The sequence below is a fragment of the Sarcophilus harrisii genome, chromosome 3 (genome assembly GCF_902635505.1).
Source record: "Sarcophilus harrisii chromosome 3, mSarHar1.11, whole genome shotgun sequence".
NCBI lineage: Eukaryota > Metazoa > Chordata > Mammalia > Dasyuromorphia > Dasyuridae > Sarcophilus > Sarcophilus harrisii.
The window spans coordinates 475699093-475771181 of record NC_045428.1 but is presented as its reverse complement, the minus strand read 5'-3'; the positions used below and the strand labels follow the sequence as shown (position 1 = coordinate 475771181).

Here is a 72089-nt window from a genome sequence, read left to right as displayed (position 1 = left end):
CCAATGGTTATTCCTTACTATGAATATTAAGCCTCTCACTAAAATCCTTTGCTATAGGCGCCTTTCTTTGCCTAGGAGTGTAATATACTTTTTCACCTGAACACGTCTCCTAATTCTGGAATGAAATTGCAAAGACTGACTCCAAATCCTCTAAATTACTTTAGGCTATCCAGGGATATGGGGGGAAGGACTTCAGCCAATATTATGCACACCATGGGGGCTCTCTGAATTCTTGGTGATTATGATCAACAGACAAGAATGTAAATCTCAACCCAGGAGACCATAAAAGTGGAAGATAATCTGGAAAAATGCCTATGACTTCAGGTTATGTAAACAAGAAAGATTTATTTAGAAAACAGCTTGGAAATGTTAGTGGTACTAAGAGATGGTATATGGATATAATCCAAGTTCCAACACTGCTGAATGAATTGGAACAGTGTATAACTCTCTAAGACACTATAAGTGTAGTGTTTGATGAGCCCCAGTTGAAGGTTGGAAAATGATAAATTGGAACAATTAATCTGATGCTACTCAGTCTTGATCTAGTGGGGTTGAAGAGGAAGCTGGAGACTCATTTGAAAGGCTTGTGTTTTGACAATGCCAGTCTGTATAAAACATGCAGGAGTTTAAAATGGCATTGATCCCAGCTTTCCACTCACTTGGCAGCATCAAGCAACTTTGGGAGTTTAGTTGTGGGCACTGTCTGTTTTGTACCAGAGTGGAAACAGAGCTTAGGAATGGCCTCTTACCATTCTTGTTATCCCCCAAACCTTGAATTTCCTGCTAGTGAACAACTGACCTATGAGGGTTTGGTAGTATCTGTGAAAAGTTCAGAGTGTCCTTGCCATTCTCAGCCAGAGGAGATTTAGTATCCATGCAGTAAAAAGCCAGAACTGAGAAGAAAAAAGAAGAACATACTTTTTGGCTATATGTATCAATTGACAATAGTACCAGAAAGGATCAGTTTGGTACTTGGAGTCATATTAACTATCAAATTGTACCAATGGTCTAAACAATCTGCTCACTGGGAAAGTAGTCATCGAGATGTGTGTGTGTGTGTGTGTGTGTGTGTGTGTGTGTGTGTGTGTATCTTGTGAAATTCCAGAGGCCATGTAGAACTATTCTCTACTTCCAATGGAAATGTAGCTATATTTTATGGTCAGTTAGTCAACATTTATTGAGTAGCATTGTCACACAAAACAATCAATGTTTGAAAAGAGATAAATACAAGAAAAATGTCCATTACTCTGTCAAATTTAATAAGCTTTTTGAAAATAGTATCAGTAAGGTCATTTAGCAGAAATCATTGGTAAATTCTACGGTTGTCTATGCTTTCAGTGTTCTCTGAATCATTTTACTTTTGTAAATAATTATTTCCTAAATTCAACAAAAATTTGACATGCACACATTCTATACATAGCTGAGGAGAAAATGGGCTCAAGTTTAGAGATGATGCATGGCAACAGGTTGTTAACTCACTCGTGGCTATTGGAAATCCTTTATTATTCTTCCTTGTATGTTCATGCAGTTACTTTTAGGCATGGTGCAACTTCCTTATGAAGTTCCTTGTAGCGTCAAGACGCTACCTTTCCTCAGTATTTCCAGTTTGTTCTTGTTCCTAAAACAGTCATTGTTTGCAGCTGCTACTACCACAGGCAAAATACTAGAACTAGGATGCCAATGGGAGACCCAAATCCTTGAATTTCATCCTTACACAAGATATGTCATCTCATTTAAACTATTAAAGGCTTATTATCCTCTAGTAGTAGTATTGTACCATTTTTTCCTGAGGCTCAAAAATTACACAGTAGTAACTTTTCATAAGTCCTGTCTATTGAGTAATAGAGTCAGGACTAAAGCCGGGGATTCTTACCTGAAATGTTAATACTCTTTCATTCTGCTGTTATGGTTCCATACCTTTCAACACTAATGGCAACTCAAAATTTTAAGGCACTTTAAGGCTTCAAAGTGCTTTCTTGAAAATGATCCTATAAGATAGTACAGTTATTATTATATCCATTTCACAGATGAAGAATATGAACCCCAGAGAAAGTAAATGAACTATTCAGCATCACACAAATTGTATCAGAACTGGAATTCAAAATGATATCTCTTCTGACTCCCAAGTCTTATGTTCTTTCTGTTATTTTAAGTTTCTTTCTTCAAATCATCCTCTAGTCTCTCCCTGAATACTTCCAATATTTATATTCATGTTGCAAATATGTCACTAGACATCACATATATCCTGTATCTAGGTCTCTTTCATCTCTCAAGTGGTTCTCTTCTTTAAAATAGCCTAAGAAAAGTTAAGTGTGGCCCAAACCAGATTACAATGTAGTTTCTAACTGATTTTATATGTTTATATATTGATAAAAAAGGAATATATAAACATATATAGGTTGTCTAAATTTGTGGCCCTCAGGTGTCCTATGTAACTTTGATACCACTATTTAGATGGTACTGTTTATAGCATGATAATCAAATTTTGAGATGCTCCAAAGCATAATAGAGGACCAGAATGTTGACCAGAATATACATAGACAATATAAATATGAGTTTGAAAAATGATATTAAAAAATCTTAAGAGGTGAGAGAGGAGCACAGTGTTTCAGAAGGAAGGAAGAGGTAAGGTAGAATGTGGTAAATTATTTCCCATGAAGAACTTCAAAAAGCTTATTACAATGGAGGGCAAGATGGAAGAGTGGACAATAGGAATCACTTGAAACTTATTAAGATTGGCTCAAAGAGGGAATAATATACATAATTAGTTTTATTATTATTATATTACCTGACATGGAGGGAGGAGGGAAGGAAATTAAGATGGGGAATAGGGGGATGAACTGACAGAAGGGAGAGCATATCAGAGGAGGTGATAGAACAAAACACTGTTGAGGAAGGAAAATGTGAAAAAGGAGAGAGGACAAACAGGAAGAAAAAAGGATGGAGGGAAATTCACAGTAATCATAGCTGGGAATGTGAATAGAATGAAGTCTCTCATAAAATGGAAATAGACATCAGAATGGATCCAAAACCAGAATCCTACAATAGATTGTTTACAAGAAACACTAGAAACAGAGAGAGACAAAGTAAGGGGCTGGAGTAGAATCTGTTATATACTTTAAGTAAAGTAAAAATAAGTAGGGAGAGAAATCCTTATCTCAGACAAAGCAAAAGCAGAAACAGATTTAATTAAAAGACATAAGGAAAGAAATGACATTTTGCTAAGATAATTGCAGCAATGAAGTAATATCAATACAAAACATACATACACCAAGTAGGTATAGCATCCAACTTCTTAAAGAAATGAGTTATAGATTCATGACCAAACAAGAGATAGAAAACATTATGAAATGTAAAATAATTTCGATTAAACTAAAAACTTTTGCACAAACAAAAACAATGCAACCAAGATTAGAAGGAAAGCAGAAAGCTGAGTAATATCTTTACAGCAAGTGTCTCTGATAAAGGCCTCATTTCTTAAAAATGTAAATATGTAATCAAAATTTTAAGAATACAAACCATTTCCCAATTGATTAATGGTCAAAGGATAGGAACAGGCAGGTCAAATGAAAAAATCAAAGCTATAAGCATATGAAGAAGTGCTCTAACATTTCATTAAAGAAATGCAAATGAAAACAACTCTGAGGTGCCACCTCACATCCAACAGATTGGCTAATATGACAGCAAAAGAAAATTATAAATAAAATTGGAGAGGATATGAAAAAATTGGGACACTAATGTACTATTGAGGACGTTGTAAACTGATTCAACAATTCTGAAGAGTACTTTGGAATTATTCCCAAAGGACAACCAAACTATGCTTACCCGCTTTTGTTCCAGCAATACCACTTCTAAGTGTGTATCCCAAAGAAATCATAAAGGAGAAAGGATCTACATGTATAAAAATATAGCAGTCCTCTTTGTCCTGGCAAACTATTAGAAATTGAAGGGATGCTCATCAATTGAGGAATGGCTGAATAAGCTGTGGTATATAATTATAATGGAATACTATTGTGCAATAAGAAATGATGAACAGGTATAATTTAGGAACATCTGGAAATATTTGTACAAATTAATGAACTGTGAATGCAGACCAAAGAATACCTTTTGCAAGTACTTTATTCTTTTTCATGCTTTTCCTCTCTTAATCTGTTACTAATATAGAAATATGTTTTACTTGATAACATATGTATAACCCATATCAAATTGCTTATCATTTTAGGAAGAGGGAAAGGGAGAAATAAAAATTTGGAACTCAAAATTTTGTAAAATATAATAAATGTAAAAGTTGTCACATGTTATTGTGAAAAAATACTATTAAAAACATAATTCAAATTGATATAGGACTTTTCCTCTCAAGAAATGAATTTCAAGGCTAAAAAATAATTTTACTTAGAAGGTTCCGTTGAGAATTTGTCAGTATTTTATTATTTTAAACAAATGAAAGCCATTATAGCTCACAATTTGCATCTCATTTAGAATGTTCTCTATATTTATGGTATTTTTATTGACCAAAACACACAAACTTATGTTTTCACTGAAAAAAAGTCTCAAAAATAAAGCACAATTTATAACTGCATAATAAGAAGAGCTACATAAAAAAGCATGACCTATGAATTTATAGCTAGGGATGATAGGATGAGTGTGTGGGTGTGGGTGTGGGTGTTTGTGTGGGACAAAGAGACAAGAGACAGAAAAGCAGAGAAACAGAAATGGAGAGAGACAAAGAGACAGAAAGACAAAACAAAGGTAGGCAGACAGACAAGGAGACATTTATCACATGCTTACTATGTTTAATATACTAGGCTAAGCAAACAAGTTATCACAAAATAATTCTAGTAGGTCTAATTATGTGGTTTCATGGACAATACTCACAAGGATCAGAGTTAAACAAATAGCAGCTTGGTGCCATTTAATGGATGAAGAAATAGATTATGAAAACAATGTATGATAATAGTCTACAATTAATGTTCATCATAGTATTGATGTTCATGACAATGGGATAAAGATCCTCACTTTTTATAAATGTATTTTCCATTTACTCTGTTTAAGAAGGTAAAGAAGCATATGATATATGTGTGTGTTAATAGAATAGGAATGGTTTTTATAAAGGTATGTAGGTAGTGATTGAAGTAAGCTTCAATTCTCTGGAAAATTCACTTATAAAACATTTGCTTCATGAATCATTCAGACTGAATAACGGATGTGCATACGGGCATATGCATATACAATTCTTATAGCCAGATTTAATATGACATCTAGGTTCTAAAACCAAAAAGAAAATGAAGATGATTTAAAATGGATATATTGATAAGAAGGAAGAGATAATTGGAGTGAGCAGGATATTGAGATCAGATGAGCATAAACAAAATTAACCAGAGGCAAAATATTGACTTAAACAAAGAATATATTTATGGTGTTTCCTTCTGTCTGTATGTATATATGTGTATATACCTATACATAGACTATATATGTGTGTAGGCACATAAGTCTTGGACTTATAAGTGAATTCTATCAAATAATAACTAAATATTGGATAGAATTCACTAACATATAATCACTTAAGGAATAAAAATTATTCTCAAAGATCAAGAAGGCATTATATGAATTGCATATGTAAAAATATTAAGAGAAGAAAAATACAAAATTAATATAGCTCTAATTAAGAATGGATAAAAATACCTCAATTAAAAGTTAGGATGTAGAGGAACAGATAAAAAAGGAAAATATAAAAAGTTATCACATATAAGAAACATTAAGATCTAAGACATAATTTATGATATTATGAGATGAGGACTTTCAGGCATGATGGCTTTCTAAACAAAGATTAACTGTGTGACTCTTAATATAACTATTCCTGCAAAGATCTGAAAATTACACCAGAAAAGCTATCCAGAAACACAGGGAATTAATTGAAAAAATAGCATTAGTAAAGTAGCAGGAAACAGAATAAATCCAAAATAGCCAACATTTCTTTTCTATGCTAAAAGAAATCAGGAAGAAAGAAACAGAAACATCACCCTCCCCCATAACCATATTATGTATTGTGCACTAATTATCTGAAAGTTACAAGACATAACTCAAGTTTTATATAAACATAATTACAAAGCAGTCTTTATCATAAAATTGGAGAATGATATGAAGGTGATCTAGAGTTTTTGAAGAGTATGCCAGCAGAACACAAGTTCTACCAAGCTATAGAAACATCTAGGGTAGACATGGTAATGGGCTAAGAGGTAGGTAGAAGAAATAGGCCCATCATTAAATGGTCCGCAAGGTGAGACTTTTTCCAAACCCAGAAACTTCTGTGAACAATATAATAAATTATATAAAATCTGTGATTTCTATTGGAGGGACAAGTTCTATTAATAAAATAACATTTTCTTGAAGTGTTAAATGTTCCTTTACTTCTTGATTTTTTAAATCCATATAATAGTTTCAAAGTGAAATTTTGTGCTATTTTTACCTTTGTGTGGCATTTTTGACAATCAATAGTGTAAGAAAAGCTTAAATAAAATGCTTTGAGCATGTGGGGACCTATGCCTTATTTGTGTCCAAATTACATTTTTTAATAGTTCTTATTTGCCAGCATTTATTCTGTCAGCTTGACATAAATAAAGTTCTTATGAAACTTTAATTTGCTCTATGTAAATGAAGTTTCATCAAATCTGAATTTACTGGAAATAGTCATGATCATGCTCCTAGCCTTTTGTTATTGCTGTTATTCCTTGTTTTAGCTGTATCCAACTCTTCATGGCTTCATTTAGGATTTTCTTACCAAAGATACCTGAATGGTTTGCCATTCTCTTGTCCAGTTCATTTTACAGAGGAGGAAATGAGGCAAACATATATTAAGTGTTTGAGGGCAGATTTAAACACATAAAAATGTTTTTACTAATTTTAGGCCCACTACTCTATCCACTATGCCACTGAACTGCCCACTTCCAGACTGAAATCTTCTAAAAGATAGATTTCCTTTAATGCTTGTCATATATGTTCTGCCAGAAATTTCAGTTTTGACCCAAATTAAAAATAACAGAATTAAATCTAATTCCTCAAATATTTAGGAGTTCATGGGAAAGGGCACAAAACAGAAAAAAAAAATAAAAACTTGTTTTCAAAATTCACCTCTTCCTCTTTTCTTCAGATCTTTGTACTAGTAGAAAGGAAAAGACCCTAACTACTCAGCTCAAATAGGCAGAATCTCAAATAATTTTTTATGTTAAACAGACAATTCTTCAATATTTCCACAACTATCATGCTGCACAAGAAAAATTGAATCAAAAAGGAAAAAAATGAGAAAGAAAAATACAAGCAAATAACAAAAAAAGTGAAAATACTATGTTGTGATCCACACTTGGTCCCTTCAGTCTACTCTCTAGGTGCAGATAGCTCTCTACATCACAAAACCATTGAAATTGCCCTAAATCATCTCATTGCTGAAAAGATCCAAGTCCATTATTGTCATCTCATTGCTGTGTACAATGTTCTTTTGGTTTTACTCACCTATAAGTTTGTATAAGTCTCTCCAGGGCTCTCTGAAATCTTCTTGCTGATTGTTTCTTATAGAACAATAATATTCCATTACATTCATATACCATAACTTATTGAACCATTTCCCAACTGAAAGCTGTTTCCAGTTCCTTCCCACTACAAACATTCTTGCACAAGTGGATCCTTTTCCCCTTTTTATGATCTCTTTGGGATATAAGCTCAGTAGAAATGCTGCTAGATCAAAGGGTATGCATAGTTTGACAATTCACAACTCCATCAATAATGTATTAGTGTACCAGTTTTCCCACATCCCCTCCAATATTTATCATTATCTTTTACTGTCCTCTTAGTCAATCTGACAGGTATATAGTAGTAATTGGGAGTTGTCTTAACTTGCATTTCCATGATCAATAATGATTTAGAGATTTTTCATATGACTGGAATAGGTTTTAATTTCTTCATTTGAAAATAGTTCATATCCTTTGACCATATATCAATTGGAGAATGTCTTGAATTCTTATAAATAAATAAATGTATCTAATCTCTATAATATTAGAAATGAGGTTTTATCATAACCCTTGAATGTAAATTTCCCCCCAGTTTATTGTTTGTCTTCTTATTTTGTCTGCATTGATTTTGTTTGTACAAAACTTTTCAACTTACTATAATCAAAATTACCCATTTTGCATTCCATAATGTATTCTAGTTCTTTGGCCACAAATTTCTTTCTTCTCCACCACTATGAGTGGTAAATTATCCTTTGTTCTTCTAATGTGTTTATAGAATCACTATGTTTAAATCATGAGCCCATTTTGACTTTATCTTGGTATAGAGTGTTAGGTGTGGGTCAATGCCTAGTTTCTGCCATACTAATTACCAATTTTCCCAGTAATTTTTGACAGATAGTGAGTTCTTATCCCAGAAGCTGGGGTTTTCAGGTTTATCAAACATTAGATTACTGTAGTCATTGACTATTGTGTCTTTTAAACCTAATCTCTTCCACTGATCAACTATATTTTATTTCTTAGCCATTATGAAATGGTTTTGATGACCATTGCTTTATAATATAGTATGGTACAGCTAGGCCACCTTCATTTGCATTTTGTTCATTAATTTCTTTGAAATTCTTGACCTTTTGTTCTTCCAGATGAACTTTGTTATTATTTTTTTCTATCTCTGTAAAATAATTTCTTGGCAGTTTGATTGGCATAGTACTGAATAAGTAGATTAATTTGTGTAGAATTGTCATTTTTATTATATTAGCTCAGTCTACTCACAAGCATTTGATATTTTCCCAAGCGATTAAATCTGACTTTATTTGGGTAGAAAGTGTTTTGTAGTTGTGTTGATGTAGTTCCTGACTTTGTCCAGAAGTTAGACTCCCAAATATTTTATATTATCTACAGTTATTTTAACTGGAATTTCTCTTTGAATCTTTTGCTGCTGGACTTTGTTGGTAACATACTGCTGATAACTTCTGTGGATTCATTTTGTATCCTGCAACTTTGCTAAACTTGTGAATTGTTTCTAGTAGTTTTTCAGTTGATTATCATCTGCAAAGAGTGATAGTTTGGTTTCCTCACTATCTACTATTCCTTTGATCTCTTTTTCTTTTGCCAAATCTAACATTTCTGATCCAATACTGAATAGTAATGGTGACGGTGGGCAGTCTTGTTTCACTCCTGACCTTACTGGGAATAATTCTAGTTTATACCCATGACCTATGATGCTTGTTAATGGTTTTGAATAGATGCTGTTGATCATTTTGAGGATAACTATTTATTGCTATACTCTCTAGTGTTTTTAATAGGAATGGGTGTTGGATTTCGTCAAATGCTTTTTTCAGATTAATTGAAATTATCATATGATTTTTATTAGTTTGGTTATTAATATAGTCAATTATGCTAATAGTTTTCTTAATATTGAACCAGCCCTGCATTCCTAGTATAAATCCTACTTGGTCATGGTGTGTTATCCTGGGGATGACTGTCTATAATCTCTTTGTAATTATTTTATTTAAGATTTTTAAATAAGATTTAAGATACAATTATTTTATTTAAGATTAATAAGATTAATTAGTAAATTAATATTCATTAGGAAAATTGATTTATAATTTTCTTTCTCTTGTTTTGACCCTATATTATTTAGGTATCAACACCATATCTGTCATAAAAGGAATTTGGTAGGACTCCTTTCCATATTTCTGCAAATAGTTTGCATAGTACTGCAATTAATTTCTCTTTAAATGTTTGGTAGAATTCACTTGTAAATCCATCTGCCATGGAAGTTTTTTTCTTATACAGTTCATTAATAGTTTGTTCAATTTTTTTTTTAAAATGGGACTATTTAAATTTTTCCTCTTCTGTCAACCTGGGAAATCTATATTTTAGTAAGTATTCATACATTTCATTTAGATTATCAGATTTATTTGCATACAGTTAGGCAAAATAATTTCTAATTATTGCTCTAAGTTTCTCTTCATTGGTGGAACATTTGCCATTTTAATTTTTGATACTAGAAATATGATTTTCTTCTTTCCTTTTTCTAATCAAATTAACTAAAGTTTTTATCTATTTTGTTGTTTTTTTCATAAACCAATTCTTAGTTTTGTTTATTAGTTTATTAGTTACTTTCAAATTTATTAATATTTTATATTCAGAATTTCAAATTTTGTATTTAATTGAATTTTAAAAAAATTATTCTTTTTCTAGGTTTTAAAGTTGCATGCCCAATTCATTGATCTTCTCTTTCTCTACATTATGTAAACAAGTATCTAGAGATATAAAATTTCCCCTAAGAACAGTTTGTTTGCATCCTATATATTTTGGTATGTTGTCTCATTATTGTCATTCTATCTAGATGAAAGTATAAATTGTGTCTATGATTTGTTGTTTTACCCACTCATTCTTTACGATTAGATCATTTAGTTTCCAATTAATTTTGGGGATATTTTCTCCTTGCCCTTTATTACTTGTAATTTTTATTGCATCATGATATGAAAAAGATGTATTTACTATTTGTGTCTTTCTGCATTTGATTTTGAAATTTTTATACCCTAATATATGGTCACTTTTTGTATAGGTTACATGTACCCCAGGAAAAAATATTCCTTTCTGTGCCCATTTAATTTTCTTCAGAGGTTTGTCATACCTAACTTTTAAAAAATTCTATTTACTTCCTTAATTCCTTTCTTATTTATTTTGTGGTTTGATTTATCTACTTCTGATAGAGAGATGTTGAGATCCTTACTAGTATAGTTTTACTTTCTATTTCTTCTTGCAGCTTTCTTAACTTCTCCTATAGGAATATGGATGTTATACCATTTGGTACATATATGTTTAGTATTGATATTACTTCATTATCTGTGGTATCCTTTAGCAAGATGTACTTTCCTTCCTTGTGTCTTTTAATTAAATTTGTTTTTTTCATCTGAGATCAGAATCATTACTCCTGTTTTTCTGTTTTACTTCAGCTGAAGCATAATAGATTCTGTTACAGCCTTTTAGCTTTACTTTGTATATGTATATGCTTCAAAAGTGTTTCTTGTCATATTGTAGTGTAAAGGGTTGAAACTCGAGTTAATGCACTGAGGTTGGACAACCAAGCACTTAAGGCTAACTACTGATTGGACAATACTCTATTAGCATATGCTTGGAAAATGGCCCTTCCCATTATTCTGTGCTGGCTCGATAATTGGTGTATACAGAAAATTGTAGGAGGAACTAGGGGGGGATTAAGACTAGCCAGAGTCACTTCTGGGTGGGACATGAAGAAGGAAGGTTGTGGAGATTCTGCATCCATCCAATTCACTCCTACCTCTAAAGACCAAGAATAAAGACCAGGGATTTTTGCTTATCCTGACTCCGTCTGATTCTAAGGTATCTAAAGTACAAGGTATCACATTGTAGGACTCTGGCTTTTAATCCACTTTGCTATTTGCTTCCATTTTATGGGAGAGTTCATTCCATTCACATTCAATTAAAATTACTAATTCTGTGTTTCCCACCATCTTATTTTCTCAAAGTTATATATTTTTTTGTTTCCTTCCCCCCCCCTTTATTCCTTCCCCAGTCTTTTGCTTCTAAGCACCACCTCTCACAAATATCCCTCCTCTTTTAACTCCTTCCCTCTTTCTTGTCCCCTTTCCCTTCTACTTCTGCTCTCCCTTCTATTAGCCTTCCCTTTTTCTTTCTCCTTTCCATTCCTACTCCCTATGGGTTGAGGCAAGTTTCTCTATCAAATTAAATATGTCTGATATTCTCTCTTTGAGCCAAATTCAATGAGATCAAGATTCACACAATGCTCATCCTCTTCCCTTCTTTCCCTCCATTATAATAGGTCTTTTTTGCCTCTTTATGAGATGTAATTCATTTCATTTTATCCCCCTTTTCCTCTTCTTCCATCAAAATCCCCTCTTTTCTACCCCAGTTTCTTTTTTATTTCATCACACTAAGGCAAAATTTTACCTGCATCCTCCAAGTATACCCCAACAAAGATAAAATTCTTAAGAGTTAAACATAAAATCTTCCCTCATAAAGATGTAAACTTTTTAACCTTTAAAAATAGTCATTTTTTATTTCTCTTTTACCTTTTTATGCTTCTCTTGAGTTCTGTATCTGAAGATCATATTTTCTGTTCAGCTCTGGTCTTTTCATCAAAAATAAATGAAATTCATCTATTTCATTGATTGTCTATATTTTCCCCTCAATTAATGCTTAATTTTGCTGGATAGTTGATTCTTGGCTGCAGCCCAAGCTACTTTGCCTTTAGGGATATCATATTCCAGGTCCTTCAATCCTTTAAAATGGAAGCTTCTATGTCCTAGGTAATACTGATTGTGGCTCCTTGATATTTGAATTTCTTCTTTCTGGCTTCTTGCAATATTTTCTCTTTGATCTGATAATTCTGATATTTAACTATGCTATTCCTTGGAGCTTTCATTTTGGGGTTTCTTCTAGGAGGTGACTGATGAATTCTTTCAATGGCTATTTTACCCTCTGGTTCTAGTACATCAGAGTGGTTTTCCTGGATAATTTCTTGAAAGACATTGTCTAGGTACTTTTTTTTTTTGCCATGGTTTCAGATAGCTCAATAATTCTTAGATTGTCTCTCCTGGATCTATTTTCCAGGTCAGTTGTTTTTCTGATCAGGTATTTTACTTTTTCTTCTATTGTTTTTCATTTTTCTATTTGTGTTTACCTGATTCATTCTCATTCACTTACATTTGTCTCATTTAGTCATTCACTTACATTTGTTCAATTCTAACTTTTAATGAATTATTTTCTTTAGTTAGCTTTTTTTAATCTCCTTTTACATTTGGCCAATTGAACTAATGATTTTTTTTTTGTTCATTGGATTTTTTTTCCATTTCACAAATTCTGTTTTTCAGAGATTTTCAGAGATCTTTTTTCATTTCACAAAATCTGTTTTTAAGGAGTTTCTTCAGACAATTTCTGTGTTTACTTTTCCAAACTCTTGTACAAAATTTTCATTTCTTCCCCTTATTTTTCCTCCAACTCTTTTTTAAGAGCCTTTCTGAATTCTTTCAAGCGAGCCTTGTGAAATGTAGAGCAACTCATATAATCCTTTGGGGCTTCATCTGGAGAAGTTTTGCCTTTAGTCTCCTCAGGGTTTGAGGTCTGTTCTTCCCTGTATCCATCATAGCTATCTGTGATCAGAGTTCTTTTTGCTTTTTTGCTCATTTTTAAAGATTGAGGTCTGCTCTTAGGGCAAAGGGAAGATTGTCTCAAAATTCCTTTATAGGCAACAGTGGCTTCACCCTGTCCTGGAGCTGGTGGTGCTGGCTTTCTTCTTGTACTGGGTGGGTGTGGCAAAGTCCCATGTTATTTTGAGTTTTTTTGTTTGTTTCACTATGATTAAACTTTAAAGAGATTTATGCATTTGAGTTCACAATTGGCCTTTTATAATTGTGTTGGGTGTCTCATTGATAGAATGCTAATCCACTCCAAAACCTATTTAGAAGCTTCATCTGCCGCAGATCTGAGGCAAGCCAGGAAGAACTCAAAGACCTATCTGCTTTCTAACATTTTGGCTCCACCCCTCAAATAATTTTCAAAACCAAAAACAACAGAATGTTTTAGTAATCTGAGATCCTGACAGCAACTTTCCAAAATAATAACATCCATCTGGAAGAGGAGATTTGACTTAATTCACTCATCCTTGTACTGGAGGCCTGCTAGAAACCTCTGAAATAATGACCTCTGTGGTTTTTTGCTCTTGATTTTTGTGCAGATAGGTATATGTGTTTTTATAGCTATATGCATTTTATAAATGAAGAGAAAAAATTATCTCCTCTGATTATTTATAAGTATCATAAATGTCAGTCTCCTATATCACTATAACTTATACATTCAGAATTTGGTAAATTTCCAATAAGAAATGCTCCTTGACTTCCCATCACAAAACTCTCTCTTATGGTATGGCGGAAAAACATATTCCTTATCAGGAAAGGAGAAGTTTATGAACTTTTACTTTTTTGTTAATAATGCAAATCGTTTCTATATTTTTCCAAATAGAATTTTAATGCAGAGAGAGGCTCATGCACAATAGTATTTCAAAAATTAAAAAAAAAAAGACTTTGGATAATGAAATCTGCTCCTATAGATCTTGTCTCTCTATTAAGAACGCATGTGATTCCATGGAAGAAGAAGAGTATATTCTTTCTAAGTTACTCTCATTATTTTGAAAAAATATTCCTTTTCCATAATCACATACAAATGTGTTGAGATGAGAAAATATTGTGCAGTAAACCTTAAATAAATGAGGCTTTTTTTCACTATGATTAAACTTTATAGCGATTAATGCATTTGAGCAATAAGAATGTCACCTACCTGTGGTGTTTTTTTTCTAGAAGCTAGATTAAGATTACATATTATTTATGACTGTTTCTGGAATTGAAGAAGAACACCTTGACATTGATTTTAATGTTTTGCCCTCTAAAGATCACAATGATAAAATGGTACATAAATTCTAGTAGGCCTGGGACAGTACAACATCTGCCTGATTTATCTTGGATGAAAAAACAAATCTGAAGCTTTATTTAAGGTCCGCTTTTACAGGTATAAATAGGAGCACTATAGTGCTGACCATTATACCTGTAATACCTAGATGTGGGTTTATATAATCTTCAGTAAATTACAAAAAAATCAATGCCAAATCCTGTAAGATTCTTCCTTGAAGTGAATATGTGGAAAAATAAGAAGATGAAGAAGGGAAGGAAGGAGGAAAGAGCAACCTCAGAATTGATTTTGTACCAAACAAATTTATGTAGTATGATTTTATGGGGCACACGAAATTCCCACCCCAACCCAGATGATTAATACTTAAAATTCTGTCATTAGAAATTAAATACCTTGTGTTCAGAATTAGCCTTTTCCTGTGGTTTACTATTAAAATGTATTAAAATGGAGGACGGAATTAAACATTCACATAATCATAGTTGTAGATCTGAAAGAGATCATAGAAATCAAAAGCCCTCATTTACAGATGAGGAAACTGAATCTTAAAAAGTGATATTACTTGCCCAGTATCAAATAATTAGGACTTGAAAGGCCTAGGGATCACATAAGATCCTCTACTCTAAAGGAAACGGCTTTTCCATTGCACTTTCCTTTGGTTCTATAAAATCCTGTGCTAGACCCAGGGAGAGATTCAAAGTTCGTAAGAAACAATAATTTTTACTTGTGGTCCAGTGTAGCTAAATGAATAAATGTTTGGAGAAGAACTGTATGAAAACTAAAAAGTAGTTTGGCACCAAATCATGGAAGTCCTTAACAGGAGTTTTCATTTTATTCCATAGGTGAGGCATCAGCAAAACAATTTTGTATTGCCCATGAGCTAAAAATGTTTTTTAACATTTTGACCATGTTAAATCAGACAGCAGCATTTGGCTCTCCTTTTGTAGTTTGCCAACCACTATGCAAAGGGAATTGGGATCTAGAAAGGGTTTTTGAAGATTGTTTCCCTTCTCACTTTTAAGGCAAACAATACTGTGCATTAGGAATTTTATAGGAATTCCTGGCTATACTTGCCGGTTATATATGACCAAAGGAAGATTCTTGTCTTCAGTATTTTGGGTCATGTTAGCTGAAAGAGAATGTATATAATTCTGTTCAACTCAACAAAGGTTTTTTGAGCTTCCAATTTGTGCAAGAGATTGGAAAACCTGGATTCAGGTCCCATATTTGATGCAGATGGGCTATGTGACATAGGATGAGTCACTACTCCTTTCAGTGTCCCAGACAACTTTCTAAGAGAATGTGCTGCAGAGCAGGTGTCTGCTGATCTGCATTGCCAGCTGAAGCTTTCTGTACTAAAGAACTAATCACAAATCTGGTAAATCCAAATCAACAAACTACAAAACAAAATAAAACAGCTACAAAAATTACCAAAAAAAAAGGCATTCTGGGAGGTAGAAGGGTAGATATGATTTTATTTATTTTTTAGACCTACATTTTTACTTTCAGGGCCTGTGATTTATATTAACATTAAAAAGGTACCACGTTAAATTGGTAGGTCTATAATTTACTCTATTCTCTTTTTTTTCCTCTATGAATGTAACCTTAGGCTTCTTTTGGGCATGCACAGCTCCAACACAGTGTCTACCTTTTGAGCATGATTTTGTTTATCTAACATGGAGCTCAATGCATCCCCCACTATGTGTTTGGGAATAGTTTACTTTGATGAACTGCCTACATCTTTGAAAATGATGGGATTGAACCATTTGTTCCTTTTTTCTTCCATTTTTTTGGCTTTCCTCTTTGGGGGGTAGGATTCCTGCTGTGCTCAGCCTGGATGCCAGGAACTGCTGAGAGAAGAATTGAACTTCTCCTGCTTTCCTTTTTTTATTCTGACATCAAGAAATGGACCTGGGGATATTTGTTTCTGTTCTGTGTTGTTTACCCTTGGTTTTAGGTGCAAGGAGCAATACCCATGCACCAGAAAGTTTGAGCCATGATGACATTAAAGCCAGGATTGAGTGCAGCCAGCCCAGCGTGGGTGCTCAAGCCCAATGGAGTTTTTATTCTTGGAATTGGGACTTTTCTGATCTAAGCTATGAATACAATTCCATTCCTCTCTCCATGAACTGTGGTATAAGAAAGTAGGAGATATGTAGGTCTTTTACATATTGAAATGAGACATATGTCTGAGAGTGTACTTTCTGAAGTAACTCTTTCTGTGTAATAGCTACTCTGTCAGCAGCTAAATAGGACTAGAGTTCAGGGAATAACTCCCTACAATTAAGGGAACACAATCAGTGGGGATTGGAGTCATTAACAGAGAGCCTAATCCCCCTTAAGGTTCTGGAGAATCCTGTGGGAAGAATAAAAATATCATGTTCATGGTTTTTAGACATGGTATTTTCCCTCTTGTTATCTTGTGGTATCCCACTGGTTCTTCTTTAGGAGCAGAAGATTAGAGCAAACAGCTTTCTGATAACTGTGATCAAATCATATTCATCAGAGAACTCCTCCCACCTGCAGGCTGGTATGGAAGCTGAGTCTAGTCAAGAGCAGCCCTGACCACTTCAGCCTTGTACTGCCTGATTCATCTTTAAAGAGGCTAGCAGCATGCTGTCTTTCAGGACATTTAAAATTAACCCTCTCTCATTCCCCATACTATTAAACTGATCAAAACTCTGATTATTTCAGGCAGACAAGTAGACACAGATGAGAAATTTTCCAGATGTACTTTTCTTACACCCTCATGTTATCCTACAAAGATGGCTATTAATAAAACTTGACCTGTGTACACCTGATGAAATTAAGAGTACTAAAATAATTTTCATCAAATCCTTCTTTATCATGTATTTATTTCCTATCCATCTTATTATACTGCCTTGATTTTAGATAATTTTTCCTTTTGGATAAAATGGTAGTGAATAAACCTGAAAAGTTAACTTCAAAGGCAGTAATTATAGATTTCAGTTTGAAAAATTAAAATTGTGCATCGTAAGATCTCTTTGTTATTTTAAATCTTGACCATTGTTCTATAAAATATATGGATGAAAAAATAAGATCACTAATTTACAGACATAGTGGGAACAAGTTATTCCCCCTCTTTAGAGCTTAAAGTCATATGGTGAATCTGAATAATTTATTTTTCCTAGGCTTAGATGATTGAGTCATCATATATCTAGACTTCAACAATTAACAAATCTATAATGCACAATTATAATTATTAAGACCTCTCTAAACTTCATGGAGACCGGCCATATAGTATGTCAATGAAAAGATGGCTTTGCAGTCAGAGAGACTTGGATTAAATCTTAACCTCTGACAAATACTATCTATATGACTATGAGCAAGGCAAGTAATATGTCACAGCTGTTAGGAACCTTCCTAAGACTATAAATCATAGAATGGTTGCTCATTTGCATTAGTGGAGGATGTTCCCCTATGCTGATGATACATTTCCGGTTCTTCTACCCCGTACCCAATATTTCATAGTAAAAAGGCATAACATTTCTTTTTAATGAAATTTAACAGAAACCTCTGCCAAAGTTCTTATCCAATCCTGAGTCATGGGAAGAAAGCCACTCTGGATTCTGCATGTCAGTGTTACACAATCTCTAGAAGTTCCTGCAAGGTTTTGACAACAGACCTAGTGGTAGACTTCATGTCTGAGAGCCAACCTGGCTAAGTTCACAAGGCTCTTGACCAGTTTAACCACAGGCGTTTCCCCAAGTCTGGAGCGAATTCTCTCACTCTCACTCCACTTCATATTTTAAGATCTGGTATTACCTCCTCAATGAAACCTTTCCTGAAGCCATGGTTTTCTCAATTGAGACAAACACTGGAACTGAAATGGAATTGTCTAACTATAGCAAGTGACTGTTGACTTTGGTAACATTTTTTTTCTTTGTTGTATCATAATTCATTCTTAGAAATATAGAAATTTTCCACTCTATGAATGAGTACCTAATTATACAAATGGTTAAGGCTCACTTAATAACTTTAGGGGGAAAAATCTATTTAATACCACTTAACTTCCTCTGATTATTTTAGCTCTAGTTTCAAAATGTTTCCTTTCCAGCAATCTCCTTTACCCTAAAGTTAAGGAAGTGACTTCTATTTTACACTCCATCTTAAGATGGTCTAATGATTTCTTTCCTTGGTTACTCAAGCTTTTCTAGGAGAATTTTCAGTAACTATTTCCAATAATATTAAATAATAATTAGGTAGTTAGATGGTAGAGTGGATAGAACCAGAAACATCTGAGTTAAAATCATCTTCAGATACTGATCCAGTGATGCTGAATAAGTCATTTAACCTTGCCATGGTTCAGTATCCTCATCTGCAAAATAAGGATAACAATAGCACATATTTCCTAGGACTGATGTTGAAATCAAATGTAATAGTATTTGTATATTGTGAAATTATTAAAGCACTATAAAAATGTTAGCTACTATCAGGAACAAGAATATCAATAAAAGAATAATGATAACTGAAATTGATGTAACTTTAAAAGTTTACTCCATATCTAAGAAAATTAAGCAGGAAATCAATTTGGCAAATGTGTATCATTTCCTGGGTATTGAGAGTCCAACTTCTGTTTAAATTTAAAAAATCTGATAGAGGATTTGCATTGAACTAGCATAGGAAGAAAGAAGCCTCTTACACTCTAACTAGAAAAAATACATTTTTAACAAGTAAAAAAATCTGATTTTTAAATGACAAGCTATAGAAGATTGCCACAGATTCATTTAAGTACTAATGGTCGAGAGGGAACTGAACAGATTTTTCACACCTTTCCAGCTTAGCAGGGACTGAGAGTTTCTAAAAGATTAAGCAAAAAAAAAACAAAAACAAAAACAACAACAAAAAAAAAACAGTATAAATGGCCCAAAGTGATATGCTTGGAAAAGAACTATGCAACCATATTTCCAACATTCTCCCAGACAGTTCCACCTGGATTATCTATACCTTAAAGCCAACACATTATCAAACAGCTTGTTTTCCACAAAAATTGCCTTTTCTGATTTATCTATTTCTTTCAATAGCACCCTTATTGTCCTTCTCACTCAAGTTGAAAATGTAAATCTACTTGGATTCCTGTTGCTTGTCCTTGTCTTCATTACTGATGCCAACACACAATTAGGAGAACTAAATGAGAACTGAGATCTTATTTTATGTTACTTATGTGATTTTGTCAAGTCATTTACAGGTGAACTTCATTGACATAGAACTTTACTCACAACAGGCTGTAGTGTATCATTACCCCCATCCTACAGATGAGGACACAACATCATCTATTTCTTCATTTATGAGATGAGTCATTTGGATGATGTTAGAGATTCCTTCCAGTTCTAATTTCCTATTAGATAAATTTATATAGTTAAATAGACTTCAAAAACATTTTTTTCAAGTCCAATTCAACTCAATTCAATTCAAATATGTTCAGCAAAGATTTGAGTTGGAGCAGGTAAATGGCTCCATTGACAAAGCACTGGCCCTGCAGTTCATACTCAGCCTCAGATACTTTTTAGTACTTACCAGTTACATGACTCTGGGCAATTGCCTCGCCAGAAAAAAAAAAATTCTATTTCTGAAGAGTCTTCAATTTCAGAATAAAAATTTTAAACAATTCAGTAAATAAGCAACTGAAGCAACATGGAAGACACTGAAGGTTTTTTGAAGAGTAACATGATTCATAGTAATGTATTAGGAATACTGCTGGGCTAGTAGTTTAAAGAACGGACTTGATGGTAATGGTAATTGGGGCAGGGGAAGAAACAAATTTGGAGAGAAAGTTAGAATGTCCTTTAAGATATTAAGCAGAGTGAGAAGGGATGAGGAGCTGAATTAGTGCTATTATGATGGGACTAGAAGGGAAAAAAAGGACATTTGAGAAATAAATAATTGCCAAGTGTTCTAGGCCAGTCAAGTTCAGGATGGAGATTGAATACAATGAAATACTTGCAGAAACAACACTGAGTCAGAAAGATGTCCACTGATACAGTGGGAATTCTGTTAAGTTTCAGTAATACCAAGTTCCCACTGGCCAGGATCGTCAGAAAAAGAAAACATACAAATGGGTCAAACCATAATTTTCTGAACCAGTCAAATAGTAAAGATGGCCCTCTTAAAGAAAATCCGTGTGGGGCAGTGAGATGGTGCAGTGAATAGAGCACCAGCCCTGAAATCAGAAGAAACTGAATTCAAATCTGTTCTCAGATACTTAACACTTTCCTGGCTGGGTGACCCTGAGGATTTACCTCAGCAAAAAAAAAAAATAAATAAAATAAAAATCCATGTGATATTAATGAATCTTGTTCCATGATCCTAAATATATCTTTTAAAAAAATAACTTGTATTTAAAAATATTAAAAAAATAACTTTTATTGAAGTTTTCTATTTCTCACACCACCATAGCATATCTTCTTCTTCCTCACAAGGAGCCATCCCATATAACAAAACATATTATTCAGAGCAGAAAAAAATTCAACACAACTTATTTATATATTGAGATGATCTGAAAACAAGTTTAATATTTAAAGCACCCATTTATACAAAAATTTGAGGTATCTACTCATATTGTTTCATTTGAATCCCACTTAATCTTTATACACTTGTTACATTTACTTTTCATTTTTTGATGTTTGGGTGTTCTTTTCATTTACATTGTTATAGCTACCATGCATGTTGTTTTCTTTGCTTACTTCACTTTGCATCAGTTCATGTTGACCTTTCCAAGCATCTCTGTATTCATCCCATATTAACTATATTTTACATCACAATAACATTCTCTTATATTCATATATCACAATTTTTTTAGCCATTTCTCAATCAATGGGCATTTACTTTATTTCTGATTCTTTGCTATCACAAAATTTGAAGTGTAAGATATTGCTGAAGTTAAAAAATCTGATACCTAAAAGAAAGTGAAAAAAACCTTTGCTTTGATAAAAATCACCAATATATGTATAGTAGGAAACACGGCCTTAAAATGGAATTCAAGCATTTTGGGACAGAAAATTACCTGTGGTTTTAATAATCTTGAAAGTATTATAGGTGGAAATATTCTTGAGTATAATAGAGAATAATGTCTAATTTGTAGGGAAATGACTTTTTGTTATTAAAAGTGGAGAAGGATATTTTATTTATTGAAAACTGGAGAAATATGAATGTAAAGAAGTTTCCAGGACACCAAAGCAACTGGTAGATTAATATCTTACAACTTCAAGGTGTTATGGTAGCTTAGCTCATTTGAATATTAATATTTTATGACTAACAAGAGTATTTTTTTAATTAGAAAATTTTTTAAACATGTGGAGATTCCTATAAAATTTTATAAGAACAATCAGTTTCATAGAGGAAGTTTGGAAAGTCGTGACTATTTTATTAGAAAGAGGTGTCACTGAGATTCAGGAGACTCATTTAAATAATTGAAGTACAGAAAAATTAAGGAAGATCCAATGAAAGAGTGAAAGAAGGGAGGGAAATTTATAACAATTAACAGCAGTCAGTTGACTTTAAGTTATTTGTGTGATTTCTATGTGTGTGTGTGTGTGTGTGTGTGTGTGTGTGTATGTATGTGTGTGTGTGTGTGTGTGTGAGAGAGAGAGAGAGAGAGAGAGAGAGAATGAGAATTAATTTCATCAAGAATTTCAATCACAAGTTACCCATCAGCTTCAACTAATCTCCTGGTAATGTCCTGTTGCTCTTTGCTTCTACCTTTGGCTTAAGAAGGAAAAGACAGAGTGTTTTTTGTAACCTAGTGAACTTGATTAGGCTTAAAGATTTAAATATGAGGTCCACTCAGAAGGATACCGAACCTAAGTGAGTAAATAAACTGGTTGAACTTGTTTAGATATAGGTTTGATGAGCAGAGTTCTTTGGCTTAAAGAAAGAAATAAGATTCCAAATTGAAATTATATATATCAAGCAATCAAGCAATGTTTGATTACAGGAAATTTGCCCAGCTAAGTAGAGAGGACAAAAAGTCAAGTAATGAACAAAGAAGCAGTTTAATTTGGTACAATGTTCCTGAATAGACTAATAGTATCAAAGTCTACAGTCTTGAGTTGTGAGTTATCCTAAAAACATTGATTTTTCATACTTATATATGTTTTCCTGGCAGATCTATGCCTTCACTGAAGGCATCTGTGGGAAGAAAGTGGTCCAGGACCATAAATGATGTATTTATTGTTATCACTTAACTTTAATATGAGTTTATATGCTATTTCTTATGCCTTTTGTTAAGTAAATGGCTCTTTAATATTTTAAAATGTCATTATTGTGAGTAGGTGTTTGAATAAATATCATATAATATATGGGTACATTACTTTGGGAGTACCTGGTTATATAGATAGAAAAATGCATCAGATTGAAATGTGGAGAGAATTCAAGGACTGGAGTAATGAGTGGGAGAAGTATCTTTCCCCTCAATATATTTACTCCTAGGACCCGGAGAGAGTTTGAGTGGAACCATGCACTAGTATCTATCATAGGGAATCAATCCCTTCTAGTTAAAGGTGGGTAAGAGAGCAGGATCCAATTCAGAAAATGAGAGAAGAGAATGAGAGAACCATGGGAGAGATGATGCATATGGTATGACACTGTGGTTGTAATCACATCAAGGTGGTTACCCACTAATGATTCTATTCCATTACATTTGCACACAGTAATTGTTTGCTAAATGAATTCTTTCTTTTATGCACCTGCCATTTCCTAGTTTCAATTAATCATAAGAACATGATTCAGAGTTCAGGGTTAATCTGGTCAAACTCCTCATTTTGCAAATAAGGAAATGAAGACCAAAGAAGATTAATTGACTTGTCCAAATTCACTTAGTAAACAGCACTGCCAGATTGTTGGTGGAATTGTGAACTGATCCAACCATTCTGGAGAGGAATTTGGAAGTATGCCCAAAGAGGTACAAAACTGTGCATACTCTTTCATGCAACAGTACCATAACTAAATTTGTAGACCAAAGAGATCACAAAAAAGGGAAAAGGACCCACAGGTACAAAAATATTTATAGCAACTCTTTTGTGGTGGCAAAGATTTGGAAACTGAAAGGATACTTATCAATTGATCAATGACTGAACAAGTTGTGGTATATGAATGTAATGGAATACTATTTTTCCATACAAATGATGAGCAAGTAGATTTCAGGAAAATCTAAGACAAGTTAAATAAACTGATGTTGAGTGAAGTGAGCAGAACATCATACACAGTAACAGCAAAATTGTATGATGATCAACTATGATAAACTGAACTCTACTCAGCAATATGGTGATCCAAGACAATTTCAAAAGATTTGTGATAGAAAATGCCATCCATATCCAGAGAAAGAGCTATGGAATCTGAATGCAGATCAAACCATACTATTTTCACTTTTTAAATTTATTTTTCATTTTTGTTTGTTTCAGTGATTGTTCTCTTTTGTTCTGATCCTTCTTTCACAACATGACGTATATGGAAATATGTTTAACATGTTTAGTCTGTTATGGATTGCTTGCTATCTTGAGCAGGTAGAGGATAGGAAGGGAGAGAGAAAAATTTGTAATTCAACATCTTACATAAATGTATGCTAAAGATGGGGAAAGGTTGTAATTGGGGAAATAAAATACTATTAAGTAAAAAAATGTAAACTTCCTAAAGAATTTTAAAAAATAGCAAAATTTGAATTCAGTATTTGAACTCAGGTCTGTTCATTCTAAGTTAAGCTCTTGAAATTCTATATTCTGCACTGCTGAGTGCTGCCTTCAAATCCATGATTACTAGATAGATACCGAATAGAGTATGCGGTGCTACCATATTCCTCATCTTTTCTAATTCTCACCATCTAAATCCTCTTGCCATCTAATTCTTGCACATCCAATTCTGGGTGCTCCTTCTTCTAATCATTCATAGCTCCAGAGGTCCTTTCCACAGCACTTTCACACTTTAGATTTGGCAATCAATGACCTCTTTTTTCTTTAAAGTTAACATCATCTAATTATATCTCCTTTTCTAGATACTTATTATTGTCTTAATGAATAACTTAATTGTAACTTGTCCATTCCAAACTTTTCCATAATCCTTTTTTTAGTATTGATGACCTTGCAAAAATGATGGTCTCCCAGTTTTTCTATCTCAAATCCTAAGATTTTCAGCTCTATTCTTTCTTCAGCACCTTAATCCTCATTAAAAACTTGTCTGTCTCTCTGTATTTTTCTGTTTTTTTTTCTATGTGTCTGTCTCTGTCATTGTCTTTATCTCTCTATATCTCTGTGTCTCTGTCTCTGTCTTTCCCTCTCATCTTCTCAGTTCATAAATATTATTCTGGCTTCATTTTTTCCTATCAGGGGCTTGACAAACCAGAGTTAATCATTTTAAGTAGTCATTGAACTTTATTCTTAAATACTTTGATATTCATTTATTTATCCTTCCATTATTCCTGACCTGCCAATCCTAAACTGTAGGTAATCCCTGCCATCTCCCTTCTTTGCTCTTCTTTCTACGTTATGGAATACTGTTGGAAGAAAACAACAACAACAACAAATAGAATATGGCAGATTCTAATGTGATTTTCAAACAAAGACAGTAAGATCCCTAGAGAATGTTCCTTACCTAAGCAATTCAGTATCTGGTTCATAGAAATCTGTCAATTTCTGTTCATATATTTGGGAACTTCAATTTACATTTCAATTTCTAATTTTACAACTCTTATAATCTTCTCTTCAATCTGTCACATATAGTGATTGACCATATCTTTGTTCTACCACTGCAATTCATAATTCAGAAATTCCTCTGACCATCTCTTCCTGTGCCTTTATAGACTTATTCTCTATCTCCATTGTAACCTTTAGTTACTTTAGCTGTTGCCTTTTCCAGCCATCATTCTTTTCATAGTTTCACTTTCTTCCCTTTGAAATTTCAACAGTTATTTTTTCCCCCAAAACTTCTGGATCATTCTTATCATTCACATTCTCCACTCATACTTATGTTGCTGAATCACCATGGAGAAAGCTAAACAACTGTTCTGACTGTATTCCCTCTAAATTTATGTAATGTAATATCCATGCCAATACTACTGCATCCTGCTCTTTCCAGACTGACTCTCTGTCCTACTCCCTATTGCTTGTACTCAGAGCTTTCTCTTTTATACTATCCTTGAGTCTGACTCCTCTGAGGATCTCAAAATACACTTTACTGAGAAAAATCAAGGTTATTTGTCCCAAGATCTTTCTTCCCCAAAATTCTGTACTTCAACTAATCTTGATATCGCTGCCTCCACTCTCTTCATTCTCTTCACTCTCAGAGGGAGAAGTGACCTTGCTTTCCTGTCAAGGTCAACCTCTCAACCTTTTTATCTCATTCACTCCCATACCGTCTGGAAGATGCTCCTACAATAATCCCTTCCCTCCACTCCTTTTGGACCTTGCCTCTTCAATCAGTATCCATATTCACCAGAATCCTTCCTATTATGGATATGCCTAGATATTTCTGTCCTTCAAAAAATACTTCACTAGATCATATCATTTTCTTAAGCTATTGTCCCATATCTCTCTTCCTTTTACAGGATTACCACAAAAAGGAAATTATACTCAATTGCCTCTACTTCTTCATCTCATTCTCTTTTCAATTCCTTAAAATCTGTCTTCATCCTTTCCAACTTCTCTTGACATCGTTGACCTTATCCTCCTCTGGACACTTATATCTTCCTGGTTCTTCTTTACTATTCACTCTTGGTTCTTCTGATCACTTCTTTTTAGATTCCTGGATTTAGAAGGCTACCTCATTATTCATGTCCCAGCTCCTGTGAATAAATACTTGACCCTCTTCTTATTTATCTCTATATTTTCACTCTTAGTGACCTCATCAGCTTCCATTATTCATTATTCACTCATTAAAGCCTTTATTAAGCCTCTAATATGTGTCAGGCAGTCTGCTAGGTATAAGGATGCAAATATAAAAATGAAATAATCTACCAGTAAGGCATATATATTCCAAGAGGGCAAATGAGTCATAGCACGACATATACAGAAAAATAAGCACAAAATGTAAGATAGATTCAGAAAGAAAAAGTAAGGTGGAGCTATCTTACTTCCACATATAAACTTTTGAGTGTGGATTCAAAAGCCCTTTTTTTGTTTCAAGTTTACCTTTCAAGCCTATCATGTATTATTCTCTTTCACATCCTCTATATCTGAACCAAACTAACTTAAATACTATTCCCTATGCATGTCATTCCATCTGACTTCTTTGAGATTTTAAAACTGACCATTTCCCCATCCTAGAGTTTGCCTTAACTGCTCTTAGAATCCCTCTCTGGCTTCCTTAGGGGCTCGCCTTCAACAGGGAGTCAGTTCTGATGCTCCTTCAGTGTTATGGCTCTCCCTTTGAAATTGCTTTGTTTTGTATTTACTTTTCAAAGTACATGCTATTTTTTTCCAAGAAAATGAAGATCTTTCAAAACAAAAACTGTTTTCTTTTAATCTTTGAACCTGATCATGGAAGCCACTTAATAAAATATATTGGTTTCCTATTAAAAACTCCATAATCAAATATAAAATCTTTTGGTTGGTTTTTAAAGGCCTTCATAATGTAGGCCCTTCCTCACATTCCAATTTGTTACACTTTAATTCCCTCAACATACTCCATGATTTAGTGACTCTGGCCCCCTTGCTGTTCCAGGAGTTTTGAATTTTTGTCATCATTGTCTACGCCTGAAATTCTTTCTCTCTTTGTCTGTTCCTCTAAGCTTCCACAGATTCTTTCAAGTCTTAACTAAAATTTCACCTTTTTAAGAAACTGAGTTTTTTTTTGTTGTTGTTTTTATTTGTTTGCTTGTTATGCTGAGACAATTGGGGTTAAGTGATTTGCTCAGGATCACACGTCTAGGAAGTATTAAGTATCTGAGACTAGATGTGAATTCAGGTCCTTCTGATTTCAGGACTGGTGCTCTATCCACTGCACCACCAACCTGCCCCTAAGAAACTGTTTTTGATCCACTTATTTGCAAGTGTATTCTATCTGAGATTAGTTCCACTTATGCTAGATATATTGTGTTTGTATATAATTGTCTGCATGTTAAATGTTGGGATTCAAAATACCTCCAACCTTCCTTTTTATGAAAGTGTTACACAATTACATGCTTTCATACTTTTCAATTTAGCGATTAGTAGCTCTTTTTCTCTTTAAAAATATCTATTTGTCATATGAGATGGCTCTCTATTAGGAGGAAAGGAGGAATAAATGGGATTCTATGGTAATGTAAAAAGAAGAAAATAAAAACATTTTAAAAAATTTTTGGAAAAAAAAAACCTTTTCACTGAATGGGCCAGGGAAGACTTTATTGAAGAATGACACCTGAGTTTAAAGAAAGGAAAAGATTTCAAGGTTATTGTAAGGAAAACATTCTGGAAACCATACTCTACATATAAGAGCTATAATTATTTGGAGACTGAACTTGACATTGAGATCTTGAAGGGACTTTAAGAATCATCTTTTCCAAACCTTTCATTTTATATATAGGAAAACAGGCCTGGAGAGATTAGTCAACTAGCATTAACATCATAAAATTGGTCATTCAATGACCTAGGATTTAAACCCAGAAAATCCAATCTAGTACTTTTTTTTTCTTTAAATTACAAAATGAAATTCCTGGATAATATATAAAACAATATGGCACTTTTTCAGGGGAAGATCGTTTTGCTCATTGTAAACATTTGCAAGGGTTCTCCATAGTGGGTATTATTAAACCAGGGATTGTTTAAATAAGGAAACAAAGAAAAAGACTCAAAATCTCATCCTTTTTGAGGGACTGGTTCCTTTATAATTAGCACTTACAACTAAATCAATCCATTGAAAGGAATTATGGGTTTGAAATCTGTCCTGGCTGTTTTATGATAGAGAACATGAAAAAGATAAGAAATGATGAATTTCCTTCACAACAATGGGGACCTTTCACATTTTGAAACCATTTACACCTCCCTAGTATTTCTGCCTCACACATTTTTTCGGGCTTCTAGTCTGTCAGTTTCTAGATGGCAAAATACAGGAACAGAACAGAATGTGACTTCAGCAACCAATAACATTTGTTACTAATTTGAACCATTCTAGCATCCCTAAACCTCCAAATACTGTTTACAAGAAACTGAAGAAAACAATTTGCCAATAAACGAAACAGATGTGGCATATTGCTAGCAATATGCCAGTAGATTTTCCCAGCAATCTAGTAAGTCACAAAGTGATTATAGGTGTGCACAGTGAGTCAACAATATTAGCAAAGCCCTGTGGAGTTGATGCTATTAAAACTGAATCAGAGTGTGGGCTTGGTTTGGATGTCAAGAGCTTTGCTCTGCATAGAATGACAATTCATGTCCTACCATCCAGTGAATAGAGAATTACTTCATAGTAGATTACTTTTTTCCTTACTGGTCCCCTTCCCAATCCCACCCATTCACCCAGCAAAAGTACAACTTACATGCTTCAAAATGACTTATAGCATTATGGATAATGAAAGACCCATGCCTAAGGAATCAGAGAACCTGTATTCAAATCTTGCCTCTAACACTAATACCAGCTCAGTTTTGTCTTTTATAAAAGGGGGGAGGGGAAAGATAACTAGATGATGCAGTGGACATCAGGAGGACCTCAGACACTTAATACTTCCTAGCTGTGTGACCCTGGGCAAATCATTTAACCCCAATTTGCTCAGCAAAAAGTAAAATTAAATGGGGGATTGGGCAGGAGTCCAATCCTTATGGTCTCTGAGGCTGCTTCCAGCTATGAATGTCTTTTAACTTCTTTATTCACAGCCAAATAAATATGACTGTTATCCAGGGATTAAAACTATTTGTTTGTCTGGGATCATGGTGACAAGAGCTCTGGATTTGGAATTAGTAGTTCTGACTATAAATCTATTTATTACCTATGAGACCTTGTCAATTAACATCTTGGGGACCCCAACTTCTTCATGTGGAAAATGAGAAACTTGGTTTAACCAATCTCTAAGGTCCCTCTTGGTTCTAAATCTATAATCTTATGATGCAATGGCCACATTTGGCTTCTAGCTAGAGGCTTATCTGAAGCAAATCATTCTCCCTGGATGGAAAATTACCTTTTATAGCCCTTGAGACTACAGAGGCAGGAGTGTAGAAATCAAAGGAGAAGCTCCATTTTTCATTCCCCATCTGCTGAGGAGCCTAAAACTACTTACTCCAGGAATTGGGGGAGGAACTGATTACTGACGGCCTCTTGGGATGAGCCTAGAAGAGTGGTATGAACTTCCTACAAATTCAAAAATCAGAATTAAGAGAAAAATTATAAAGAATAAAATCAAATTTTGTTTTATTCAGAATAGAAAAACAAAGGGAGAAAATAATAGAGTCAGATTGGTTTCTTGAAATGGGTTTATAAAAATGTATCTCAGAATTTTGGTACTTCCTATCTAATAGTCAATTTCAATTTGATAGTTTAATCTCAAAATCAGTGAACTGCTTAATTGTGGAATGTTTTCATTTCACTTAATGATTATCAATTTTCCAAATATTTTATTATAATTCTATAGCTTTGTTTGATTTCTAACATAAAATTTTTAAAAATAACTTCAGAACCCCATCTTTTTTCTTCCACATAAATCCCTTTTCTGTTCTAAAAACAACACAGCAGCATTAGTGGCTTATTTTGAAGTATATTTTGGACTATATTGGATAATGTATATTTATTACATTTTTAAAGAACAATAATTTTTATCCATCCAATATACATTTTAAAGCGCTTACTATGTGTGAAGCACTGTGCTAGGCCTTGGAACAAAGACAAAAAGGAAAGAACCCCTGTCCTCAACAAGATATTAAAGTTACATATCCAGTAAGCATCAGAGGCAGAATCTGAAGGCAGGTCTCCAATCCAAATCAACGAAATGAAAACTTGGAAATGGCATGGAAATCTAAACCTTGGCAAGATGAAATGAATTATTATCTATGAGAGTTGAAGGAAATAGGAATGAAGTCCAAGTTTCAGGTGGAAGGGAAATGGGAATAATGGCCTGAGAAAAGACAAAAAAATAGAGATCTTTCATGTTGAAATGGTGATGAGTTACCTAGTGATGTTCTACTTAAATTCGGATTGCGCATCATAACATCTTGTATATAGTAGTTAGTGCTGTGAAGTTTAACATGGTCACTGGTTATCAATACAGTGCTTGCTCTGGAATTTCAACATCACTTATCTAAGAAGGTAGAATAGTTAGTACAAAAGGAAATTATTTACAATGACTGGTACAATACTATATTTTAAGATATTTGAATGCAATTAATATTCTCATCATTATAGGACCATCTCCAATGCCTCTTCCTTTTCCTCTGTGACACTTTCTTTGAATTTCCATATTGGAAGTTATGTCTTCCTCATAGTATATTATATTTATGTTATATTACTTATATTCAAATTTTTAGTATATTTTTGTTTGTGCATGTCATAGGATTATAGGATCCTAGATCCAAAGCTGTAAGGAATCTCACAGGCTATTTAGTCCAACCATCTTCATTTTATAATTGGTGAAACATTTGCCTATTCTATAGTGTGTTTCTTAAGGGAAAGAAACATGTTTTATTTATTATTATAGCTTACCCATTACCTAATAGTGCATTTTTATGCAACAAAATTTTCTTGAATGAATTAATACTGATAATATATAAGCATTTAGCAACCTGGCCCATAATAGATGCTTAATAAATATTTGGAGATTGATTGGTTACCATTATAAAGTCTATGATTGGATCAGTTCATTAAGGATAAATCAAGCAACATTGATCTATTTTTTCACAGTTTATCAACTAGATAGCTCAGGCGTGTGATATAAACATATGTGTGATGTATATTTAGATTGCTACAAAGTATTTAGCAGAACTGAGAATGTTATAATTGTGCACAAAATAGAAAATTTGGGCAGCATGGTTGAAACAATAAAGTGAATTTAGACCTGATAATGTTAAGATTCTTACAAGGTACTAAGTCAGTGGAATTGATAGAGAAAATAATTATCTAATTTAGCATGGTTCAGTATGATTGATCTGATCCTACAAGGAGATGTTATGGACCAGAAATTGAAACAAGGTACTAAGTGGAATTGAGGAGACAATGTTTAAATCTAGTTTAGAATTCATTTAATCCTACAACAAATAATGGTTTCCCAGGGATATAACGATTGGTGTGTACTCAGTGTACAGCATATAAGCAAGAAGCTCTCAGGGCCAGACACACAAGCCCATACTGGGAGGCAGAAACGGCAGATTCATTCCATCTCCTATCTTTGTGCTAGATGGAGGCTGAAGCTGGCAGTGGCAAAGGATTAGTGGCAGGAGACAAAACTTAAAAGGAAACAATAAAGGATTTGGACTTTAACTCCTGGCTGCATTTAAGGTGATTATTACACTCGACTGAAACTAAGGCTGCTTCCAGAAGCCCCCCAGGAAACCTGCTCCCAGAGAACAATATATTTTAGAGAAGAACAGTACCTTATTTATTATCCAGGAGATATAAATATAATATCTGATTCAGCCTATTCAGTAGGTGTGGTACAAAGAATTTCCACAGCCTAAATAAAATTTGCAGCTTCTAATATTTATCAGCACTTTAAGGAACTTCAAGAGCAAGTGAGAAAGCATTCAGGTAAGATTTATATCTTGCATGTCCACTCTCATAGTGGACTTCCAGATCATATTTTTGATGGAAATTCAAAGGCAGATAGCCTTCTAACTATGTTGGCCAATACTCCTTTATTTCAAGAAGCCCAAGAATCTCATTTTAAATATCATCAGGCTGCTTGAGCTTTACGTTTACAATTTGGAATAACAAGAGAGGAAGCTAGGAGCATAGTAAGAAGTTGTACAACTTGCCTTCCTTTCTATGCTCCTATGTTCCCTCCAGGAAAGAATCCTTGTGGTTTGAGGCTCAATGAAATCTGGCAAATGGATGTGACCCATCATAAATCTTTTGGTTGTCTGTCTTTGTGGTAGACACCTTTTCAGGATTCACTTTTGCAATACCAACAGCAAAAGAGACAGCCCGAGTGGTCACTGAATTCCTTATCCAAGCATTTGCAATTATAGGTGTGCCACAAGCAATAAAAATAGATAATGGACCTGCATATACTTCTAAACATTTTGCACACTTTTGTGCACAGTATAATATTTTACACACCACTGACATACCTTTTTTTTTAACTTTATTATTTTTTTAAATAGCTTTTTATTTACAAGTTATATGCATGGGTAATTTTATAGCACTGACAATTGCCAAACCTTTTGTTCCAATTTCCCCCCACCCCCTCCCCTAGATGGCAGAATGACAAATACATGTTAAATATGTTAAAGTATAAACTAAATACAAAATAAGTATACCTTATTGTGTATCTAATTTATATTTTAATATATTTAACATCTACTGGTCATCCTGCCATCTAGGGGAGGGGGTGGGGGGGTAAGAGGTGAAAAATTGGAACAAGACGTTTGGCAATTGTTAATGCTGTAAAGTTACCCATGCATATATCCTGTAAATAAAAAGCTATTAAATAAAAAAAAAGTATACATGTCCAAACTGTTATTTTGCTGTACAAAAAGAATCGGGCTCAGAAATAGTGTGCAATTAGCCTGTGAAGGAAGTCAAAAATGCAGGCAGAAAAAAATATAAGGATTGGGAATTCTATGTAATGGCTCTTAGTCATCTCCCAGAGTTCTTTCACTGGGTGTAGCTGGTTCAGTTCATTACTGCTCCCTTGGAACTGATTTGGTTCATCTCATTGCTGAGGATGGCCAGGTCCATCAGAATTGATTATCATATAGTACTGTTGTTGAAGTATATAATGATCTCCTAGTCCTGCTCATTTCACTCAGTATCAGTTCATGTAAGTCTCTACAGGCCTTTCTGAAATCATCCTTTTGGTAATTTCTTACTGAACAATAATATTCCATAATATTCATATACCACAATTTATGCAGCCATTCTCCAACTGATGGGCATCCACTCAGTTTCCAGTTTCTGGCCACTAACAAAGAGGGCTGCCACAAACATTTTGGCACATACAGGTCCCTCTCCCTTCTTTAGTATCTCTTTGGGATATAAGCCCAGTAGTAACACTGCTGGATCAAAGGGTATGCACAGTTTGATAACTTTTTGAGCATAGTTCCAAATTGTTCTCCAGAATGACTGGATGTATTCACAATTCCACCAACAATGTATTAGTGTCCCTGTTTTCCCACATCCCCTCCAACATTCCGCATTATCTTTCCCTGTCATTCTAGCCAATCTGACAGGTGTGTAGTGGTATCTCAGAGTTGTTTTAATTTGCATTTCTCTGATTAATAATGACTTGGACACTGGCATACCTTTTAATCCTCAAGGACAGGCAAAGTAGAGAGCAGAAACAGAGATATTAAGACGCTCCTCCAAAAACAAAAGAAAGAGGGAGGCATGGGTAATCCTAGAGAACTTCTAAATTTAGCTTTCTATACCATTAATTTTTTAATTTTTGATAAAGATGCATTGGTTCAAGCAGACAGGTTTTATAACCCCCTGGAAGGGCAGTGTCCAGTGCGAGCAGCTCCTCTATCTTTAGATAATCGCCAGGTGATGTGGAGAGATCCAGAAAGTAGTGAATGGAAGGGACCAGATAGATTAACTGCTTGGGGGAGTTTGCTTGTATTTCTACAGATGGAGAAGGAATCAGATGGGTGCCAACTAGCTGTATTTGCCTTGTCCATCAGAGAGAGACAGAAAAAGAGAAAAATCTGGAAACAAAGAAGAAGACCTAAGAACAAAATTTGCAGGAATCATTGGATTCCCTAACACAAGATAAGACTGTTGCAGTATTTGAAACCCAGCAGGAATCATTGGATTCCTTGAGATGAAAAATTTGTTGATGAGACTATTGCAAGGCTTCAAAACTTGCAGGAATTATTGGATTCCTGGCACATGAACTAATAGACAATAGATTCCTTATGGACTATTTCTAGGACTTGTGGACATGTATATTTCCTCATGTTGATTCATGTTATTTGTTACATCACTTACTAGCCTGTGTTGTGTTACTATGTGTTTATGTAATTTATGTAATTATGTGTAATGCCTCCCATATTGATGGATTTATGTATACCTGTTTCGAGTAAGTCCCTTCAGAAAACTGCTAATCTGATTTGATTTCCCATTTCCTTTGGTGTTTTCATCTCCCTTCCTGAGATGTCAGGAAGGGCATGATCACCTCCTTTTTATGGTGTTTTCACTCCTTTTTTGAGCAGTCAGGGAAAGCGTGATCACCTTCTTTTTGGGGTTCTCACCTCTTTGAGAAGTCATGGAGGTAATGACCACCTATGTTCAAAAATCAAAAAGAAAGTGGGAGATTTTAAGATTATTATAAGGTACTAAGACAGTGGAATTGATAGAGACAATAATTATCTAATTTAGCATGGTTCAGTATGATTGATCTGATCCTACAAGAAGATATTATGGGCCAGAACTTGAAACAAAGTACCAAGTGGAATTGAAGAGACAATGTTTAAATCTAGTTTAGAATTGATTTAATCCTACAACAAATAATGGTTTCCCAGTGATATAGTGATTGGTGTATACTCAGTGTACAGCATATAAGCAAGAAGCTCTCAGGGCCAGACACACAAGCCCATACTCGGAGGCAGAGACAGATTCATTCCATCTTCCACCTTTATGCTGGCTGGAGGCTGAAGTTGGCAGAAGCAAAGGACTAGCGACAGGAGCTCTTGGAACAAAGGAGAGAGATAGATCTCTAAGAAAGCTAACTGGGCTCCAGGAAGGAGACAAAACTTTAAAGGAAACAATAAAGGATTTGGACTTTAACTCCTGGCTGCATTTGAGGTGATTATTACACTGGACTGAAACTAAGGCTGCTTCCAGAAGCCCCACAGGAAATGTTCTCCCAGAGAACAATATATTTTAGAGAACAGTACATGATAAGTAATAATTCATGGATCAATGTCAGCCTAAATGTAAGACCCTAACTGAATGTTGTAGAGTCCACAACTACTCTGAAGGACTTATGATAAAAAAATGCTCTCTGTATCCAGAGAAAGAATTAATTGTGGTTGAATATAGATTGAAGCATACTCTATTATAAAAATTTTTTTTCTTGAAGATTTTTCTTGGGGGGGGGGCAAAAGAGGAGAAATATGTTTTCTTTCACAATATGAATTACGAAAATGTTTTGCATAACTTCACACATGTGTTCTAAAACAAGGCTGGGCGTGGGGAGGAAGGGAGAGAATTTGAAACTCAAAGCTTTAAAAACAAATGTAAAGAAACTGTTTAATTGGGAAAAATAAAAAGATTAAATATAAAGAATAAAGATATATGAAAATTGACTCGATTTTTCATTGTGATATAGAGATGACTTTGACTACTCAAAGATTATGTCATTGGAATATACAAGTGATACAAAGTTACAAGAGCTTTGACTAATAAACTCAGTGATGAACTCCATATGTGAATGTAGATAGAGAGATATAGATATATCTTAACATATTCAAAATTGATAGTCATTTGGGATAATTTCAATTACAAAGTTTTTCTTCAGATCATCATTTACTCCAGCTTATTACTTGAAACAGTCCTGACAAGTGGTCCTCAACATTCCAGAGACAGATGATGCTTTTTAAAAATACATTTTATTTGTTTTTTTTTTTAATAAGTCACTTCCCTCCCCATCTATTAAGAACCCTCCATTGTGACAAAAACTTGATAGAGTGACTACATAGGATCTTATAAAGATATACACACACATATAAATATAAAATTAGTCTAATTAGTTCCTTATCTCTACCAAGATGATGAAATATATTTCTTTATCATAGCTCTACTTATAAGATTTGGCCTTTGTTTTGATGATCTTGTCACTTGTTCTATTGCAGTCATTTTGTATATTATTTCCTTCATTATTCTTATTTTATGTTATGTTAGTTCATGCAAATCTCATATTTCTCTAAATTCCTTATATCCTTACTACTCCATTACAGTCATATGATATGATAATGGATTTTTTTCAAGACAGAGAAGTATTTATTTATAAGGAAGTCATTTCATTTTTATACAAGGTGACTTAAAAGGGCTAAGTATTGAAACAAAATTTGAAGTTTAAGTTTTTGTTTAATTGAATTGAATAATAGCTTCTGTCTACTTATCTTGTCTTTTTCTGACTGTGGCTCCATTATATTTGAATTGTTTCTCTCTAGATGCTTGCAATATTTTCTCTTTGCTCTGGGAGTGCTAGAATTTGGCAGTAAAATTCCTGGAAGTTTTCAGCTTGAAAATTCATTCAGAATTGGGAATTGATTAGGGGATTCTTTCAAATTCTATTTTACCCTCTACTTCTAAATTATCAGGACAGTTTTCCGTGATAATGTCTTGAAAGATGATATTTTGGCTCTGTTTTTAATCACTGCTTTCAAGTAGACCAATAATTTTGAAAATATTTCTACTGGATCTTTTTTCTAAGTGAGTTGTTTTTTCAAAAAGATAATTCACATTCTTTTCTATTTTTTTCATCCTTTCAGTTTTGTTTTACTGTATCTTGATTTCTCACAAAGTCATTAGCTTCCATTTGTTCAATTCTATTTTTATTTTATTTTATTATTTTTTTTAGGAATTATTCACCTTGGTGAGCTTTTTTATCCCCTTTCCCATTTAGTTACTTGTGCTTTTTAAAGCATTATTCTCTTCATTAGCTTTTTCTATTTCCTTTTGTACCACTCTCAATTCTCTTCCCAATTTTTTCTCTATCTTTCTTACTTGATTTTCAAAATCTGTTTTGAGCTCTTCCATGGCCAGAGACCAATTGCTTTGACTTTGTTATCTGAGTGTGTGGTTTGATCTTCCATAGTAACTTTCTATGGTGAGAATTTTTTTCTGCTGTTTGCCCATTTTCCCAGCCTATTACTTCACTTTTAACTCTGTTGAAGTAAGACTCAGTTTCCAGGATGGAAGATGCACTGACCCAAGCTGTTTTCAGAAATCCTTCTAGAGACCTCACCACAAATTGTGAAGAGTATCCCTGACCCACTGTGGCTGTAAGTTCTAATGCGCTAATGATACAGAGCTCTTCCTCATTGCTAGTAAAGAGAACTCCTGGGAGCTGAAGTCTCTGGAATATGTAGTCACTGCCACCACTGCCACCCATGCCCATTCTTGGCTTGCTGGTCTTCTAAGGTCAACTGATAGGCCTTTCCTGTTCATCTTCCAAGTTGTATTTGGAGTCTCTGGGCTGAGAGATTAAGAAACTGCCAGTACTGCTTCTGACTCAGAGGCCTCAAAACCTGTTCCTGCTGTGCTAACACTGGGACTGGTGCAGGGGCTACACTGGCTTGGTCTTCTCAAGGTAGGAACTGCACACTGGATTCCCATCTTGGTGCCACAGACCTTTCCTGCTGACCTTCTAAGTTGTCGTTGGTGGGGAAATTGTTCCACTCCTTCTTTTTGTGTTCTTATGCTCTAAAATTTGTTTAGAGTTATTATTTAAAGGAATTTGGAGTGGTTTGGGGAGCAAGCTTGGCGAGTCTCTGCTTTTACTCTGCCATCTTGGCTTTGCCTCCCTATCTTTATTCTTTCAATATCTCTAGACATATATATATATATATATATATATATATATATATATATATATATATAATCATATAAATATATGTTTTATAGAAATATATTTATATAATTATGTTTTATATACTGACTCTAAGATTCTATTAGTTTAAGAATTTTCATTAGAGAGCAATCAGGAAAACTTAGAGAAACCCATTTAATATTTAAGGAATTAAATTTAAACTTACCCTCTAAAATAATTAATATACAAACCTCACTGTTCCCCTGATTCCTCTCTAATGAAAATATGTGGTCCTGTTACTTCTCCTCATATATAATACTTCATCTTTTACTTTTTTTACTTTTCCTAGGCTTGTGCTTACTTCCTTCTTCATTTCCACCCCTTATAATCCTTAGTTTCCTTGAAAGAATCAAGTCAAACTCCAGCTTCTACTTTGTCTTTCCTAAGATTACAGGCAACTAGTGCCACTTAGAAAATAATTTCTTTGTAGTTATTTTGCCTACATTTTATATATACCCATGTAAGTATATGTTATCTTCCCCTGACAGAATGGAGCTTTTTGAAGGCCAGCCAATGCTTCATTTTTGTCTTTGTCCCAGAATCCTACATAATACTTGGCATTCAATTGGCCCTTAATAATTGTTAGTTGATTAAATCATGCATATTGGATTTTTTTTTAAGTTAATGCTTTATCTGCCCTTTTAACTATCATTTGACATCCTTAATTGCTCTCAGGCAATAATTATAAACACCAGAATAATGCATGCTGTAGCAGAAAAAACACAGATTCTGAAGTAAAGTTATTTCATTTTGAATCTTGGATCTGGCTGCCTGCTTCAAACCCACCAGATCATGTACAACCACAATTCTAATCAGCCACAAGAGAATTTCATTTGCTGAGAATCTCTACTTGGCAGCTAAGATACAAAACCTGATAGTATAGGGTGTTACCCAGAATAGAAGAGGAGATAAGACCTGTTAGGAACAGTCTTCCAAGCAGCAAGAATGTTTTCTTTTTCTTTTATTTTTTTAATGGTATTTCATTTTTCCAAATACACATAAAGATATTTTTCAACATTCATTTTTGTAAAATTTTGAGTTCCAAATTTGTCTCCCTTTCTTCCCCCCTCTCCACAACAGCTCTGAGATAGGTTAAACATGTACAATCTATTTAAACATATTTCCATGAACATATTTCTATAAACATATTCCATGTTGTTCAAGAAAAATCAGATCAAAAGGGAAAAACCATAAAAAAAAAACAAACAAAAATAACAACAAAAAGATCTTCAGTCTTCATTTATTCTTCATTGTTTTCTCTTTGAAAGTGAATGGCATTTTCCACCCTAAACCTGTGGGAAATGACTCGAGTCATCACATTGCTAAGAAAAGTCAAGTCCATCATACTCAATCATCATATAATTGACAAAAAAGGTTTTCAACAAGGCCTAAAAGGTAATAACCCTTTTCTGCTCCATAGGGCAGTGAACTCCATTGATCCCAACATGGAGCAGAGACTCAACTAGCTAGACTTATAATAGGATTCATAGAAGCTCTTTATTCTATTGCATGTTTGCTTCCTTAAAAAGGAATAAATAATCAGTTTACTTTATTACTGCTTATATATGGAGCACTTAAAAAAAACCCACTTTTCTTGAGATGCTAGTTTAAACATTATGAGCTAACGAATATGAAAATGAAAACCCTACCTTTTTAGAGTTTAGGCTTCCCCAAAGTTGAATTGGGAAGGCCTAAATGGATATATAAAAGTCAAAGACTGGTATAGATTGCCATCCCTGAGATTTCATCCAGGTGATGCCTCTAGCTACTATGCTAGACAAACAACAACAAATTTAGGAATTTTATACAAAAAGCAGCTCTTGGATTCCAAAGTAAAGATAAAAAGTTCTGTGCTTGCATTTATCATTTCTGCTTTTAGCTATTTGAAAGTAAATGAAATATATTTAATAAAATGTGACACTTTTAAAAATGTGCCAGTAATTTAGAATATAACTTGTCATCTTTTTCAGACAGAAAAATTGGAAGTTCTGAGCATTACTACTACTCTAAATTTGTTATTTGTCATTTTTAAAAATCACTCTCAGTCAATGATAAAGTGATGCTGATGGCCTCATTAGCAATACTGGTAGCAGTCACTGCTTTCCTATTAACTAACCAACCAACAACCATGTATATTAAGTCCATACTGTTATTGGATAGGTATACCTCAAGTAACAACCTTAACAACCAATAGCCCTGCCTTTTTAACTCAGGTAATAGCAAACAAAATAGACATTTTCCAAGTTCAAGATGATTCTTATTAAACACATTTCCTAATCCTTTATGAAAGGGCCAACCAGGGACAAGATGTTGTCTTTAAACTGAGAAAAGTTGCTTAATTTATTTTTTTCCAAATATTGTTTTCTGTATCAAAGTTCAAGTTGTTTTGTGTATTAATCCAGTATTCTTTTTTATTGTTATTATTGTTTTTGCTGAACAAAACACATGCATGAGTAATTTTTCAACATTGACTCTTACAAAAACTTCTGTTCCAACTTTTCCTCTCCTTCCCTCCACTCCCTCTCCTAAATGGCAGGTAGACCAATACCTGTTAAACATGTTAAAGTATATGTTAAATATAATATATGTATACATGTTTATACAGTTATCTTATTGCACAATAAACATCGGATTTAGAAAGAAGGTAAAAATAACTTGGGAAGAAAAAAAATGCAAGCAAACAACAAAAGAAAGAGAGTAAATGTTATGCTGTGGTCCACACTCATTTCCCAGTGTTATTTCTCTGGGTGTAGCTGATTCTGTTAATCACTGATCAGTTGGAACTGATTAGGATCCTCTCATTGCCAAAGTGAGCCACTTCCATCAGAATAGATCCTCATATAGTATTGTTGAAGTGTATAATGATCTACTGGTTCTGCTCATTTCACTCAGCATCAGTTCATGTAAGTCTTTCCAAGTCTCTCTGTATTCATCCTTCTAATCATTTCTTACAGAACATTAATATTCCATAACATTCATTATACCACAATTTATCCAACCATTCTCCAATTGATGGGCATCCATTCAATTTCTAGTTTCTAGCCACTACGAAAAGAGCTGCCACAAAGATTTTTGCACATGTGGGTCCCTTTCCCTTCTTTAATATCTCTTTGGGATATAAGCCCAGTAATAACACGATTAGGTCAAAGGGTTTGCACAGTTTGATAACTTTTTGAGTATAGTTCCAAATTGCTCTCCAGAATGGCTGGCTCTGTTCACAACTCCACCAATAATGTATCAGTGTCCCTGTTTTCCCACATCTCCTCTAAGATACGTCATTATCTTTTCCTGTCATTTTAGCCAATCTGACAGGTGTGTATCTCAGAGTTGTCTTAATTTGCATTTCTCTGATCAATAATGATTTGGAAAACCTTTTCACATAGTAGAAATAGTTTCAATTTCATCATCCATATCTTGGACCATTTATCAATTGGAGAACTCTAATTTCTTAGAAATTAGAGTTAATTTGCTATATATTGTGAAAATGAGGCCTTTATCAGAACCTTTGACTATAAAAATGTTTTCCCAGTTTATTGCTTCCCCTCTAATCTTGTCTGTATTAGTTTTGTTTGTACAAAACTTTTTTAATTTGATATAACCAAATTTTTTTATTTTGTGATCAATAATGATCTCTATTTCTTCTTTAGTCACAAATTCCTTCCTCCTCCACAAGTCTGAGACATAAACTATCCTATGTTCCTCTAATTTATTTATAATCTTGTTCTTTATACCTAAATCATGGACCCATTTTGATCTTATCTTGGTGTACGGTGTTAAGTGTGGGTCAATGCCTATTTTCTGCCATACTAATTTCCAGTTTTCCCAGCTGTTTTTGTCAAATAATGAATTCTTATCCCAAAAGTTGGGATCTTTGGGTTTGACAAACACTAGATTGCTACAGTTATTGTCTGTTTTGTCTTGTAAACCTACCCTATTCCATTGATCAACTAATCTATTTTTTAGCCAATACCAAATGGTTTTGTTGACTGATGCTTTATAATATAGTTTTAGATCAGGTACAGCTAGGCCACCTTTATTTGATTTTTTTTTCATTAATTCCCTTGAGATTCTCAACCTTTTGTTCTTCCATATGAATTTTGTTATTATTTTTTCTAGATCATTAAAATAGTTTCTTGGGAGTCTAATTGGTATAGCACTAAATAAATAGATTAGTTTAGGGAATATTGTCATATTTGTTATATTTGCTTGTCCTATCCAAGAGCACTTAATATTTTTCCAATTATTTAAATCTGACTTTATTTATGTGGAAACTGTTTTGTAATTTTGCTCATATAATTCCTGACTTTCCTTTGGTAGATAGATTCCTTTGGGATGATTTTCTGTAATCTTTTTAATCTTTTTGCTAATATTTTATTTAAGATTCCTGCATCAATATTCATTAGGGAGATTGGTCTATAATTTTCTTTCTCTGTTTTCATCCTACCTGGTTTAGGTATCAGTACTATGTCTGTGTCATAAAAGGAATTTGGTAGGACTTCTTCAATCTCTGTTTTTTCAAATAGTTTATGTAGTATTGGAGTTAATTGTTCTTTAACTGTTTGGTAGAATTCACATATAAATCCATCTGTTCCTGGGGATTTTTTCTTGAGGAGTTGATTAATAGCTTGTTCTATTTCTTTTTCTAAAATAAAACTATTTAGCCAATTTACTTCTTCTGCTGTTAATCTGGGCAATCTATATTTTTGAAGGTATTTATCCATTTCATTTATGTTATGAAATTTATTGGCATAAAGTTGGGCAAAGTAACTCCTAATTATTGCTCTAATTTCCTCTTCAGTAGTGTCAAATTCTCCCTTTTATTTTTAAGACTAACAACTTGATTTTCCTCTTGTTTTTCTAATTAAATTTACCAATTTATCTGCTTTGTTGGTTATTTCATAGAACCAACTCTTAGTTTTATTAAGTCAATAGTTTTATTTTTTACTTTCAATTTTATTCATCTCTTCTTTTATTTTTAGAATTTCAACTTTATTGTTTTATTGGAGATTTTTAATTTGCTCTTTTTTTTAGCTTTTTTAGTTGCAAGCTTAATTCATTGATTTTCTCTTCCTCTATTTTATGCAAGTAGGCCTCTGGAGATATAAAATCCCCCCTTATTACCACTTTGGCTGCATCCCATACATTTTGGCATGATATCTCATTATTGTTATTTTCTTGGGTGAAATTATTTATTATGTCTATGATTTGCTGTTTCACCCAATCATTCTTTATGATGAGATTATTTAGTTTCCAATTACTTTTTGGTCTATTTTCCCCTGGCTTTTAATTGAATGTAATTTTCATTCCATTGTAATCTAAAAAGGATGCATTTACTATTTCTGCCTTTCTGCATTTGAATTTGAAGTCTTTATATCCTAATATATGGTCAATTTTTGAATAGATTCCATGATCTGCTAAGAAGAAAGTGTACTCCTTTCTGTCTCCATTTAGTTTTCTCCAGAGATCTATCATGCCTAACTTTTGTAGTGCTGCATTTACCTCTTTAACTTCTTTCTTATATATTTTGTGGTTTTATTTATCTAGTTCTGAGAGTGCAAGGTTGAGATCTCCCATTATTATAATTTTGCTGTCTGTTTCTTCTTGCAGCTCTCTTAACTTCTCCTTTAGGAATTTAGATGCTACACCGCTTGGGGCATATATGTTTAGTATGGATATTGCTCCATTATCTATGCTAACCGTTAGCAAAATATAGTGCCCTTCCTTATATCTTTTAATTAGATCAATTTTTGCATTTTCTTGATCTGAGATCAGTATGACTATCTCTGCTTTTCTGACTTCACCTGAAGCATAGTAGATTCTGCTACAGCCTTTTACCTTTATTCTGTATGTATTGCCCTGCTTCAAGTGTGTTTCCTGTAAATAACATATTATAGGATTTTGGCTTTTATCCAGTCTGCTATCTGCCTCTGCTTTATGGGAGAGTTTACCTTATTCACATTTAGGGTTAAAACTACTAATTCTGTATTTTCTGCCACCTTATTATCCCTAGATTATGCTTTTCTCTTTCCTTTCCCCTTGACCCCCCTCCCCAGTATTAAACTTATGAGCACCATTTGCCTCATGCAGCCCTCCCTTTTTAGGATCCCTCCCCTCCTTTAGAGTCCCTCACCTTTTCTTAAACCTTTCCCTTACAATTTCTGTATGCCCTTCTATTTAGCCTACCCCTTTCCTTTTCACTTTTTCTCTCCCACTTTTCAATAAGGTGGGAGAAGTTTCTCTGTAAACCAAATATGTCTAATATTTTCTCTTTGAGACAATTCTGATGAGAGTAAGATTTACTCTATGTTCATCCCCCTTCCTTCTTTCCCTTAGATATAATAGGTTTCCTTTGCTTCTTTGTGAGATGTAATTTCCCTCTTTTTACCTCCACTTTTCCCTTTTTCTGGTACAATTTCCTTTCCACCTCTAGTTCCTTTTTTATATTATAACAGTAAAACCAAATTATACATGTACTCTTTATGAATACCCATAACAGAAATACAGTTCTCAAGAATTTTGCCTTTTTATGCTTTTCTTGAGTCCTATATTTGGAGGTCAAACTTTTTGTTTAGCTCAAGTTTTTTCATCAGGACTAAATGGAATTCACCTACTTCATTGAATGTCCATCTTCTTTCCTGGAAGAAAATGATCAGTTTGGCTAGGTAAGTTATTCTTGGCTGCATACAAAATTCCTTAGCCTTTTAGAATATCAGATTCCAGGCTCTTCAATCCTTTAATGTGCATACTGCTAGATCCTGAGTGATCCTTATTGTGGCTCCTCTGTATTTGAATTGGGTTTTTTTGTTTGTTTGTTTGTTTTCTGGCTGCTTGTAGTATTTTTTTCCTTAGCTACATTATTTCTTGGAGTTTTGATTTTGGGATCTTTCAGTAGGTGATCGATGAATTCTTTCAATGTCTATTTTACCTTCTCTTTCTATAACATCTGGGAAGTTCTCTTTGAAAATTTCCTGAAAAATAGTGTCTAGACTCTTTTTTTCATCATGATTTTCAGGAAGTCCAATAATCCTTAGATTATCTCTCCTGGATCTATTTTCGAAGTCTGTTGTTTTCCCAAGTAGGTATTTAACAGTTTTTTGGTTTTGCTTGACTGATTCTTGATGTCTCCTAGAGTCATTTATTTCTATTTGTTCAATTCTGATTTTTAATAAATTATTTTCTTCATTTACTTTTTTATGTCTTTTTGTAATTGTCCAACTGAATTTTGAAATGAGTTGTTTTGTTCTGTGGATTTTTTTTCCATTTCACCAATTTTATTTTTTAAGGTATTATTTTCTTTTTCTAATTCACTAATTCTCTTTTTCAGGGAGTTGTTTTCTTTTTCCACTCTATCTTTTAATGAGCTACATGCCTTATCTAGACCCTCTTGCAAAGCTTCCCTTTCCTTTCCCCTTTTTCTTCTTCTTGCTCTTTTTAAAGAGCCTTTTTAATTTCTTCTATGAGAGTCTTATGTGGTGGGGACAAGATCATCTCCTCCTTTGGGGTTTCCTCTAGAGACAAACTGTTGTTAGTCTCCTCTGTGTTTGAAATCTGCTCTCTTTCAGTATAGAAGCTATTTATAGTTAAAGCCCACTTTGCCTTTTTACTCATTTTAATAAAATAAAATAAAACAAAAACAAACAAACAAACAAAAACCCTGCAGTCTGCTTTGTGCTTTGGGGGTATTGTGGGGTTACCAAGCTTCCTCAACAAACAACAGGCAGTGGCAGTGGGACAGCAATGGCTGCACTGGGATTAGCATCTGCTCTGGGATCAGCTGTGCTGAGATTGTGCTGAGTACTTCCCAGTGTTGGCTGGGTGTGGCCAGATCCTGAGAGACTCTAGCATTTTAGAGTTATAGTCTTTACCCCTTGTGTTTATAGCTTCTCTGCTGATCTATTGGCTTGCTGCTAAAGCAGAGTAGCTGACACTGTGGTAGAGTTCTTCCCACAAATTTTCAGCTGGCAAAGACCACACCTCACCCCCCTCCAGTTTGCCCAGCATGAGCTGTTTCCTGTGTTTTCACTGCCTGCCTGAGCCTGCCCCTGGCCTAGCTCTGTTCTGTCCCCATGTGGGAGCAAAAACAGACCTTTTCTGGTGAATTTTGAGATTATCTTCTGTTGGTAACATGTTGTACTCCCAATATTTGTGAGTTTTGACAATCAAGCATTAATTCCTAGGCTGCTTCATAAAAAAATAGTCTGAGGGCAAAGGAGATCTTAGAAAAATGTGTGTGTCCTCTCCTCCATCTTGGCCCCGCCCCTAATCCAGTATTCTTAAAAAGTTTTAGTTGGGCTTGGAGTTGGCTTCTTAACACACAATCCACTGAATTGATTTCTCAGTCTTTGATTCTGCTAATTAAATAAGAAGTGACTTTATAATTTCAAGTCTAGAACTGTGAATTACCTGCCTTTGAAAATGGAGGCCAAGCTCGATTTTATGAGAATGTTGGGATTCAAGGGACCCCATAAATATTAGGATTTCAGACTGGTATCACAAGGAGTCTCAAAAGAATTTGCAGGTTCAGACCCATCTCCAAGTCAAGGGGCAAAGTTTATTATAACTGTAACACCAGTTGAAGTGGGATAGATTATAAAAGAGCTAGGAGCAAGAAGGTAAATTTATAGGAAAAGTTATGGAAACCAGATGCTTTGTGTCATTTATATGCTAATTGTATGGCTTAGAGGTGGAACTCTATGGCTTAGAGGTGGAACTGAAGAGTGGTCTGGTTCTGATTTTGGTGGAGGTTCAGTATCCATAGTTCTCTGAGCAAATCTCACTAGGAAGAACCTTCTGGGGGGGGGTGTTTTTAGACCTGAAACATCACAGATCAATTATGGGCATCCAATTTTATTCTGCATCTGTATTAACTTTAAGCATGTCATTATTGTTGCTCATTAGTATCGGAAACCCATTATCACTAACCAAAATTCTGTTTTCTGATAGCTAGCAATCTTTTGGACTCAGATCCTGGCTGTAAGAAGTAAACTAAGGCAAGATAGCCTAAGGGAAGAAATATAGCATTCCTACCTACATCATTCCCAAGGCCAGGCAGTCTTGGGTTATTCCTAAGAACTGTGCCAGATCAAGAAGATTTAATATTTTTGTTGTGTTAAATAATTGAGTGAATCATAGATTCTTCAGCAAATCATAAACTTGACCTTCGATTTGTTCAGAGAGAAGGGCAAACGAGAATATTTTTCAGACTTGTGGTTATTTATCATGGCAGTGATGGCACTATAATAGTTATTATAGTGGAATCTTTATGATTAGTGGAACTATCATAATGCAGTCTTTATAATGGTTATACAAATCACAACACAGAAAACTCCTTAGGTCCTTTTCTTCTAAGTAACAACCCACATGTATATGATTTAGTCTGCTGGAAAACTTCTCATTGTGTGATATTTCATGTCCCTTGTAAAATATTTATTGTTTGAAAACAATACTTTGAAAGCTTCTGATTATAATCCAGGAAAACACAAGAGATTTATGTTTCTAATGTGTATATAATTTTTTTCCTTCACCCAAGCCCTATTCAAATTCATCATGATGGCACAGAGGTGATTCTTGCTTCTCAAAGGCTCTTCCAGAAAAGCATATGACCTGATAGGTCCTACAAAATTGGAAAGGTATGGTACAAGATGGATAATATATATGAGAGGTAGCTATAGTGTGGAGAAAATATTTTTAGACAGAGGAATTTATAAAGACTTTCAGAGAGGCTATGATTGGTGTTGATGTGGAGTATAATACATTTTATTATGGAATGTTAAAAAAGAACAATTGTTGTTCTTGGTTTCATTGCTGGAAATATAGTCAATCAGTGGTTACTTATGAAATTACTATGAAGGCAGTAGAGGCAATGTGGCACACTGGATTGAGTCAGAGGACCTGAGGTCAAATTATTGGAATCTAACAGGGGTGGCACTTGTCAATTTTTCTGGAACCATGCTGGGCTACCTTACTGCCTGGGTAATGTAGCACAAATCACTTAACCTCCTCTGGCCTCAATTTTCTCATCTGTAATATGAGGAGCTCTACAAGATAATTGTATAAATATGTATGCATATATTGGATTTAACATATATTTTTACCATGTTTAACATATATTGGATTACTTGCCATCTAGGGGAAGGGGTGGAGGGGGAAAGAAAAAAATTGGAACACAAGGTTTTGCAAGGGTGAATGTCGAAAAATTATCCAGGCATATCTTGAAAACAAAAAGCTTTAATAAAAAAATTAAAAAAGAGATCATTAGATACTTTGGAGAGAATATTTTCAGTTGTGTGATAAGATTGGGAACCATATTGCAGAGTTAGTAAGAGTGAGAGGAAAGGGAGAAAAGTCATTATTTATAGCAGCTTTTCAAATATGTTTTGAAGGACCTACAATATATACAAGACTGTTTTATGTAGTGCTCTTGATTCGGTCTTCTTGGGGTCTCTGGGAGCAGTCTTCATTTCAGTTCAATAATCACCATGAGAGCAGCTAGGTGTTAAAGTCCAAATCCTTTATTATCTCTTTGCCTAGGGCTGGGCAGCTTTCTTAGAGGCCTTCCTCTAAGGCCTCTCCATTTTTTTAGTGGACAAAATGCAGGAGGACGGACCAGCCATGGTCCTGATGAAGATGGAATGAATCTCTCTGCCTCCGGTCCTCTGTCTTCTCTGGCCTCTGAATGAACCTACCTGAGTTTGTCCGAGCTTATATGCTCTCTTATCATAGGAGTGAATCTTATAGAACTATATTCAGTACTAAGTACAGGTATTGAACTAGAAAATTATTAAGCACCATACTAAACAACCATTGTCTTTATCAATTCCACTGAGTTAGTACCTTTTAATAATCTTTGTTTCAAATTCAGAGTTCTGGCCCATAACAGTTTTAGGGGTTGGTGATACAAAGATATACAATCATCCCATGATTCTACTTTCAAAGATTTTACTATCTAATGGAGAGTTAGGGGAAAAAAAAAGATGAGAGACTCTAGATCAATTGTCCTAAATATCTAGTTTTCTGAACAAGGACCAGAGACTGGAGCACTGGAAATATTAGATGTTGTTTCTACTCTCCAGAAACAAATGGGTGGAGGTAAGACAAACAATAGAGAAAATGCATGTTTGCATTCATGTATACATGTATGTATATGTGTATACACATATGAGCTCTTACAAATGGAACATATAAATAAAATAAAATAATCTACCTTGAAGCTAGGTGGTGCAGTGAATAGAGTGCCAGACCTAGAGTCAGGAAGACTCATATTCATGAGTTCAAATCTGGCCTCATGTCACTTAGTCCTGTTTGCCTCAGTTGCCTCAACTGTAAATGAGCTGGAAATGGAAATGACAAATAGCTCCAATATCTTTGCCAAAAAACCCCAAAAGGAGGATATGGCAAATCACTGCAGTTTCTTTGCCAAGAAAACTCCAAACAGAATCATGAAGAGTTGGATCCAATTGATAATAACTGAACAAAAAAGAAAACCTTGATGCCGCCAAATGCCTTAATTATTTCGTAGAGAGATAAGGCAGTGAGGGGCAACTTAAAAGGCCAGTAGTACATCATTAGCATCCTTTACATTTAACAAAATTGAATTACCAAAGGCTGTCAAATGTGGGAGATAGAAAAGACCTTAGGAGCTACCATATCCAACTAGTTTTCTTATTTTCTAGGTGAGGATCCTGAGGTCACACACACATCTGCTAAATGGCAGTGTCAGAATTTGAATTTACATCTGACTCCAAGGCCTAAAACTTTTTTCTTTGTTCTGCAAAATTCATGTCATGTGAGTTTTCCAGAGTTGTTACAGACAGCATTTAGTGGGTCATTGAAATGTCATGTCCCAAGAAAAAACAAAATGGCTGCTGCTTTTTATCATGATATCTGATATTTAAAAAAAAAAAAAAAAAAAGGTGAGTTTAAAGTTTGCCTCCTATATCCCTCAGCTTTGTGCCCTGAACTTTTGGGGGGCGGGGGGAAGATGTTTTGTGCTTCAGATCTCCAGAAGGATTCTTGAGTTTGGACCTATATTAGTCACCCAGGAATGAAGGAAAGTTTGTAGGATCCTCACTAAACGTGAATCTCAGTTTGCTGAAGAAGAAATAAAAGAAGAAACAGAGACTGAATTTAATCAGGGCCTTTCAGAATACCTCCCAATAAATTGGAAATCTCAGGAGGGCAAAGAATTCTAGGGTCAATTCATTATTTGGGAGCCCTCTGCATACTTCCTGGAAAGGCTTAAAAATGAATCAGAATGCTGAAGGCATCTGAAAACGGTAATGATTTACTCCTTTCCTAACCCCTAGACATTAAACATTCTTCACTATTGCTTTGAAGTATGGGATGCAGTCTACCTGGTACCTTACCCAGGTATCAATACTGTTAAACATAGGTGTCTTCTCAGTTCTAATAAACTAGGAATGTAATATGCCATTAGCATCCAGAGAGAAAACTATAGCAAGTGAATGTAGATTGAAACATAGTATTTTCACTTTTTTTTTTTTTTTTTTTTTTTTTTTTTTTTTTTTTTTTTTTTTTTTTTTTTTTTTTTTTTTTTACTTTTCTCATTTTTTTTTTCCTTTTGGTCTGATTTTTTTTTCACATGACCTGACAAATATGGAATTTATGTTTAGAAGGATTGTACATGTTTAACCTATATCAGATTGCTTGTTGTCTTGGGGAGGAAGTAGCTGGGGAAGAAAGGGAGAAAAAATTTGGAACAAAATCTTACAGAAATGAATGTTGAAAACTATCCTTACATGTATTTGGAAAAATAAAATAAGTAAATAAACACAAGACATTCTAGCTTCCTTAGCATACAAATAAAAGTTGCAGATTCTGACCCCACCTCAAAAGTCTTAGAGTAAGATAAGAAGACAGAACAAAACTCAAAAATTGCAGAGGGCTATGCTGGATTTGGAAATTAGCTTGATTTTTTTTTTTTTTTAAAGAAAGGGGTTAAAACATTCTTGTGCTAATGAAAAAAAATTTCCCTTCATAGAAATGTTTTATTTTCCCTTACTGGTCTCTCAGGATGTGGGACAAACAAAATGGGACTGCCAGTTCTGTTGTTTCAAAGGAGATACAATCATTACTAATAACCTAAGGGAAATTGCATTTGCCCACTTTGATGTTTTGGGAGACCTTCTGGGGCATTAATGTGGCTAGGCCAGGTCACTAAGCTTTTCTTTCCTTTCTGAACTCTGAGGAACCTTGGTCATTTGAGCATGTCAGATAGCCAGGGTTAAGAGACAGACATAGTTATTTTGTTGGCAAAAAGATGTCCTAACTTCATTCTATTCACAGGAGAGAGCCAGTGGAGACTAAAAAATCATCTTCTAGTTAAACAATCCTATGGATAGAGCACCTGGGTAGAACAATTAAGACCAAGATTCACTCATTTAATGCCAGGATTATGCCCAGCACCTTGCTACAGAGATGGTGAAGTGCAGAGGGGACAACTGGCAAAATACAAAAGAGTCTTCTTGGCACCTTTCCTCAAGAAGCTTACCGTGCTATTGGGGGAAAGATCAACACACAGGAAACAATTAGAGCCAGAACAATATAAAGCAGGATATCATTAGGTGTTGAATTGTTGTGGTAGGACTCTGAGTGCTGGGAGGAGCAGTGTTCAGAGAAAGAGAGACTGGTGTGTCCTGTGGGAGAGAGGGAAAGCTTCATGGTGGGGGAAAGATCTTGAAGACAGCATAAGACTTAAGGCGAGTATCCGAGGGTTATTAGGACAAAGCAAAATGAGATGTTCATTATGAAGCAACTCAGCACTCAGAAATAACGTCCAAAACAGATCCTAATGACAAGAGTGAGAGACTGGGGAGTGTTTTAAGTCAAGCTTCAGAGGACACAGTTACTCTTGCACTCTTAAGTTTTTTCCTCAGATTTGATCATTTAAAAACCCATTTTCATATTTCTTTTTATTACAGATGGGAAATTATGAGTGCAGACATTGTCTGCACTGTCAGATGTGGTTTCCATGAATGAAGATTTTTACTCAATTGGTTTGTTTTTGATTTGGGTTTTTGTTTTTGGGGGGTGTTGATTATAAGGGGAAAAGTTCTGATTGGAAAGGGGGTGTGTATATCCAGAAATCACTATAATATATAAAAACCAAAACATTCAATGAATGTTTTTAAAAATAAAAATTAGATTAATAAAATACAACTTTGATTTTATTATTTCACCAGAGAATTGATTTGTTATGAGGGAACTGATATGTGCTAAACAGTCTCATAAGAGAGACAAGTAAGCATAGTAGATAGTAGGTCTTTTTAGAAACAGAAGAAGTGGTTTCAAGCTGTGTTTCTGATACATGCTAGTTGTTGGATAATAGCCAAGTCTCTCAATGTCTGATACAGCTCTGTAAGCCTCTAAGTTAGAGACGAGTTATGATCTGCATCACTAGAAGGAGTTTCCAAACTGGGAATCCCTCAAAGCTGATGAAATAAATTTGGACCAAAGGGGAAAAACCAAACAATTCAATTAATATTTATTAAAGTACCTAATTTGTACAAGACATTATACTTGGCATGGGGAATAAAGAGACAAAGACACAATGCAGACAAAGATTTATTCAGTTAAACACATATTTTTATGTTAAATCAACTAGAAATCTCATATCCGGTAGCCAGGCAAACCCCTTCCTATGATCAAAGTATCAAAATGTTTCTTAGTGAATGCAAAATGAAGAAAGACTTTTGAAAAATGTCAAGGAATATTTTTCATTAAACTATGATGGTTTGATGAGTTGTTTTTTCACAAAAAAATACACACCTGCCAAATAAATTAGAATGTTCATGTCAGTAGATTGGGGCTTCCCCTTTCAAGGACTGTGTCAGAGACATATTGACTAGTTCTTTCTCTACAACTCTCCTCTTTCTATCCTTTTTTGCCTATATCATTATAACATCACAGTTCCTCAATTTAGCCTACTTTCTCAGTGTTACCATTTCCAAGTTTACAGTTAATATGGAATTTATTACATTTGGGATTACTAGCTTCCAGATGACATCTAAAAGGCACTTTAGTCCTCAAAGAAGCACATATTCCAAATATATTTTGGAATGCATTACATCTTGGAAGAAATCCATTTTTTCCCACTAAATTTAACCCCTATTCTAATTCCATATTGTGACATGGTGATGACCTTGAAATTCTCAGAGACCATGCCAGAAAATCACAAATTTTCCCCATGTCAGCAAGGTGAACAGTGCATGGTAGACTATATATCTGCTGCCAGTCTAAATATATTTAGAGAAGCTCATCACCAGATTGATTGCAGGGGGGTATATTTCTCTACAGCAGCTTACAAATATCAACTAAATCATAAGAAGGAGAAAAGAGAGGAAAAGAAAATAAGCATTTATGTATTAAGCATTTACTACATTTCAGACATTATGCTAAGTGCTTTAAAAATACAATTTTATTTGATCTTCATAATGACCCTCTAAGAAAGGTGCTATTATAAATAATTTCCCCTTTTATAGTTGAAATAATTGATGCAGATAATGCTTAAGAGTCTAGGGTCTAGGGTCATATAACTAGTATTTGAAGCTGGATTTTGAGCTCAGATTTTCCTGAGTTCAAAAAGTTCCAGCTCCAGTTCTTTATCCATAATTCCACCTTTAGAGGAATGGCAATTCACATCACTGAAAGCACAAATCATTGAAATTTTGAAATAACTACTTCTAGAAAGAAGCCAGGTAATTTTACCTTTAGAGTGTGGATTTCTGTGAAACTTTCTCTTTTTTTTTTGGCCCTTTTACTTTCTGACTTTTATTTTGAATTCTTCTTTATTTTTGATCCAGTGGCTCTTTGTTCACTGACTGCAAAGAGAATCTGAGCACATGGTCATGAGTACAGAAGACACTAGATTCAAGAAAAGGTAATTTTGGAACAACTGCACCTGAATATGGCCCAAATTTGTGTGAATTTGTGTCAGGAAGACAAATACTTTTAGCCTGTATAATCTCACTGTATAATTCATGTATCAAGATCCATTTTTTAAAAAATGATTAGTTGGCAGGAAGAAAACATACATTTGTTAACCACAAGCATCATGCTAAGGGATAAGGACACATATATAAGCAAGAAGAAAAAAAGTCCTTGATTTTAAGATGATTATATTCTAATAGAAGGAGATAATGCATAAAATGGAGCCTAAAATGAGGTTAGGGGAAAGAGGTACCCACATAGGGATATGGGGAAAAAATCCAGAGAGTTAGAAATACAGTTAAAAGCCTAATGGAACATGACTAGTCAGGATCTGACCTACATTTCTATACTGACCCAGGGGGAGAGTTGGCCATAATGGTTCTACCTACTCAGAAGCTAATAGTAGTTACTGCCTCCTTGGTTGAATGAACTACTTACCTGCTCTTAATGAGAGATAGGATGAATTCACACACAAGCCTAACAAAATGAGGATTTCAAACTATAACTCAAGTCTATCTTACTACACTTGATGAACTGAGATCTTATTCACTCTAAAAACTATATTACTTTTTAAAAACAGTTCCACATTGTCAGATTAATCACTTTCATTTTCTATATTACTAAACCAACTTCAGATATTTTATTCTAATCATTTTTTGTGATTGTTTAATGACAGGTTTCTATATGTGATTTGTATAGTATTTATATTATGGCACTGCACTTGAAATAAGAAAGACAAGCTTAAAAATGGCCTCAGACACTAATTCTATGGATTTGGACAAGTCACTTCATGTCTTTTTGCTTCAGTTTCTTCATCTATAAAATGGATATAATAATAGCACCTATCTCTTAGAGTTGTTGTGAGGATAAATAACTAATATGCATAAAACATTTTGCAAATGTCATAGCATTTTAGAAATGTTAGATATTACTATCTCCAATGGTATGACAAATTCATTTAAAGAAGAAACTAACTTCTTACTGTACCCTTCAGGTACCACACAGCATGCAATTAAACTATTCTGAGGATTTTAAATTATTTTGTGGAAGCAAAGGGGAAGAATACCTTATATATGTTGCTGGAAACTGATGATTTATGGGGCTTGGAAATATGATATAACACAAGAGTTTTTTTAAATGATATCAGTTAATTTGGCTTCAGGAATCTAATATACTATGAAGTTGAGGATTTAGATTTTTTCCCTTTTATTCCCACTTTTATTTGTGAATTGAGGATTGGTTACTGTCTCCTCAAATGCAGCTAGTAAACCATTCATGTTTTCTTGCCCTTAATAAATCTTGTCCTCATAAATACTTCACCAATACAAATGCAGTACTCACTCTACTATCCTTCATTCCTTATCTTCCACTCTTCCATTTTATTGGACCTGGTTTTTCCATGTTATATAGAATCAGATGTCTTTCCTATGTCACTTCTTATATACAGGCACCATTGAAAATATAGTATAGTCTATTTATATCAACTATCCATCTTTTCATTTGTAAGAGCTTCATAGACTCTTAGGTAGCCCTAATCCATGTAGAAACAACAGAAAGCTCATTCTCCTGAATCATCCCCCATCATTTACCTGCAGTAAAGGTGAAATTTTCTTTTTCTCTGCAAGCAGTCTGAATACAACTTTCCACCAATTTCCCAATTCTTCCCCTCAACATTAATCAATACTAGTCCTCAAATCTTGACACAGTTCATTCAGATCAGAACCTTATAAAAATAGCTGTTTTCAGCACTCTTGATTGTCATTATTTCATGTCTGGACCTGCTCACTGGAGGATTTTGGTACCAGCCCTAAGCCCAATCATAGGTGAGGAGTGAATAGATGGAACTCTCAAGGATGGTCTAAAAAGAATCCATTTATTTAAATTTCTCTCAGCACAGTTCCCATGCACTAATTGTGTACTGCACATGTGGGACCACATAAACAACTTGCTATTGTGTGCAGATGTTTCTTTGGTATAAATTCTGCTTTAAGCACAGCACAGGTTGTCACCACCCCCTCACCTCTCAGGAAGGCTGAGATGCCCCTAGGGAGGATGAGGGAGCCAAACCAGACACGTCAGCAGGGTTCCTTTTACTGAACTAAGGGGTCTTATACCTCGCCCAGGGTTCCCCACTATGTGTGGCCCTCTACAATTGCATTTCCTCTCAATAAAAATAGCTATGTTTACTTTCTCTCTATTGACTCCCATCTCTGCTGTGTTCTGTCTGGCTACACTAGTTTCCTCCTTCTGTACTTTGGAACTCAAACTGCATTCCAACTTCATTAAGACCACTGAACTTTGAAAGTTGTTGATGATCCTTTGTTTCTGATGTGGACCAATGACATCATGAGTAATATTTTGCTTTTTGCTTTTCCCGTGAATTGTATTTAAGTGAGACAGACTTTCAACAAGACATCAAACTCCTTCTTCTCCTGAATCATGTAAGTCCGGTGGTAGGATAAAAATCAAAATGAATGGTGGTAGCCCAGGATGCAGCTGATGACCTTGATATTCCTCAATGTCTAACCAAATGCAAAAGGCTTCTCAGAGACTGCTTCAAATCTCTTCATGGCCTTTGGGACAAACTGTTCTCCACTACCCATTGCACAAGAGAAGTCTGTGTTTGGGGTAGATAGTCCTCTAAATCAATGACAGGTTTGAGACCAAGTTTAGTTTGTCTTATTTGGTTTATCATGATGTGTGGTCATTACAGATGCTACAGCTTCTTGGAGCTACAGGTGGGATTTGGGTGAAAGATGGATACAAAAGCTAGATGAATAACCCTGAAAAAGGCTTGGCAATCCCTCATACTAGAAGTGTTAATCTTCCTAAACACCTCATACACCCTACTTTGACCTTTATTAACAAGTATTTAAACTAATTTGTAAAATATGAAGGTCAGATGCTGTTTTTTTCTGTTATTGCTGATGAATGAAAAAAGTTCAAAGCTTACCATTCTGAAAATTACTGAATATTTCAGTGCCAGGAAAAACCACATGGGTAAAGCAGACTTTCATAGACTTGAACTTTTGTGCAAAAAGCCATTCTCATCTGATTCTATTATTCTCATTTTGTCAATATAATCAGATCTTCAGCCTTATTATGAGGGACTATATTACATGCATATAATATGTATTGTATTATATAGGGAGATATATTATATTACATATAATATATATTATTTATTTATTATATTATATTACAGAGAGACAGAGAGAGTAGGTATTGTATAGGAGAAAAGGATGGATAGATCTAAGAAAGGGATTTTTTTTGGTGGAGAAAGAGGAATGGTTCTACTTTATGGAACTCCCAGCATTCAAATTCCTTCCATTAATGTATATTAGAAATATATACATAATTTAATATTAAAAAGTTATCTGAGGCACTATATAATTTGCATATAGTCACCTAGGGACTATATGTCATGTAAGAAAGGAACTGAACACAGAGCTTTTTTTATCCGAAGTTATCTATCTAACCACCATGTCATATACAGAAATTAGGAGGATTTAAAAATATGAGAGCACAGAGAGGTAAAAGGGAAATAAACTGGTTGTCAAGTTGACATGAAAACAAAACAATCAGGTCCTAGTGGTAGTACAAGCCTCTTATACTGGAAGCAATGTGTGGCACAGGTTAGCCTAGGATACCTGTGGGTAATTATAAAACTCAAAAACCAGCAGTCTGTTTCATGAAGATTGTATTTGACTTCAGTGTCTAAGAGACACATTAGTTTGGTGTTGTGTACTCTTAAGAATGAAGGATCTAGGGCTCAGAATGCTTGCTCCACCTTGTACATACACCTTATGCATCTAGATAGTTGGCCCTTAATCCTTTTACATAATTTCATCAGGTCTTGCAGGTAAAACTAGTAACAGACAAATCCTATTGTCTTTGTCCCTCAGGCAGAGTGGATTCAGAGGAGATTCACTACTCTCATTAGTCAATGGTGATAGAAATGGCAGAAAAGCTGAAAAAGTTACTGTAATTTAGGACTCACCCATTTCAATATTATTACCCGTGTGTTTCAAGATGGGGCCCCTAGGTGGCACAATGTACAAAGTGCCAGGCCTGGAGTCAGGAAGTCACAAGTTCAAATCCAGTCTCAGACTGGTTGTGTGATTCTGGGCAAGTCACTTTGCCCTGTTTGAAACCTCACTTTATTCATCTGTAATAGGAGCTAAAGAAGAAAATGTATCTAGTATCTTTGCCAAGAAAATTCAGAATGAACTATGCTCAAAAGTTATCAAACTGTGCATACCCTTTGATCCAGCAGTGTTACTACTGGGCTTATATCCCAAAGAGATCTTAAAGGAGAGAAAGAGACCCACATGTGCAGAAATGTTTGTGGCAGTCCTCTTTGTAGTGGCCAGAAACTGGAAACTGAATGGATGTCCATCAGTTGGAGAATGGCTGAATAAATTGTGGTATATGAATATTATGGAATATTATTATTGTTCTGTAAGAAACGACCAACAGGATGATTTCAGAAAGGCCTGGAGAGACTTACATGAACTGATGCTGAATGAAATGAGCAGGACCAGGAGACCATTATACACAGCAACAACAATACTATATGATGACTAATATTGATGGACGTGGCTCTTTCCAACAATGAGATGATTCAGACCAGTTCTAATAATCTGGTGATAAAAAGAGCCATCTACACCCAGAGAGAGGACTCTGGGTCTGAGTGGAGACCACAACAAAGCATTTTCACTTCTTTTGTTATTATTTACTTGCATTGTGGTTTCTTTCTCAGTTTTTTTTTTCCTTCTTGATTCGATTTTGCTTGTGCAGCAAGTTATTGCATAAATATATATACATATATGGGATTTAACATAAATATTTAACATACTAGGGGAGGGAGTGGGGAGGAGAGGAAAAGTTGGAAGACAAGGTTTTGCAAGGGTCAATGTTAACCCTTAAGCTATCTCAGAGAAAGAAAAAACAAGTGTTCCTGTTGCCTAAGCACCAAGACAACTTTTCTATTTTGTTTTGATCTTTTTGTGAGACTTTTGGGGTTAAATGACTGACTTAACACGATCACATAGTCAGCAAGCATCAATTGTCTGAGGTCAGATTTGAGCTTGGTCCTCCTGACTCCAGGTCCAGTGCTTTAGGCACTGTGCCACCTAAAAGCCCCAAAGATAAACTTTTGATAACTTGATATTATCAAGAAGCATATATCTGGGGAGTGATGGAGATCCATGCTATATTTGACAGAACTTTGGACAATTATTCATTTCTGATGATTAAAGTGTACAAAATTATATGAACATGAATTTAAAAGCATTATTAAACACCATAAAGAATTTTGGGAAAGGAGAAGGTTAGAAAGGGCACAGAGGCTGTTTTCATTACCGCTGCTGATAAAAGAAAAGTCTTCAAGAGCTTTGTTCACTTATTTCACTTGTGCCCAACTCTTTGTAACTCTATTTAGAATTTTCTCAGCAAAGATCCACAAATTGCCATTTCTTTTTCTAACTTATTTCACAAATAAGTAAACCAAGGACCATAGGATTAAAGTGACTTGCCCAGGGTCCCACAGCTAGAAAGTCTCTGAGTCACGTTTAAACTCAGGAAGAGGAGTCTTCATGACTCCAGGCCTGGCACTATGGCAACACCAGGTGGTGCTCTTCAGAAAGTGTAAATGGAGAAATTAATCCATTGAAGATTTAGATTAGATTAGATTAGATGGGGGTCCGAGAGTGGGATTTGGCTTTCTTGGACCATGGTTTAAAGCATAATGAAAATCTGGTCAGTGAGAGCAGGCACAGATCAGCGATTCTGTGATTCTTTCTGCCCACTTAGGCCTGCCTTTTTTTTCCAGCTGCAGAGCTGGCACTATATATATATATTTATATATTTATATTTATATATACATACCAAAGATTCCTGTAGGAGGACACTTAAATCTCTGTCCTTTCTGGTTGCATTTGAATCAGAGGCAGCCTTCAAATAGGAAAAGTGCCTGGATGTTATTCTCTTACCTAACATACAGTCATGAGTACCTGGCCCTGCTGTTTTTTCTTCCTTTGTTGTGTTTATTCTTAAATATTTTTAGATGAAGGAGCATTGGAGACAGACCAGATTAGGTTGTGGCCTTTTGAGCTTCAAAATCTCAGGAGAGCATGAGGGATAAGGAACTAGAGTCCATGCCAGAGTTTCTGGCAGGCAGAATCAATAAGGGTCCATGCCTTAAGTGACTTGTTTGACCCAATCCAGTGGTGGATTGACACCAAGATCCAGATTTATGCAAAGAAGGGAACAACTTTATCCATTAGCTAAATTCAGAAGTGAACTTGGTGATAAATTCTCTGTAAGAACCACTTAGGGATCAAGGAAGCAAAGGAGAGAGTATGCTTCTAATTCAGGGAGATGTCTTTTTATCTAAGGAAAATATATCTTTTGTAAAGGCTCTTTCATGTTAGTTAGTTAAACAGTATTGCTATTGATGAGGTTTGGGGCAGGGCAGAGAATTGTGGGAACCCCCTCTGGTCCGCACAGGTCCTTTGTACAAGAATTTAAGAACCCGAAAAGTTAGGCTGGCAAAAAGAAGTTTATTGGCACTGGGAAGTTAGCTTTTGCTAGGAGCCTGACTTTCTTTTTTTTTTTAATTTAATAGCCTTTTATTTACAGGATATATGCATGGGTAACTTTACATCATTAACAATTGCCAAACCTCTTGTTCCAATTTTTCACCTCTTACCCCCCACCCCCTCCCCCAGATGGCAGGATGACCAGTAGATGTTAAATTAGTACATTAAAATATAAATTAGATACACAATAAGTATACATGACCAAACCATTATTTTGCTCTACAAAAAGAATCAGACTCTGAAATATTATACAATTAGCTTGTGAAGGAAATCAAAAATGCAGGTGGGCATAAATATAGGGATTGGGAATTCAATGTAATGGTTTTTAGTCATCTCCCAGAGTTCTTTCTCTGGGAATAGCTGGTTCAGTTCATTACTGCTCCACTGGAAATGATTTGGTTGATCTCGTTGCTGAGGATGGCCAGGTCCATCAGAACTGGCCATCATATAGTATTGTTGTTGACGTATATAATGATCTAGGAGCCTGACTTCCAAGTGACAAAGTCCTGGCAGAGAGATAAACAAGGGGTGTAGAGAAATCCTGACAGAGAGATAAACAGGCGTGTGTTAATACTGAGAAGAGGGGGTCTCTTCTCAGCGGGCAAGGTCCTGACAGGCAGCTATGCCAAGAAAGAGAGTGATTCCTTGGCAAGGCATGGTCCTGCTTTGAGCCTCTGCCAGGTCCTGATAGAGAAGTAGGTGAGAGATAAAGAGGGGTTAATGCTGAAAAGAGAATGTCTTCTCAGTGGGCAGGGGGTCCTTGCAGGCAGTTATGCCAAGGAGAGGTCCCTTGGCCTGGCACAGTCCTGCGTTTTAGATCCTCTGCAAAGAAATGAGTTTAAAATTGTCATTTTTATAAGGAAATCTGAGACAGAAGTTTCAAACAAAAGAGATTCCCTCAACGCTGTCACTGCTCCCAGACCTAGATATCCAGTAGAATGGGACCATTTACTGGGAGTGGTCCTGAACCAATTTCCAGCTCAATAGGGGTTGAGAGAAATCTAGATCTCCAGTTAAATGAGACCATGCAACTAGTCCCACTATAACAGAATGAAACCACTTTATCTTGATTCCCTGAGGCAGGTCTCACCCAGAGGAGTTTCTCCAGAGTTCAAGGAGAATGACTCCCCTTCAAAGACTTTCTCAAGCATTTATCTCATGCCTTCCCTTGCCCAGGTCAGGACAGTTTTGGGGTTCCCCCATCAATATGATAATCAATAGTAATAAATATTGAAAAGTTCTTAGGCAATGATTAGATGATATTGAAGAATAAACTGCCAATGATATTGGGAGGACGCAGCAAAATATACCAGAATGGTGGATTAGAGCATTAGAAACCAGTCTCATAACTCCTTAGGGCATCCCTAACACCCTAGGTAAGGCTAGTTAGCCTTCTGAGGACCTGATTTCATGGGGAGGAGGCCATGAAAAAAAGGATCCTGGAGTCTGATAAGAGATTGCAATAAGAATAGTTGATTATTGGCCAAAAGTGGAGTACACCTAGCAAAGGGTGATCACAGAAATGTATTTGTATAGTCTTTTTTTTTCTGTTTTGTTTAATTCTTTGTTTTGTGGATTTTTTTTTGGAGTGGATAGAATGTTAAGCTGTTCCCCTTTCAAACTATATGTTTATATTTATGAAGATAATTTTTCCACACATAAAGTGATAATGAGATTATTTTTTGACAATACTGAAAATACTTCTACTAAGCAGCACCCTCTGTATTCTCTTTTTTGGGTACTTCTGTAGTAACATTTAATGTCCATTAATCATTGTAGAGAGTCTTACAAGACTGATCATTGGGGCTTTGTAAAAGGGAAGGGAGAGAGAAAACTCCTTGTCTATAACCACATGAAAAGTTGCCATAATGTACAAAGAAGACTAGCAGAAGAGACATACAAAAATTTATTGGTGGCAAAATCCAGGAAAGAATCCAGAAAAAAAAAAATTAGAGATTGAGATACCTACACACAAAGTACATTTAACAAATAAGGCAAACTGAAGACAATAATGCAAAGGAGCCAATTTGACCCAAAAGATATAATTCATTTTAAAATGTTTATTAAGTACCTACTATGTGCCAGGCACTATGCTAAGTGCTGTGCTAAGCTATTATAATTTGGTGAGGTAGGATCTGTAACTTGCCAAACTAAAAACAAAACAAAATAAGGAAATATATGTAGTAGATAGAAGTAGATAGTAGTGGAATAGCATTGTATGTTAAGACCAAATACTACTACTATTAGAAAATCCAAGAACTAGAGGGTATAATGTCCGGGCTAGCTGTCTGGAGGGCCTACCTTGGTCTCAGCAGAATAATCACACAAGAATAGTCAGGAATTAAGTCCAAAGTCTTTATTGTCTCTTTCAGTCTCCCAGTCTGTGCAAGCAGTCTGTCAGTCAGCCAGTCTACAGTCTCTTGTCTCTTCCAGCCAACCAGCCAATCAGCCAGTCAGTGCAAGGACTGCTGCCCAGCATCTGCACTAGCCTTCCTCAAAATGCTGCCTACCCAGAAAAGGCCACACCAATCACTGCTGGTCTATAGGATGCAAAATATTTACATTGTTCTAAGGAGTGAGTTCCAGTCAACCAGCCAGAGTACTCTCTGGTCACCAATAGTTATTGTGTAATCAGAAAGAGCATCTGCTCCTGGATGATTCATAGTTCAAAAATAAAACTCTGTGTTATGGTGCTGTGTCTTGGCATTGAGGTTTTGTTTTTTTCCTTTATTCTTAATGGAAGTGGTATGTTGAATTGATCCTGTCTCCAACTTAGTACTTGTATGACTTTAGGCAAGTCACTCCCTCTAGCAGGGGCTCAGTTTCCTCAATTGAAAACAAGAATGTTGAACTAGAAGGCTTTTTTGAAATAACTTCTAGTTGGAGTTTTATGATATTATCAAAGATTCTTTTAGTTCCAATTCTATGATCCTATGAGTAACCATTATAAAGGGGCAAAGTAAGACACTAGCCTCCCTCTGCGCCACTATCATCTCCCCCTGAATTGGAGCTGAAGCTGTGTGAAAAGAAATGGCCTGACAAGTGAAGAGATACAAAAGCTTTTTATTTCACTTTCCTTTACATTAGCAAAATCTTTCCCTGAAAAGAAAAGCTCCAACCTAAGTCAAACGAGGCTCTCCATACACTTGTTTAGATGGACCTAAATGATTCATCTCTGATTCTGTGACTTTATTATGGAGTTTGAATCCATACTGAACAAAACCTTTTTTCCAATATTAAACCAGGGAGAATGAACAATCCTCTGTATAGTAGAGTGTCTTGACATGATGAGGTAAATTACCTCTTCCAGGGTACCAAATGGCATCAGGACAAATCAATTTACCTTCTTCGGATTACACACCCCTGGAAGATTAAGCATTCACCTAAAGAGCAAATTACTTTTCCAGTATCATTATGAAATGTCATCCTGACACTGTACTCTATTTGCCCTGGTTCACCAGAAGACAAGCTTTTCCTCTTGTTGATTCTCTGTCTCTCTTTCTGTATCTCAGTCTACTTTTGAATCTTTCACTCTGTCTTTCTGTATGTGTCTCTCTTTGTTCCTCTTTCCTTTCCTCTCTCTTTCTGTCAGTCTGTTTGTCCTGTCATCTGCCTCTCTCTGTTTCTTTCCAGACATTTATTAGCTATGTGACCCTGAACTAATTCTGCTTGCCTCAATTTTCTCATTTGTAAAATGAGCTGGAGAAGGAAATTACTAACTACTCCAGTATCTTTGCCAAAAAAAAACCCTAATAGGGACACAAAGATTCAGATATGACTGAAAATGAATAAACAACAAAACTCTTGTAATTATATTACAAAGCACAAGAATTAAAAAATGTAAAACTTTTGTTCTTAAAATGCTTATAGTGAGCCCCCCTCCCATTCAATTCTACACTGAATGGTCTGTCTCCTCTTAGTGAGAAGAGTCTTATGCGAGATATCTGTTCAGTTATACACAACACACACACACATGCAGCAGTTAGAGAGGTCTTTCAAGTCAATCCCTTTATTTTACAGGTGAGGATACTGAGGGTCAGAGACTGACTTCCTCCGTTACATATATACTAAGTAGAAAAGCTAAGAACGGAAATTAGTCCCTCCATCTTGCAAATCTAGGCCTTTTGCATTACATTATGATATATCTCTCAGTCATGAATGTTTCATGTCTTGTCTATGAGATATAATTTAATAAATCATACATGATGGCTTGTAAAAAGTAACATTTGGCTCCCCACATTGCTCCCCTAGATAACTCATTGTCTTCTCACTGACAGGGTCAAGCCCAATATAGCATCGATTGCATCACACATTGCTATTTTTCAAAATGAAGAATGTTTACAGATGAGTAGTGAAGACAAGAACAAACATTTGTAAAAGCTTATCAAGATGGGCAGGTATAAAAATACACAAGGGTGTCCTGACCCATTAGGATGAGACAGCCTTCCTGGAAGAATGAACTCTAGAGAAACTAGTGGGTGTTTTATTTCTTTTCTTTCAGGGATGCCATTAAATTAATTCAGAGTATTAACAGCTAGACCACAAACCTACAAAGCTAACTCTGAATGAATTGGAGGTTTTCTGAAGTACTTCTAGTGGCCATTTAGTTAAGTCTTCAGTATAAATTCTTGTCAACATCCTTCCTCTCTTTTTTTTCTTTTTTCTCTCTCCATTCCTATCCTTCTGTAATCTATCAGATGTGTGATGCCATCTGTACAAATACTTCCTCTAACACTGCAGACTACATCCCAAGAATGCTACCACACTGGATCTTCTCAAATACAACTTGTTAAGGTCACTCAGAACCTAAAAGGGCATAATGATTAATCATTGCATTTTTTCTCTATTTTTAAAGGTACAGCCCAGATGCTATGGTGTAAATTAAAATTACTAAGTAAAATAAATACTAAAATTAACAAGTAAAACAACTGAAAAAATTATACTCAAATATAGTATGTATAGAGGAACAGAATATAAAAGTATTTGTCAGGATCTGGATTAGAAATGACTAACTTAATCGAAAAGATTTATTATCATAATTTTGTGGTTTATTTTTCTCTTTTGAGCATGTGGGGAGAAATGTTAGTATTCAAACTCTTTGTCAGTTGAGAGTCACTGTTAAATACTTTATGCATTTGTTTTATGCCAAAAATAAAAAACTATATTATCCCTTTTAATTGTTCACTGATTTCAGGGAAATTTCATCATAAGAGATTTACTGCCTTGGGTTATTGGATTAGCCCAATTGTTTAATTGCTAAGATATAAATATCCTCAGAAGTAAGTGATTCATTGAGCTGTTATCATTTATTAAATCATGAGTTTGAGCTAATTTCCTTTTGTTGAGCAGCTAGTTTAAATAAAAAGTCAGATAAATTAAATGGAGGAAGGAAAATGTACAGATACTGATAGTGGGTAGGAGTGACTGGGAATGACATCAAGACACAAGTACCCTGAAAGAGGAAATGAAAAGGTCCTGAAGAAAAGCAAAAAGAATAACCATAGAATTTTTTTTAGCAAAGACCAAATCTTTTAGTATAAACCATTTTACAGATAGGTATGATTCCTAAAGAAAAAAATCTAGTATCAAAAGAAAAATTTCACAAAAATAAAAATCCCAGATTTATTTTGGACTATTTTTTGGTTTGCTGGTTAAAGTTGTCACCTAGGAGATCATGACTTCTTCTTGCTTAGCATGATGATGTAAAGTTTCCTTCCAAATACACAGTTTAAAAAAATTCAAAATAGAGCTAATATGACACAGTGGATAGAGCACTGGCCCTGGAGTCAGGAGGACCTGAGTTCAAATTTGACTTTAGACACTTAACACTTTCTAACTGTGTGATCCTGGGCAAGTCATTTAAACCCCAATTGCCTTGCCAAATATATATATATATATATATATATATATATATATATATATATATATATATATTTTAAAAATTCAAATAGAAGACAAAAATAATACTCCAAACAAAACCTTTAGAAAACCGACAACCTCTGTTGAGCAAATCTCATAACTAACTTTCCCTACTGCTTCTAGAAGGTGGCAACTGTTGTTCCTTCAAGCAAGGCCCGAAGCCTCTGAAAAGGTATAGATTTTTATCATTAGGATCTATACCTTTGCTACTATAGTGTACTAAATTTCTAGAGTTTTTCTGGATGAGCAAGAGGTATAGTTCTCTCCCCATTATTGCTCTTGTCTAAGGAAAGGCCTTCCTTTGCTGAGGCAGGTCCCACTTGCTACTACTACTTCTGCTGTCTAGATTCACAAAAAAACTTGTCAAACATAGATACTGTCCATCTTAAAAAGAGTCCCTAATATCAAAAGTTCAGGTAAGGGTAATTATAAAACTTAATTGAATTTCTTCCTCTGATACCCAGGAGTGTATATTTCATCTGTGAATTCACCAACCATTGAGGAAATATCAATGTACCAATTTCTTCCTAATTATCAAAGGAACTTTCTGAGGCATTGTATAAGTGGAAATAACCAAAGCCTCTTAGAATAAGATTGTATGTATGGTAAATATTGTCCTTTTTACCTCCACAACATTCCTCCCATTGATCTCTTTCTTACTACTTACACAGCTGCCACTTTAGTTTCTCATAAAAATCTTCATTACCTTCAAAATCCATCTCAAACATCACCTTCCAAATGAAACTTTTCCTGATCATTCCTCCCAGACTGCTGTTATACCCTCTAGAATCCCTTGTCATCCCAACTTGCCACCATTCATGACTTTTGAATCCTTGGACCCTTGACCAGTCACCTGTTTGGTTGTTCTATTCTTGCTTCTAAGGTGCTAAAAGTTTCTGGAAAAAGTCATAAGATTTAAATGAATTCTCCTCCTAACATGTAGTATATTATCTTTTGTAAATCTACAAAGAAATTTCTTGACTTATCTCAATCCCACTTAGGCAACTCTGAATCTTTATTTTCCATCCTCTTACTAGCACATCTTCTCTTGTTTCCCTGATGATTAAAGTCATCCATCATAAATATCCTTAAATTCACTTTTCCATTCTTTAAACGGTCTCTTTTCCCAGAAGAAATGCTAATGTCATCTTGCATACTTTTCTCTCCCATTCGACTGGTTCTATCTCTGATGGCTTTATCACCACTGGCAGTGCTGGTTGTTGCCCTTCATTCCAAACTGACATCTCTATGTTAGAGTCAAGATACACTATGTCTAACTGTGGGCTGATCAGACCTGTATAAACACGGAATGCTCTGCCACAGGTTGGACACACATAGTCCCTATGAACATTAGGAGTGGACTCTCCAACTTTGTATAAGTCACATTTTTTCTGAGCTAATTCAATTCTGCTTTGCTCATAGAGCACAGTGCTTTCTCTGATAAGGGGATGTCATATGCTAGGTGGTCCTGAGCCAGCATCTCTAAGGTCATAAAATTGATTTCAAAGTTCTTAGCAAAGACCTTGAGAGTGTCACTGTATTGCTTTTTCTGAGCATCACGTGAACACTTGCCCTGTTCACCATAAAATAGTTAACCATACACACATTTGACACTCAAACAATGTGGCCAGCCCAACAGAGTTGCACTCTCTGCAATAGAGTTTAAGTGCTTGATATGTCTTATATCTTATCCTGCAGGGTGATCCTAGAATTTTCCTAAAAAATACTGATACAAATTTAAATCTTTCATGACTTGGTATATGGTCATTAATTTTTAGGAGAAGGGGAATGATTTGCAAATATAAGAATTGTGGTCCCTCAAAATTCAATACTTAGGAGTAGAATGACTTAAGCCTGGGCAATCTGGGCTATGTTCCAGGGCAGGAAACTTAACTCAGGGGGAAAAGATTATAAAAGGCCTTAACAAAGACTTATACTCATTTAAGGAAAAAATAGTAATCAAGTATGGTGACTATTGGAGCATGAAAAGACAGACAAAAAGTACCCTATTCAATTCTTTTCTCTTACAGAGGAGAAAAGAAAAGTAGGAATAGGGTGCTCAAAAAGACAGTCAGAAAGAGAGGCTATTCTCTGTCAATAAAAAGGAAATGCATGCTGAAAAATGTCAACATTTTAATGACATTAGAAGGAGATTGTTAAGATTTCTCAAAGAAAAGAAAATTGGAAAAGATCAACGTAATCATTAACCCCTCAAAAAATCAACTTAGGTATCAGGCATTTCTAAAGTAGAATGAGCTAAGCACACATCAAGGGCATTCTTGATGAAAATATGAGAAAGAAAATGATAGATTGTCACAGACAATTTTCTCCAACAGATTCTATGTCTGCAATCTCACAGCTGATTTTAAGGGAGTATAGATTATTCAAGTTTATACTGCAGTTATTGAGGTTTGACTACACAAATGTTCATCTCAGTGCAATCTTAGACAATAAATACAAATTTAGCCAATCTTAAAAGTACGCTTTTAATAAAGTGCACGCCCATGCATGTGCTAAGATCTTATAAGATACACTGATACATGCAATCACAAAGATGGCATTGTCCAAAAATCCTTTTATTATCTTTATCAAAGAGAAAAAGATATGCTCAGCCAAACTGTTTAACACCGTGATGGAGGAAGTCCTGTTTACATCCAAATAGAAAAAAGTTTTCTGGCTAGAGAGTAGGGTGGTAGGCCTATGTACAGGTGTATATGGCATAGGCCAGGAAGGCCCAGGCACACCATGTTGTGCCGAGTCCTCTTGCTTACCTGGGTTGTCCAGGATCTGCAGGCCTTGGGGAGGAGCAGCTTTCCCAGGCTCTAAGCCATCAAATTACTATAGGTATGTGAATATTTCTTTTGATTCTCCTCTTCCCTTCCCATTCACTTCCTGAGGCTACATGCACAAAATTCTGGCCTAGGAGAGAGAATGAAGCTCATTTAAAGGCTGAGAGGAACACAATCCCAGTCTCTCTGGATTTCTTTCAGACTCTTTCCAAGAGTTTCCTAGTGGTGCTCCTACTTTTAAGGCCAAATGGTATAGAATAAAGAGGGCTGACTTTAGAGTAAGAACACGCAGAATAAGGGAAGTCTAGTCTAGTCTGTGCATCATCCGAGACAAGTCTCTGGACCTCTGTTTCTTCATATATAAACTGAAAAGAGCTGAAATAAATTATCTGTAATGTCAGCTAGCTGATAAAGTAGATAGATTCCTAGACTTGGAGTTGAGAAGACATGAGTTCAAATCCAGCCTTAGAATCTGGGAAAGTTTCTTTAACTTTTCTCAGTCTCAATATCCCCATCTGTAAAATGGGAAAAATAATAGTACCCTACTTCACAGGGTTGTTATTATGATCAAATGAAATAATGTAGGAGAAGTGCTTTGGAAACTTAAAAGTACTCTTGTTGTTATTTTAGTCATGTTGAATGCTTTGTAAAGTTACAGACTATGGTCCTCCACTTCTCCTAACATTTGTCTAAGCTCATATCCATTGCTTCTATGACACTCTCTATCTCATCCTTTCCCATCATCTTCTCTTTTTTCCTTCAATCTTTCCCAACTTCAGAGTCATTTCCAATGAGTTCTGCTTTCTCATTATGTGGCCAAAGTAATTAAGCTTCACCTTCAGTATTTGATCTTCCAATAAATGTTCAGAGCTAATTTCTTTAAGTACTCCTTTGATCTGATCTTCTTGCTATCCAAGGGACTCTCAAAAAATCATCTCCATCCAATCACCATCCAAAAGCATTGACTCTGCAATTCTCAGCTTTCCTTATAGTCTAACTCTCACAATCATGCATTGCTATTGGAAAAACCATAGTTTTGACCATATGGATCTTTGTTGGCAAGGTGACATTTCAGCTTTTTAGTAGCTACCCAGATATACCATAGATTTTCTTCCATGGCTGCAGCTACCATCTGCAGTGATCTTTGAGCCCAAGAATATAAAATCTGACTCCAATTCTATTTCTTCTCCCATTTTCCAGGAAGTGATAGGACCAGTTACCATGATCTTTGTTTTTTTCTTTTTTTTTTTTTGATGTTACACTTCAAGCTATATTTGACATTCTCCCTTTTCACCTTCAACAAAAGGCTTCTTTGTTCTTCTTCACTTTTTGCCATTAGAGCAACATTACCTGCAAATCAAAATTTGTTGATATTTCTTTTTCCAGCAATCTCAATTCAGGCTTTTGATTCACTCATCCTGGCATTTCACATGACATATTCTGCACATAAGTTAAATAAATATGGCTCTGTCATACTACTTTTCTAATTTTAAACCAATTAGCTGTTCCACAATAGGTTCTATCTATTGCTTCTTGACCTGCATACAGGTACCAGAGACAAATAAAATGATCTGGCATTCATATCTCTTTGAGGACCTGATACATTTTGTTGTGATTCATATAACAAAAGGCTTTTGTGTAATCAGTGAAGCATAAATAGATGTTTGTTTGATTTTTCTGATAATATAATCTTTTAAGATTTTAAAAAACTCAGATGGAATTCCATAACCTCCAGTACAAGACAATGATCCAGGAGAGATAAATGCTAGGTATTAGCTACTATTATGAAATATATGATCCTATGCATGGCATAGGCATGCCCATGGCAAAGCCCAATTTCTGCCTCAGTTGACAGCAATATCTCCCTTCCTCCTTCCTGCAGTCACCAGGCCCCAGCTCCCACCCAGGAATTTTACCCAGATCCAAGAAAAATTACTTTGATATTTTTTCCCCTTTGACTCCTGAGGTCACTTTGTTTTATGTAACTCAGATCACAATATATGTCCCTTGATGTGTGATTAGGAAGAAAGGAAAGAAGACAAAAAATATGAAATTTTATAATGCACTTCTGGTAACCACAAAACTGCATCTATGGGTCTACATGGAAAAAACATATGCTTGAGGGAATGGAAAAAGTATAGGCTTGAGGGAGAAGAGTTTAGTTTAGAAAATGCTTTTTTTGTCAAGATTAGGAGGCTGAGAAGTGATCCTATACTTTATAGAAAGGGGAAGGGCTTAACCAAAAGACATTCTTTGTTAAATTTATATTTTTAAGTAGAGTTTGGTAATTAACTTAAAAATAAGTTAAGCTTTTATTTCATTATTTAATAGAAATTATTATAAAACCTCTGCATTTATATTCTAATAAAACGTGTTATTTATGTCTGTGAGTGAGGTTTTCTATTTATTCTAGTTTGCTTTTAACACCATGCAGGCTATATCAAGCAGTCAGACATCATAGAGCTTTCTCAGTGATATCCACAGCCTAAACAAGAGACTGCTATAGAAATTCACACAGAAAAAAACAAGTGGATGAAGAATGAACAATGCCGGTATGACCAGATGGGCAGTCAGATGGATAGCCTACTGAGTTAGCCCAGCATGACTTGTAACTTTGATGGGCATTGCAGATGAACAATGACCAAAGCCAAAAATCAAATAGGAAAGAAAATGCAACCTGGTTCTCATCTGTAAAAATGTA

The 72089-nt window shown here is 34.8% G+C and overlaps 1 long non-coding RNA gene across 1 annotated transcript; it reads left to right on the top strand.

Moving 5' to 3' along the window:
• The first annotated feature begins 37758 nt into the window (after positions 1 to 37758).
• Positions 37759 to 50024, top strand: LOC105750086. The gene is made up of 3 exons (XR_001120876.2): positions 37759 to 37851; positions 47660 to 47759; positions 49803 to 50024. It is a non-coding gene; the product is annotated as an uncharacterized LOC105750086 (long non-coding RNA).
• The last annotated feature ends 22065 nt before the right edge of the window (positions 50025 to 72089 follow it).